The sequence below is a fragment of the Necator americanus genome, chromosome IV, assembly GCF_031761385.1.
Source record: "Necator americanus strain Aroian chromosome IV, whole genome shotgun sequence".
Lineage (NCBI taxonomy): Eukaryota > Metazoa > Nematoda > Chromadorea > Rhabditida > Ancylostomatidae > Necator > Necator americanus.
Window position 1 is genome coordinate 36111079 of NC_087374.1, and position 64529 is coordinate 36175607.

The 64529-nt window shown below is 40.3% G+C and overlaps 3 protein-coding genes across 4 annotated transcripts; 2 read left to right on the forward strand and 1 right to left on the reverse strand.

Annotated features, from left to right (window-relative positions):
• Window positions 1-9868: 9868 nt before the first annotated feature.
• On the reverse strand, window positions 9869-12664 carry RB195_003788 (uncharacterized protein; the record flags this gene model as incomplete). 2 transcript variants are annotated; one of them, XM_064201588.1, is made up of 4 exons in its annotated part: window positions 9869-10130; window positions 12189-12345; window positions 12401-12545; window positions 12626-12664. In XM_064201588.1, 4 exons carry the CDS (start codon window positions 12662-12664, stop codon window positions 9869-9871), a joined length of 603 nt encoding a protein of 200 aa, XP_064057469.1. The 2 variants fall into 2 exon arrangements, with proteins under 2 accessions (XP_064057469.1, XP_064057470.1); XM_064201589.1 differs by lacking the exon at window positions 12626-12664 and having other exon boundaries at window positions 12401-12542.
• Window positions 12665-35329: 22665 nt separating this feature from the next.
• On the forward strand, window positions 35330-45710 carry RB195_003789 (uncharacterized protein; the record flags this gene model as incomplete). Its single annotated transcript, XM_064201590.1, has 10 exons — window positions 36201-36205; window positions 37228-37309; window positions 37410-37429; window positions 37599-37680; window positions 39218-39288; window positions 40037-40136; window positions 40509-40591; window positions 40873-40936; window positions 41884-41944; window positions 42003-42079. 10 exons carry the CDS (start codon window positions 36201-36203, stop codon window positions 42077-42079), a joined length of 645 nt encoding a protein of 214 aa, XP_064057471.1.
• Window positions 45711-49075: 3365 nt separating this feature from the next.
• On the forward strand, window positions 49076-55296 carry RB195_003790 (uncharacterized protein; the record flags this gene model as incomplete). Its single annotated transcript, XM_064201591.1, has 12 exons — window positions 49076-49147; window positions 49200-49310; window positions 49373-49510; window positions 49563-49662; window positions 51603-51724; window positions 51777-51923; window positions 51991-52160; window positions 53288-53402; window positions 53475-53591; window positions 54110-54211; window positions 54292-54426; window positions 55198-55296. 12 exons carry the CDS (start codon window positions 49076-49078, stop codon window positions 55294-55296), a joined length of 1428 nt encoding a protein of 475 aa, XP_064057472.1.
• Window positions 55297-64529: the final 9233 nt, after the last annotated feature.

Consider the following 64529-nt stretch of genomic DNA (forward strand, 5'->3'; position numbering starts at 1 on the left):
GCGAAGTAGAGCAACTAACTGAAGCAATCAACTCCATAACTGTGTAGATGATAAAAACGAGAATATCATCGAAGATACAACCTCACAAAAATGATTCCTTCGTAACAAATGCAGGGAATCTCTGAAGAAGGCCTCATTCTGAAAGACACACTTCTCTATGTCTTTTGTCCTTCTTTATATAAATGTTTTGCATTTTTGCAAATATTTGGAGGTAAAAGTAAGGAGAACGTAAAAATGGAACGCGCATAAACACGGTACTTCTACCGAGTGAGGTATTTTGATACATTTCAAAGGGAAAAAAATAAGATCTTTCATTAAAAAGATTTTTTTTTTCATTTTAAATTAAAAAAAAAACAGATGCATTGACCTGTCAACGCAAAAATATCGTGTATGGAGTCGTTTACTCTGAACAAGAAGGCTTTATTTGATTAAGTTGTTAAAATACGAGTTTCGAAATCGAATCATATTTAAAGAAAACATAAAAAGTGGGGAAACCTAAAATTTACTAAGAATTTGTAACGTCCGAGTTGAGAAAGGCGCAATTAGGCGGAATTTCTGAAATTAATTTACAAGCTGGTCCAGCGTGTTGACATCCATGCAAATCTACGTGCAGGTGACCACTTGGGGTATGCCTGGTTTTCCAGCCGATGCACCCAGCCAGTAAACACGTGTGCCTGTATTCAGCACATGAAATCCGCAGTTCGGATCTTGTTTGACAACGTTTGCTCAGTGACGCGTCGCCACTCGAAAACACTTTAGTACGTTGAGCTCGAGTAGTACAGTGCGCATAAATCAATGCAGTTTCTGCTGCCGGCGGTTGCGTTGGCTGGCTGAAGATGCTCCGTGGCTTCGTCGTAAAAAAACATGAACGGATGATATTTACACGCTTTTGATTAGGGATTCGTGACGATGTCGCGACTTCTTAGAAACATCAGATTTAGATTGGCACGAAAATTTTCGGCAAGGAGAGATCTTCAACAAAACACAGATGCTACATTCACATACGCTTGCCATGCTGCCTAATTGTGCACAGCTGATACCAAGTAAAGTAAGGTAACAGTAAGTTTTTGAGTCTATTGCACGATCGCAGCATAGTGTCACATCTATCGATTATCGGAGAATCAAAACACACAACTTTCTTCCTAATCGTGAACTTGCGCAGCCGCTAACACGCACAAACAGTGAGCAAACAGTATTCGAAATTGCAAATTTTGTGTTTTTCGTTCATCTTTGTTACAAATAAGTAGTGTAAGTAACATCCTTCATAAATTATTCAAAACGAAATTTGAGTAGAAGATATTTGTAAAATAATAAACTCCCTCATATTTTGACCTGGTCGATTAATGAGAACAAATTTGAAGAGCAGCTGTTCTGTGGGTGCTTCGCCAAAAACTACTTGAGTAGCGGAGCAGCGCTATGGGGCTGTGGTCCCAATTTGATAATACCTGAATCCTGACCTGGTATCTGTGGAAGTCTTTCAGAAATGTCTACGGAGGCGCCCTTCACAAAACTACTTGGAGACATTGGGAACGGAATCGTTATTTCATTGTCACTTTTCTCGTAATGAAATAAAAGCGCAACATTTTCGTCGGAATGAAGTTGCACACCAGAAAAGAATAAGAGGCAATGTTTTACAGAATAGCTGAGGTAAGTTAGTGAGAATAAACCAAGAAGATACAAAAAATCTTACTGGAAGGGTGCAGAATGTTGCCAGTTAGAACAAATACAATATTTTTTTTCCACGCGCTTGCAAAGTTTCAACCACTGAAAGAATGCTAGAGAGGGAATAAGGAAAAATTGTAGCATCCTCTATAAAAATGCCCAGCTAACTTTTTCTGTGCTTTTCGCTAATTATGCACACTTCAGATTTTTTCTTTAGGTTGGAGAAATTTTGCTGGATCGTAAAGACCAGATCTTCCGGCATCCCACAGAACAGCTCTACGAACTATTCAAGGAACCTTTGTCCATTTGTTCTCTAATTACATATACAAGAAATAGAAGTTAGAAACCCTATGAACTCGCTATCTGTGCTCAGAATTTGTGTACCTAGGTTTAAATATTACCGCTTGAGTCAATTTTTTGAAATAGAACTGGAGTTACTGACATTTGTCTGGTATATATCTGCGGTAGTCCATGAAAGTTCGGCGGGCACACCGTTTTTGCGCGCCTTTTTATGTGTGATGTTATACACACGTAAACTACCCACGAGTTCATCCTATTTTATATTCGCATGTAGAATTTCTGAAAAAAAAGGTCCTCTACAAATTATGTATGGAAGAGCTACAATGCCTGGTTAACATAGAAAGTCACTAAATAAAACAACTGCAGCTATTTATCGCATGCATATTTCCTTCGAATCACATGTAAAGAAACGTTGCGAAAACAAAGCTTTGTAAAAAAAAAAGGGGGGGGGGGGAAGACGTCACTTGCTACATCGTTAACACCACAAGGACTTCAGAAATGAGTGAAGTTAGCGATACACACACCGAACAGATAGCTCCGTATCGAGCGCAATCATTTGCGAAACTGCACCAAGCTCCAGATCTTCTTGACTCAACTACTCAGCTTAGCAATTAACAGCGCCAATCATCATTTGGAACTACATTGTGCACAGCAATGTTCAAGAAGGTGAAATCGACAAAAATACATCAAGGAAATAGGTAGAATCGTTTCAACTGATGAAAGCAGATCCTACATAACAGATATAAAGTACTGACGTTGCTAAAATGAAAGAAATAAGATTACAGAAAAAAAAAACGAATTCCATAACGAAAGAAGCATGCAGTAAATTCATAGGTAGAAGGTTAATTGATTTGCTTCGTTGGAAAACAGTATGCAAGAAAGGATTCATCTCTTTCCGGAGGAATAAAAGGCAAGGAAGAGGATTTTCACAACATGAACAAGAATTTCCCCAAGCGAATGCAATCAAATCGATATTGTTGGACCTCCCGATCGACATAGGCTTCAATGTTGACAGAGGTTAAAAAACGAAGAACTGGATACTGTGTCACAAATATAAAACTTCTGTGTAACGTAAAACCAAAATTCTGATCAATATTGAAATACATGAAATATCTGCAAGAAAAGAGCTCATCGTATTTACGGCACACGATATTTACAAAATTCGAGATAACTGTGGTTACGAAGGCAACACGAATATTCTAGTGACTATGGAAAGAACTACTTCTCGAGTCAGGAAATACAACGAGACAAACTGATCATGAACTCGATCGCTTAGCGAAAGTCTAAAGCAGCAGAACGATGCGAATCGTGTCGTCTTTGTCGTCGGGCGCTCTCCACCGCCTACCCTCATCGTCGTGGTCAAACAGATCATTGCGAATACAACGTTTTTGAATAGCGGCTGCAATGCTAAATTTGGAAACTCAGGGGATTGGCTCGGCGAGCCAAGGGTGCGACTACAACAGGAAGGTTGAATATCGGTTAGTAAATCTAAAAAGAGAAGAGTAAGTAAAATTTTAAAATTAAAAAAATTAGCAAATCTTTCTTTAAAAGAACTGCCAGTAATGCGGTAATTTAAAAGAAGTTCAATTTCTAATGAAAACGCTTGTATTCCATGAAGAACAATTGCTCAATTGATACTTTCCACATCAGAAAACGTGACAGGTTCGAAGGAGAAATTATCAAATGCATTCACACTTTGGTTTATTTCGGTAACCACGCTAGAAACGAAAGTAGAATAAAGGGAGGATGGAGGCGGTAAACTTTGAAGAATGACTTATCCTCTGCCGAGTTTTGAAAAACACCCGTATACGGTGTGCAAAATTTCGCCTAACCACTTCTTGCAAGAGGAATTATGTCGGCACTAGAAAAGACAGACAAACAAAAGCAAACAAATAGAGTTAATAACAACATCCACACCTGGTCGGTTAATGAGCACTAAAATGGAAAATGACACTAAAAAAAGTGCACATTCACCAAGAAATACGAACATTGAGTATTATTCGAAAATAACATCTGATTTTTTTTTAGTTGATGAATATTCCAGATTACATCGTGAAACTCTTAGAAGTGGACTTGTTCCGTTTCAATAAAGCAGGATTCTGGTAAAGATGATGATTCCCTGTTGAGAGCAACCGTTGTTCGCCTACCTATGACAATGCCGTGGAAGGCATACCATTTCCCAAGCAAATCCCATTTATTTTAAACCACCGCTTCCATGCAGATTGTTGGAATGGAGAAGAATTATCGAAAAAGAGGTGGGATAAACTGCGGAAGGAAGCGCACTATTGTAAAGTTCTGTCATTCTATGAAATCTGGTGATTGTTTAGAAAGCACTGAAATGCTTCCAGAAGTCTTTTACCGTCTGACTTTTACAGCCTCCTGAACCGAATTCTGAAAACGGTAAAAGTTAGACGGTAGAAGCGCAACAATCTGAAAATGCCAACGATCACTACACAACACCAAAAAATCCTTGGTATTAGTACAGTTTTAATAGGTGGTTTAAGTTAGGTGTAAAATGATCGCTAGCGGAAATACGGTTTCCATGGAGTAGAACGAAAAAAGTCTCTTGGCTTGTAGTCGAGCACCTTCTCATTACTTTTCCAAAAAGTAAAATGGTAGGTGTTAACCTACTAGTGAAGGGGCGTGGAAATTTTACTACGCATTTATGATGAGAATCCATTGCCTTAGTGACTCAAGCAACTGGAAAAACTGCTGTGATGATCTGTTAGATGCTCTTCTGTGATAGATACCAAAAATGAGGGATGAAGGATAAAGTGTTTGGCGTTAGTCAATCCGCTTGGAATGTGTTACCACTTTCACTTTAATTCAGAATAGTTCGAGGTTTACGAGTGCGTAACTGGCCTATACAATGACTTGCCGGGGCTAGTCGATGTGTCAAGTCAGTGTTTTTATCCTCTCAGACAAGTCTGGTACCAATTTATCGACCCTGGATGAAAGACTTGGTGAGCGGGATCGAACCTCCGATCGATCGTGCAGGCAGCGGGAACATTTAACCGACTGGGCTACACCCGCCCCTTTATCAGACACCGGAAATAATCTGAGAAAATCGTACGTATTGACGTGGGTGGCCCGCCTCTGGAGCGGACAAGCATTGAGCTGGTAACGCTGTCTCACCTGCTAGTTGAGGGAAGCGGCACGCATTTCTACGTTTCCAGAAAAATTCGACCGGTAAAGTCGCTTCCAACGCTGTTGTTAAGGACAATTAATCCGCCGTCACCAGCGTGTTCGTACTCCTACTCGTGATCTACGCTATCATCCCTATCTTCTCGCGAAGAGGTCCCAACAACGTCATCTTCTTGCTATGCTGCCTTTGTGCATGCTCAGGACTCAGAACTGCTCAGATTGCTTCTTGGGTCGTTGTACCGAGAATGACGCCTTTCTCCAACCCTTTCGAATTTCTAGTGGCGCCAATCTCATCTGCTCAGAACTCTATCGCATCTGCTGATATCACAATTCTTCTTTCTGAGAAGATGCTCTCTCTGAGATTATGAAGTCGTTGTGTACTTGAGGTCTGACATACTTTTTCTCCACGTTGTCTGCGCGAGAATACCTTAAACTTGCATGCCTTGTATTCGAACTGAATCTAAGATGAACATAGAATACAAATTGCGCTAACTTGAAGAAAGGAAACAACTACTTAGTAGCGAATGGATGCTAGGGTTCGTTTGCTGCCACAACCAAGAAGCATCAAGGAATCGCCACTTCATTAGAACAATTTTAAAAAGAACTAATTAGCAAGCAGAAGATAAGGATTGTAAGGGGAAACTATTTTGGGCGGAAAGTTGAGGTTACGTGGATATTGTTTGTTTTATATTTTGGAAAATAGCGAAGAAACTCCCTGTTTCAGTTAAAGGTGATATATACCAATCACGTGAATTTTGGTGGAATGCGGACATTGAGTTGAAGTTGCTAAAAATTGAGGGAAAAATGAATGAGATGGAACGGATATGCGGAAATCTTTGGAATTAGAAGAGGCCGAGAACCGTCATATTTCCTTTACTATTGTTGCTTGAAATGATGGATCAGCAATGATTCGACGCTAGGAAATATGTCCAGGTGAACAACTTCTTTCCGAAATCCATTCATAGGAGGGCGGAATCGGCAATAAAGACGGTTGGGCTCCGCGTCGACGTCGGCGTGTTGCTATTTGGATAGTGGAGAATACCATCGGACAGCCTCACTACAATGCATGCGATCGTGGCTCCAAAATCATTCGGACGGGCTTTACAGATTAAATAAAAGCTGTCGTTTAAATGACAAATTTTTCGTTACCCTCGTTCTTCCACGCTTGCATAATTGCAGTACTTTAGACTCTGGCCCGTGATATACTTTTCAGTCATGGATCTGTCTGGACTTCTACGACACAGAATCCCTCTTCCCTGTAAGCTGAACTAGTCAACGGCACAGTGAACCGATCCAGTTGAATAGAACATCGCTCAAACATCTCAAAAATTATTGTTAGTAACGTTGGAGCAGGTACAGCATGAGCCAATGTTTCTTTATTTATTTACTTTAGTTTCTTTTGCGATTTGTGAATTTAAGTCGAAGCAGCGTAGTTAGCATTTAGGCAGCTAAAAAACTTAAAAAGAAATAATTGCTCTCGAGAATTCTTACAAAAGTACTTTGTTGCTAGATTGGCTAGGAGCAAAGCAGTAATTTCGAATAGGTGCAAGATCTCGTATCAAAAAGTCTTGAAATTTGCACACATCGACGAAAAAAGATTGATAGAACTTTCCTTAAAAATTAGTAGAAAATAGATACAAAAAGAGAGCTTTTATCGCGTTTACAAATAATTGCGACTGAAATGTTGTTCATTCTTCATTGTTTGTCCTACAAACTTTCGAACATTAATAACTGACTAAACAAACCACATAGATATATGATAAACATATACATAGTTATAGTATATTACTTACAAATCTTGTTATAAACCTTCGTCATAAGCTGTACTTCTTTCCTAATCATAAAAAATACACGTAATTCAGGAAGCCTTAATATAGCACTGGATATTGAATCTCTTTTTAGACGGTCTTCAACAACAGGAATTCATTTCAACGTTTCTGGACATCTACGCACTGAGTATAATCGGAGAAGAAAGCGAACGTTGCAATATTTGCATAAGTCGCACAAAGAAAGCGCTGCTGTTTCTTTCGCGCCGAGAGAGGAAAAATGAATCAGCGCCTACAAGGGTTTGTCGTTCGGACCAAAGGAACCCTGCTGAACCCGACGACAAACGGTTGGTTTCTCAGGAACGTAAGAGATAAGTAGATGCTAATAGCGTAAAAGTTCGTAAAAGTTCGATTATCCTTGAATCTTGGCATAATGACTGCAAGTAAGGAAAAAAGGTCCTGAAAGGATGAATTCGAAAGTGGTTTGTCCGAGCAAACGCTTTCAATCCACAACAAGGAAATTCTAAATCTAATTTTAGATCTCATAACTACAAATAGGAGCGTAGATCTAACTTTAGGTTCGGGAAAATTGCAGTGAGGTGGCTAGAAAACAAATAGCAGCCTTCAATAAGAAGCATTTCCCAGAATGAGAAGACATTCCTGCTTAGCTTCTCGGCGTGATTCAGAATCGTATCCGTAGCTTTGCTCGTCGCAGAACTAGGTTCACGCGCCAATATTTTTATCTTCAAAATCTTCTCGATTGTGATGTCGTATCCTGGGACCACCTAATGTCGTGCACTTTCGTTTTGCCATTCAGGTGTTCTTCCACTTAAACACATCATGGTCTGGTCGTCTCTCCCATGTATTCGTTGCTGCACTCCTTGCAGAAAATCAAATAAACAGCACATAAGATCATGCAATCACCTTCTTTGTTATTCGGACATACTTTGCGCTCGGTTATAGTGCAAATACGGTCATATGAGCCTTTGTCTAAGACTGATAGGAAGAGCTCTACAATCACAACAGATTCTTCAAGATTTGCTTTACGCAGGCACCGCCGAATGGCAGCGTTAGCTGTTGGACGAGTTGTCTGAACTGTAAAAGGTTATCAACAGAGTGCATGCAAGGACTGAAATTAGTTTCGCAGCAAAGAGTAATGTTTGATGGAAAATATGAGAAGAACTCATTGAAATATCTGATTTCCATTATAAATAGTGGGAATATCGCCTTCAAAGAAGTTGCTAGATGACACTTCGACACAATCCAAATCAATTAAAAATGAATCCAGAATCCCTCTTAAAATAACGGACCGTTTTTCTTGGCTCATCTCTAGCAATTTGTTTTTTTCTGTATAACAACATCTTATGCTACCAGAACTAGACAACTAGAAAGGTGTCATTCGGAAAATAACCGGTATACGGAATAATTCTTTAGTTTAGTAGTGAAATAAACAGTAATAAAAAAAAAGAAATTACTATCTCGATCTAGTTTATTCCTCCGGTAATCGTAAAAAAATCCCATTAGGCAGAATTATTGCTGAAAGATAAAGCAACGAGAAGAGTCCCTCTAAAAATAGTAGTTGACCAGGTACAGTGGGGATACTCCACAGCGAACAGTGAAGAACAGCCTTCATAGAAGCGGATCGAAATAGTCAACTTTTACTTTATCCAAATATTGCCATGCTTCCATGAGCTTAGATTTTCAGAGAAAAATTCATATTCTTATTAGCACAACCGTTAATTATGATGGTAAATGCTTTTGCATGTTAAAGGCATCACCCCACGAATCTGGGGTGGTGCAGATTTCAGGTGGAGTATTCGTATGCATGATGGGAGACTACGGAGAGGGGGGTGATTCCGTCCATTTCTTCCTAATTGCCGTAAAAAACGGTCCGGAAGATACGGCTTCGTTCGTTTTGGCGCACCATTTTGTACAAGAGGTTCGATTGGAGCGCGCCAGTCTTGTGCGGCGCCGCGTCTTCCGGGCCGTTTTTTACGGCAATTAGCAGGAAATGGACGGAATCACCTCCCTCTCCGTAGTCTCTCATCTCGTATACGAATAATCCACCTGAAAGCCGTACCACCTCAGATTCGTGGGGCGATGCCTTTAAAATGGGATGTAGCTTTTCATCTCGCTTATAACCCAAGGTCGTCTCATCTTCTTCACTAAATGGTCTATAAAACAGTGGAGTACATACTTTTATGGTTTATTGTCAATCTATTGAAAGTAACTAAAACATTTTCTTGCACATACCGTGATACGATGACATAACAATCAATTCAACTTGTTGTGGATGTAAACCGAATAAAAGGAATTTTTCGCATGATTATGGGAAAACCACACTTTATATCACGACCCATGGGTGGATCGTATTGTTGTTGTCAACATGTTAAAGAAAACACCTAAACATCTATCTGGCGAATAATTCAGTGGTACAGAAGAACAACTACGCAACGTGATAGCAACACTTTATTGGCCGAGGGGAGTTTAAGAGATCAAAATCTCTTCATCTATTTCCAAAGTTAGACTAGTTTCTAGTGGCAATGCTGTTGGCATGATACGTGTTATAGAATGACTGGCATGAACTGAATATTTACAGGATAACCTAGGAAAAAAGATAAGTGAAAGCAGCAGTAGTGACTTACCGGCAGTGAGAGTGAAACGCGCACGCTACTCGTCATCGGTATTGGGTTCTTAACAAGGCGATTAAATGATTGCCTAACATTCTACATCTATATACTTCACTCGTAACGACTACATATCGTGAAACGGCCACTCTAGCGCAGACTGCTACGGATGGTGTGGGCTCGAAAATCAATGCGACGTACCCGTCTTGAGGAACCGTTGTAATCTGCGCATTCAGCGGCAAAAACCTCTCCAACAAAAACAGACCGTGTTTTGAAAGAGACAGATGTGGCAGAAAGATAAATCGTGGTTGTATTCTTACTGGTGGGATCTGCTACTAGCTGAGGCATTATTTCCATCTACGCGCAGCTTCACAGCAATACTGGCTGAGGATAGTCAGGCACAAGCATCTGTTCCGGGATCATATAGTGCTGCATAGCCATCTCAGAGGGATGCGCTGCAGTAGCGTAATGCATACGAAAGTCATGTGTCACGTAGTCAGAATTTGAATAGTCGTGCTTGAAGTCTGGCTTGTATTCTTGCGTCTCGACTGGAGGCGATTCGTTTTTCTTTCGACGACTTCTTCGTTGTTCAGGTGAAGATGCTGGCGACAAAATCCCCGTTTGCCGGTATCTGAAAATTAGATGTCGAAATACTAGTCTTGCAAAAAACGCATCAAACGAATCAGTGACTAAAATCCATACAATGGTAATATAGGTGCTTGGATAATTCGCGAGAGTCATCAATACTGAATTCTCTTCAACAGTAAATAGAGACCAGAGTGTAGCATGCAATTATTACAACGGTGGAACGAGCGGCTCCGCTTCAGAAGCAGGCCAAACCTCGGCCACAATCGCTAACCGCACAACCCAAACTCAAACCCCTCTCTCAATCCGTGCGGACGCGTGCGCAGGAGTCCTTGGCTCAGTTTGCTTTGAATCGCTCTTCTGGGTCCTCGAGTTCCTATCGTAAGTTCACACACTACGTACAATGAATTTACTACAAAGGGCGTAAGTGTCTAAATCCTAATGTGCATGCGAGGTATACTTAACATGCACACACAATGTAAGTTGGTTCAGATGGGTTTAGATGCTATCCATAAGGTTCCCACAAGGACTCACGTGATCCTCCCACTTTCAGGTCGGGCCTTGGGACCATTTCTCAGTTGCTCGCAACTTCGTTGTGTACTATTGGAGGGTGGGAAGTGCAGCAGGAGGAGGATCGCTTTACGACCACATCGCAGCGACGACTAAAGTCGTACACAGGCACTGCGAGGAAATACAAATATCCCCTCTACACGTCTAGAAATCAGATGGGTCAGGAACGAGGTCGACCTGTTTGCCCCAGCAGCGAATTACTCAAGTCCGTACAATTAATAATAATAATAGTTATAGTAGTCAAGCGAGAGCAGATGTAGCGCAGTAGGTAAGAGATTCGGCAATAACTGCACGATTTATCGATGGTTGGAAATCGCCCTAGTGCCAATCAAAACTTTCATCCCTCTAAGAATGATAAATTGGTACCAGACGTGTCTGGGAGGATAGAAACGCTAACTTCACCCATTGGCTACCCTCCACAACCCAAAGCTGCATGCGCGTTCACAGACCTCGATCGTTTCTGAATTGAACTTGGACATCGCGCATCTTATCCTTCATCTTTTAATAAAACTAATGTAATAATATTATTATCGTCGTTTTTACCGCTACTATTATTTAAAATAAATGATTGAAACGATAGCAAAACAATGGTGCGATTGGAAACCATTTCGATATAGTCGAATATTTGTTTGATCACCGTCGCACCCTCGACAAGGATGAATATGATTCCAAATAATGGAGAGCTGTTTTTTTTAGCAGCTAATATCATGAAATACAGGCCATAGCACGGAGCTCTGAATAAAACCAAAGATCTCGATTTCCCCAGATGCCTCCATCCATCCGTCTCCTTAGTACGATTGGGAACATGATGTTAAAGTTGCACATATTTCTTTGTTTATGTTTCTTCTCTCTCCCTTTAATTCTTTCTGTGAATTCCTCCAAGTATCTCAATTTTCCTTTACTGGAGTCGTGCCAACATGAAAGTTCAATGCTTGAGGCAGAGAGGGAGCAGAGATGAAATCACTATGCACGCATTCGACCGGCCGAGCTGCAACGAACGCGAAGGTGGTCCGGCTCGCGCACAGCAAGAAAAGTGCAAGTGCCCTGTTTACGGCGCCTATTAATGAGCTCGTATTCACCACTTCTGCATAGTTTTCTTTCTTGAAATCCTTCGTCCTATGTGTGCTGGTGACCGGAAGAAATGAATCTACTTTATTTCCTTTAATTTGTCTTTGACAGTCAATTTTGAAATCATGGATGAAGTTCCGTTCATTCATTCACGTTGTTGGACCTACAAATCAAACAAGCTACGTAGATGTTGATAAAAAATGTCCTTGCAAGAAAGCAAAGGCTGGTGATATTCTCAAACAGAGTAACATTACGAAACTCATTGGTGCGAAGCGTGATCGTAGTTTCATTCGCTTCCCGTGGTGTCAACGAGACGTTTTTTTTAGAGTGAAAAAAGAAATCTAAAAAAATTGAGAGAGATATGTTCGTATCCTTCTCACTGGTGAACTTTATTTTTCGTAACTAATGATGGAAAGACTTTGTAGCGCTACTACCGAACCCAAAAGCTGCGCTTGACAACACCTACCTGCTGATGATCTTGCTCACACAACCATGCGATATACACAATGTCTTGGAGATCGCGTTAACTTTCATGCCACTCATATGCAGTTCAATTATTCGCCGTCGTTCCGCCATCGACAGCGGTCTACCAGGGCAGTATGGGCGTCCGTAAAGATTTGTTCCTTAACAACCACAACTAATAGTCGATACAAGAACCATGGAGATAAGCTGCGCTACCTTTTCTCCGAGGCTTTCTGACCTCTCCTTGTTTCGTCGAATCGGTGACCGTTTCTGGCAACACGTCATTATCTTCTGGCACTTCTGAGGTTAATCTGGGTGTTTCCAGGGCATAGTAAGTGTTCGACACTGAAGGTGTCATCCCCTGAATATGTATATGAAAAAGTAAGAGTAAGGAGTAACGTAAAACATGTGTGCAAAGATTTTTCGCTCCACCATCTGTACCTTATTTCCATATTTCTTCGTAACGATTTCCTCCCGCATCTCGCATATTTTAAGCGATTTTGGATGATTGAATAAATCGGGAGTTACACGGAATTTTTCCCCTTTTTATGTTAAGTTAACAATAACAGTGTTTATTATTGTAGTTGTATACTGTAATATTTATTACCATAAGTGTTCACCGGACCGAGGTAACCGCTTCTGTCAAAACGATGTTTCGACAACGCCCGAAATCAAATAACTTCATTTTTTGGGACAGAAAGAATGATATCAGGCGTAATTATTGAAGATGATGAGTTAAACAAAACTAGAAATTAAAAAAAAAAACAAAGTTAAATGAGTTTTGTGGTGTAGGAGTATTTTTCGTAGAGGATAAAAGTCCTTGCTGAATCTAATCATGAGAATGGACTCATGAGAAAACAAAAAGATGCGAAAGAGTATATTCACCAGCATAATACTCTTAAGGTCCCGCAAGTTGTTGTAGAGACCACGTTCGCGTTTATAAACCTCTGGTTTCTGAATTGAAGTCGGAGTACTGGATCAGAGGGATTGGTTAACGCCGAACAGTTCACTTTTTATCAGTCAAGTTATCGTAATGTTTCTGGCATCAATCAATCCGCTGTTCGGCTTCAACTCAGAATCGCCACAGGTTGGTGGCAGGTCATTGTGAAGGATAGAACGCGCGGCTATCCCATACAATGTCTTGCGGGGTACACGATGTATCTAGTCTACTTTCTATCTTCTCGAACAAGTTTACTACCAGTTTCTCGATCCTGGACGATGAAAGGCCCGGCTGGCCTATAGCTGTTCAGACCTCTCACCAACTGCACTATACCTGCTTCCTGACCCTTATTACTATCGACTTTTTCATTTGCCGAATGATTTTGGATAAAAGGAACGACATCTTCATGTAGAATGTGCATCAGCATTGTATAAGCACTCATCAGTGATCTTGTGAAGTCTTATAACGTTAAGTTTCTACAAATTGGTTGCAGAACAGAACCAACACCGAAAAATCGGCAGGTACCTTGTCCGAGCTCATGAAGAATTGCTCGTACTGACTTCTAGACATTGGGAATTCACCATTCTGTCAGCGCTCTAGTGACTTACATATACTTGTTCCATAATCGCTGAAGAGTCTTGGCACCTTAAGAATATAAAGGCTCGATTTGTTAGCACGACACCCGCGCTCCCTCTGATCATATGATAACTACTAGCGATGTCCTGAAGAGAACCTGCTGCATAGCCTGCAACAATTCCGGCACACCACTGGCAGCGCTGACTACATTACCACCTAAGAAAATCACAATCAATCAGTAAATGATTGCTAGGAGAAAAAGGTAACGACAACGGAACTAAGGACGAATGAGGTGCTCCGAAAAAAAGTTTCTCTAGTTGTTTGCGTGGAATTCTTGTGAGACGATGTTTGCAGCGTTGTTGTTAGCAGCGGCTGGTGGGTGTTGGCGCGGCCAGTTTTCCAGCACAAAAAGCTTCACTGGCATCAGCATTGACGGTAATCAGTCATGTCAGTTCTTCATCGTAGGCTAATATCACCAGAATACCGTTCTGCACGTTCTCGTTAAGGAAGAGCACTTTAACTGTGATACAAGAGGGCCACTTTTTGACCGCAAAGATTCGTTACCACGAAGAGAAAGTAGGGAAACTGTAAACGATTCTCTATTTGTTGTTATCAACCCCGCCCATACTGTAGCATCCTTAGTTAAAGTGGAGCGTAGCATGTTTTCACACATTTCTCTGATTATTAACAGTGGTGCCCTAAAAATGCAAGTTAGAACTACTTGTTGAAAGTGTGTAAGAAGATAATCCAAGTCGGTTTAACTTCATATATAGCACCATATATAAATAGGCTTCAGTTGTGCCATACACTTTCTCTAAAGAAAGTGGGGTGAACAATTCACAGCATCTGGTCGCTTTTTGCGTCTCTTGTTGAATTAGAAAGAACAAGTGTTAAAGAAGGTTTGAAGAGTTCTCATTATCAAGTGATTCGAATTTTCATCAAGGTTTCAATAGTTAATGATGTTCTGAAGATGTCGTATGGAATAGTGACGCACGTGTTCAGAAAAAAAGACCAAAAAACCAAAAATGTAACAAGAAAAATAGTATTTTCCTTATAGATGCTCAAAAAAGTGCTGCGGTTCGTGACGCTTTTGAGAACCAGAAAACTTGCATTTTGGAGCTGAGGTTAGATAAATATTCTCTAATAATTCCAAGTTTTTTTTTTCTTCGGAAAACATAGCGAAACCATTAAACAAATCACAGCCAACCATTTATCAACGATTTATTACTTTTTTTTAAAAAGAGAAACTCTTATCGTAGTGTTCTCTTTGAAAAGGTAAAATGTGCTCCCACTGTAACCTTTATTTTTTTTTGCTGGAGATAGCAGGAAAAAAAGAATAATTGTGGAGTGGAGTAGTTGTGAAGAATTAAACATTGCTACTCCTCTGCTATCTTGTAGAATAATCAACAAGGTACACAATTTCCTGTCAGCACCATCACTATGTTGCTTCGACGGCTGCGGAAAGTGTGCAGAGATTTTTGTCTTCACAACATTTTGGAAGTTAAACAGATAAGTTACGCCGACTCCAAGCTGAAGCAAGCTGGGCCACGCATCATAACTCGGATGCCCTCCCTTTGTCAAGGTTGGTAACCTATGGTTGAACAAATATTGTTGGCCAAATCCCTCCTTTGCTGTGCTAGTAACCTATACATCAGTGTTGTACTGAGTGGCCAGATGGACTGAGTGTTGTTAGTACTTTATCCCTTTTTGATCTCATTAAATTCTAAGCTTTCTTTTAAAATAGGGGGTCTAGTTACTACGTCAAACATCTCTACAAAATCTAACAAAAAAAGAGCAAGTGATGACACACACAGTCCTACACAGTCCTTTCGGGCCTCGTCTTCGGCCTCGGCAGGGTCAGCAAATATATTGCTTTGTATATTGAAACAGGGTTGTTTCGAGTTAGGGTGCAACAAGTGGATACCCTATATAAGTACCTATATAATTTCAAACCTACTTTATTAAACCGGAGCGCTTGCAGGAAACCCAGCCAATGCTTCTCCGCTAGAACTTTCTCGACTACAACCGAAAAAATGCTCGTTCTAAGTGCGTTTATGCAGCTGAGCGCGGATAGCATCAAGGTGTGTTAGATCCCGTGTCCGGTGTCGTTCAGTAAGTATCAGTACGGCATTGTCTTTCTTCTGTATTTTATCGCTAACGTCCTCTTCAATAGGATCGAAAGTGACGGAACCTTGGCTGCAGGACTTTTCTCGTAGGGTGAATATGTCCATCACAACCGATTAGCGGTATCGAACGACTAACGACAATTTTATGGAATTTTTGTAAACCAGTCCTCTATCCCACCCAAATGGTTTAGCCACGAACGATCCAATATTTTCCAGCAAGTGCTGTCGCGATCTCGACTGCTAAGTTCCACACTCGGGGAGGCATAACTAGGAGCATAGTAAACGTAATTAACCCCCTGAGTCAATGGGACTTCTTTCGATGGTTAATAGACTCCTTCTATGGTTCGTTTCGATTATATGTTTGTTAAACGCTCACTGCTTGCGTGCATTAACCCTCACGGTGAGTGAATTCATTTTAAAACCGACGACCCCCTTTGTTGGTGCCAGTACATTTCATAAAGGCGGAAAGTCTTCCAACAGATGCCCATTTCTGCTTGCAAATTATTCGAAGCCCTTGTTGCCGCCGGAATATTTGCTAGGAAAGTCTTGAACTTCTTGATAACTTGCACACAAAATAGCTGCCCATTCGACAACGATGGCAAAACATTCACAGGTGGGGAATTCATCAGCGGATGAATGTTAATAAATGATGTCGATCTCCTGCATCTCATACTAGTGAAACCTAAGATTTAGTCGACGATTAACATATCACTTTTGCAAAATAAAACTACTGAACCGTCGTTTTTAGACGCGCAAAATGTCTCCCTCTCCACTTGCGTTCTGAATCGGCACACGCTGTTTCTTGCTGTTAGTTTTCGAAGCCACCTCCGAGCTGCTATCTTAAAAACCCTCAGATCGGAGGACAAGCATCTACAGACGGTAAACAATGTACTGTCATCAAAAGAAAATCTGGTGTCAACTCTTGAAGGGAAAGAAGGAAGCAATGTTCTACCGTTCCAATGGAGAAATCATCCTCCAACAGATTTTGGTTACTATTGCTCGAATGTGGACGAAAAAGGAGGCGTACTATGAAGCTCAAAAAGTGCTGTAGCGCAAAATACATGAATGTGAACAAATCTCAACATACTTGTGGAATGTAGTAGCTCATCATCTCCTCGTGGCGATGACGATGGCGCCGACGACGCTGCGCGCAGGGTGCTAACCGATGGCAGCAAACGGCGCCCTGGCGTCGAAAACTGGCTACATCGCCTTTTTTAGTCGACGTCGTGTTTCTTATGCGATTCACCAAGCGTTGGTGTTGTACACGATCGTTATTTTAGAGTGGAGGGCAGAGAAGCAAAGAGAAAGGGGGCAGGAGAGAGTGATGACGAACGCGGAGTCTAATTATCATCAACCGCACCTTTGTCCAAGATTTACCAACAAGTTTGAATGCACATTTTAAGGCCGAGTGATTGAATCAATGAACATAGAGGAAATAATTTGCCAGAGTCTATCAGGAGCTCAAAAGTAAGTGGCTGCAGCTTTGCTTAACCACGTCACCCACACACTACAACGCATGTTCGAAACCATCTCTCACAAGAGTGAGGAATGGATTTCCTCTAATCCGAATATCGGTGACAAGTTCAAAACCCAGTCCAAATGAGATTCGATCAAATAGCTGACATATGTAAGGACAGCCGAATGCTAGAAGTTACAGAACTTTTAACGGCCGCTGCATTCAGCGCTAATGCGCTTATTTCTTAGTTGTCGCCAAAACTTGGGCGGGTGTGGTTGGGAAGAGGTTGAAGCTCAACTGTCCAGAATCTCCCTCGGTCAACCAAGGGTGATTTCGAACAGTCAACCTTTTTGAGTCGAACGCTGAGATGACACATCCTCTAACTTTCGCAAATCACCGTTTATGCCGCTTACACTTTCATAAGCCTCAAACGATATCATGTTGACGTCAAACGATTTGGCACCTCACAAGGATTGTTCAACGCCCATCACTCTTCTTTTACCTTGATCTCCAAATTTTAAAGTCCAGCATGGAAGAAGCTGACTGAACTCTCCATTCCACTTCCAGAAATGAAGAGCTCGCCCAGCAACACAGATTTCGTACAGTACATCTTTGTACGACTCATAGTTTAACTGAGTGATTTGCCAATTCGAGTGGTTTCAATGAGAAAAAAAAAACGAGGAAAAAGCTAGCCATCTTGTGTAAGCTGTTGGTTGATTATCTGATTCAACGAAATAAATTACAATTAAGGTGATCTCATATTCAACAACAAAGAGTCATAAATTGTAACGGGCTGTTGGAATCTAGAGATTCTCCAAAGAGAAAATTCAGTCGAAACCGGTAGTTTGCACTTTAAACTTTGATTATTTTTGCAAAAAAACCTACATCTTGTGAGCTACATTTGTTCGTTGCTGAACACATTTCACAATTCCATGCGATTATAAAATCGCGTAAAAAAGCAATGTGTGAAAAAACTACTAAATTTATTTTACGTATAAAAAAAACCAAATCCGCCTTAGTAAGAGGAAGACAATGAGGCCGGGTTCTACAGAGTATAGCCAACTCCTGCAATGTTCACACTTAGTAACAACTTTCTTCCTAGCTGCATTTATTTCTTGTTCTTTCTTCTCATAACCTTTCTCTGGCGTTGAAGTCTTCAGTAACAAAAAGTTACCCCTCAGAGCAATAGAAAATTCCTCGACTAATCACAACAACTGAACGGGAACTACGACTTTTTTGTGGAAAGACAGAGAAAAACTCAGCGTTAAAGCTTTATAAGAGAACTTAGCGAGTTTTCTCTTAAAAATTTATCTTTTCTAATGTTTTTTTTTGGAATCTCGTTTCAAAAATTGCAACCTTATGTAAAGCGTGAGGGCATTTAATATCTGGAGCTGGGAAAAAAAAAGAAGTGGGCAGCAGGGCTCTTTGAGTTGAGACCATTGGAAACAAGGTGAAATTCATAAATCCAGAATACAAAAGTAGCGATTAGTTTATTATGTTTGTTTGTTTTGTTTGTTGAAATTTTATTCGGTGATACATGGAAACTGTTCTGCTGTACATTTTTTCCTAAAATGTTCATTTTTCTTTTCGCTCATTAGTTGATGGTCCAATATTCTGGGTTTCCTGTATGTTCCAATATGGGATGTGGTTGAGAGAAAAGCACAAAAAGCATTTAGGTCTCAGTTTGGGTAGTTATGATGTTTAAAAATCCGGAACATTTGCATTTTAGTTGCAGGTGTCCCAAATTTTGCAGCCGCGTATGTATTCTTTTAATAATAATCTCCTGTAGCTTCAAAGACAGCAGAAGTTTAACAAGTTGCTCAAAAATCTGGAACTAAGTACAATCGCTCTGTGCTATACGACACATATAGTGACGTTTATGATTACTGTACATAGCAACTTTTTTAAATCAACTTTGTGAGCGTTGGGTGTGAGCGATTCCATGTCGCTCCGAAATTCCAGATAGCAGTGGTGATAGAGTTGCGCATTTTGCTACCCATCTAGCAACCCCTCGAATAAAAAACGAAGGGAAAGTGACTTGTAGTAAAGAAGCGAAAAACCGTAATTGATCGCTTTAGCAATGGTGCTGTACGAGTCGCTGAGTCGCCCGGTGTTAAAGGTAGGGAGCGTCGAAGGGATCCCGTCCACTTGGCGGTGATCCGAGTGTTAAAAGTGGTGAACTGTGAGTGAATTCTAATTGGTTGAGGTTGAGGACAGAAGATAAAACCGCATGAAGACTGAAACTGAGTGGTTTGAAAAAACATGATTCACTCCCAGGAAAAGAAAGTTGTTAGGGTATTGAGGGATTACGACAGACCAACGTTGTTCTTCGTTTCTTCATCAAATATCTATGCTGTCTCGAACTCTCTCGACATTATGGATTTGCGCAACGTGACCTGTCAAAGCGCATCCGCCAAACATAGAACTTTGTACTCTACTAACCTATACTGATAGTTCTTGTAGAGGCTTCAAAGCTGAGTAGAAGTGGAAGTAGTTATTCTGGCTCCCTGTGCCTTCAAAACGCTTCAAAACAGTCTTTTAAGTGCTAGTTTTACTCCAACTCATCTATAACCAGTGTTATATCAATCAATGATTAATTAACCTTCAATTGAACAGGTCTCCAGTAAGGAAATGAGAATACATAAAATTTTGATTGTCAAAAGCGTTGTTATTGCAAAAGTTAGATATTGTTGTTTCCTTTCCTGCATTAGAATTTCGTTGTCAAAATTTCCCATTTGTCGTGCTCTACTGAGGAAGGTAGAGCATAGAATTTGACGGTGCGTATCGCTTCCGGTGATAATTCGAACAAGAGTATCCTATTTTGGCTCACCTTCTTCACTTTCTCGTTGTTCTTGTCAATTTTATGCTTTCCTCGTATTTCTAATATTGATAAATACCCTTTACTTATGGGGTTGATGTAGTGCAGTCGGTAAGAGGAGTTGGTGTAAGTGCAGAGCCGATGGTTCGACACTGCCTTAGTGCCAACAATGTCTTTCAACCTCTACCTTTTCATAAATTAATATGGGACACATAGGGGAGGATAAGAACACTGATTTGGTGCACTAATCCTAGCGAATCTTTTTTTGCTAACATGCGTTCATAACCCTGAACGGATCGACCTGCAGTCAAACGCGTGGGCACATCGATAGCCAATTGATACGTCGGAAACTTTATTCTTTATCCCTTATCTATTGAGATCCTCGAGAATTGTGACCACTGATGAGTTTTCCAGTTGATTGTAAAATCAAAGCGTTCCTTTCTCGTGTTTGACTTTTTTAAGATAATTTTTGTAATGTAATAATTTCGCCTCTGCAGAGAACAGTATTAAAGGCATCACCCCACGAATCTGAGATGTGCAGATTTCAGGTGGAGTATTCGTATACGGGATGGGAGACCATGGAGAGGGGGGGGAGGGGGGTGGTTGTTCCGTCCATTTCTTCCTAATTGCCGTGAAAAACGGCCCGGAAGATGCGTTGCCGCACAAGGCTGGCGCGCTCCAGTCGAACTCCCTGTAGAAAATAGTGCGCCAGAACGCCTGAAGCCGTATCTTATTTTTTTACCGTTTTTTACGGCAATTACGAAGAAATGGACGGAATCACCCCCCTTTCCATAGTCTTCCATCCCGTATACGAATACTCCACCTGAAATCTGTACCACCTCGGATTGGGGTGATGCCTTTAATCTTTAATTTACTCATCCAAATAGCAAGACGACCTGTCCTTACTAGCCATTTTACTTCTTAGTTGTCCCATTAGGAGTTGAAAGTCTTCTGTAGTAGCGTCCGCAAGTTCACTTAGTCAGCAGCAGCTGCTATGGTCATGTACTATTGGCACAAAAAATGGGATATTTGTCAAACGAGTTGACAAGATCACGGGAATCGTCAAGATGGATGACAGATGGATGCATCACAAAGTCAACGTTCCCCAAATTCCCTTAGCAGCTTCTAGGCGACTAACGAGTGCACTATCGTTCAACGGTCGTATTTCGGTGCTGGGCTCTTACAGAGTACTAATGTGAAATTTGTTGGGGGATGCAGATTCGGAAGGGCAGATGTAGATCGGCGAGTAAGAAGATTGTATTCAGAATGTATGTGCAAAGTCTTCAACTCTCCCAACAGGGAGTTGTGGTCGCATCGACTCAGTGTGAGATCAAAAATGAGTGACCGGATATTTGATCAACTCCCACCGTGACCGTGGCATCCGATGTCTGAGGTAGTCAGAGTCGACTTCGCAGGACTCCAACTGGATACTTCATCATTTCATTTGATTTCATCTGTTCTAAGCGCAGTGGCATGTTTAGCATTCGGAAAAGGTGGCTGCTAACCTAAGGCCGCCCGCGCGGCTGTGAAATCTGCGGGCAGCCAAAGTGGACCAAGGGATAACCTTGCCACTTGTTTTGACGCACACAATAGAAAATAAGTGCAGCGGTTTATTCTCAGAAGGTTTTCTTATTATCGACGAACTCGGGAAAGTAGAACTGCACTGCACTAATGTACATCCCAGTCTCCCGAGTCACCGCAATGTCACTGTGAGGCGCTGAACTGTTATTAAGGACCAGTTTATTGGTTCATAACATCCTAAAACGGAACTTAAACTACGGTTTGTTTAACTTGAAACTTCGGGTTGTTTAGGTGAACCCAGAGCCTACTCATTCAACAGAATACTGTCATAAATACTCTTTGCAAAAACATAGTAAAGTTAATGTAGAATGACTCCGGCAAATACAGGTAGGCATGCCCACAGAACTCCTGTACTCCATTGAATCAAAAGAGCAAGAGCTATATACGTGAATAAGAATGACTTTATGTAAATGGTAGGAAAAATCTCCGTATTCTGCTTCTTTTTTCTGGACATGATTATGATATTGTTGCGGTGTAACTGAGTTCACGAGAAAATTTCATTGCACTTTTTCACAGTGCTTACTTAGTTAAACAGGTGAAGTTGAAGAATTCGAGCAAAATCTGTTCCGCACGCTTCCTCTCCTCTTTTGTTGAATCCTACTTCTGTCCACTTTTCTCCTTTCGACAGTTATTAAGGACTGAGGAATTTTCTAAACTGAAAGTTTGTCTAACAAAACTACAGATGTAACGATGTAACGTCGAGACTGAACTCGATCTTTTCCTTGTTTACTTTGTTCTTTCTTTGTTTACCTTTGTTTTTTATCTTTGTTCTATCTGACGTTTATCTGAGAAGGATGCGGATTTAAGTGCCCTGTATTGCTTCATGAAATCGAGAAGCTTTTGCATGTATACAAGGCGGTAAAGTTGACCGTATATATATATATATATATATATATATCTGAAGTGTTCCTAACGAAACACTCTTGCTATTATTTGGAAGGTGAAGAGCATATTTTACGCCGGAAGAATTGAAAGGAAATGAACACGAAGTCTGCTGCAACTCCAATCAATGGAAATAGCAGTAGTCGTAAAACAACATTTCGTTTATGCTTAAAGACCACAGTTTAAAGTGCACTACTGTACAAAAGTACGCTGACATTGATTTACTAGTTCCTCAAACAACGATCGCTTAACGATGAAAAATACATTTATCGAGAAGTGAATATCGGACATTAAAACCACTTCATAGGGCGAGTTGCTGGGACAACTTTGTGTCATCCCACACATTGGAACTTTCAACTGCTTAAGGAAGGGGAAGGATAAAGTCAGCACCTGCACGCAAAGGCAGATGAAAGAAGAATGTACGCAACATTCTTTTTATGCTAAAAACATCGCGGAAAAATGTTTTCTTTTTATTTTGCGAAAATTTCGTTAGACATAAACATGTTGCTGGACTCCCTAATCTTGATATTGATACGTGCGTTCACTTTTCGAGGTTTTTTTTTTCCGATGCCAAAACGTTAAGTGAAAAATACAAAGAGGGGTAAAAAAAGTAGAAAGAGAACTTAAAGAAGGAAACGTGGATATAACCTCAAAGTTTTCAATATGAGAACACAAATGTTAGCTGCAGTCGGATGACATGATTGGGACGATGCATTTTTTGCAATTCCAAAGAAACTTTACACGCTGTTTTCTACGAACTTCCTCTCGTTGAGGACACTATTTCATGCCTTATTTTTATGTTATTTATGTTTATAACGTCTCACAGTATAAAAGCTTGGATTCTTCAATTTTTCAGCTTCATCCAACCGAAAATAGAAAATAAAAATATATAAAAATACAAGAATAAAAAATAAAAATATGTAAAAATATAAAAATAAAACTCTTAGGTTAGTAGATTTCAATTTTCGACAATAGGGAATAATAACTGGTTGGTCGGTAATTTTTGTGCCCGTATGATCATCATCAATGTGTAAAATATTTGGTCATGTGCGAAGCAAAGCCTCGAAGGCCTTTCTGTAGAAGAGAAGAGGGTCCAAGGCTAAGAACACAGAGAGGTTATTTTTTGGGACCACAAAAAATAAAGAAAGAAGTATTGTAGAAGTAGTAGAGAAAGTAGTGTTACAGAGCACAGAGCAAGTCGTAGTCGGATGGAGTGAGCCACTGGCCGCTCGGGAAGTTCGATGGGCTTGGACGATGCAATAGCTGTGAGACAGATTCGCGAGGTGTGCACTTCGAGATGATTTCGTCGATTTTCGCACACCAGGTCGGCTATCTTTTGGAGGCATCACCCCTCGAATCTGGGGTGGTTGTTTCTTACGACAGCTTCTGTTGCAATGTGCAACCATCGCGTACCGCCCCCGCCTGCTATTCGTCCGAATGGGTGTTCGAGGAATCGCAGGCGGGGTCGCCCGTTGCAAGATAAGTCGCCATAATAAACAGCATCCCAGAGTCGTCCGTTTCCACGGATAGAGGGAGAAATGGACGGAATCACCCTCTTCCGCACAATCTACGGCCCCGTATAGGCACTACCCGGCTGAGACCCGTACCACCCCAGATTCGCGGGGTGATGTCTTTAAAGCTGCACAGCAGAGTGGACCTTACTTGACTATTCGCTTAACAGAGATCAAGAGAAGTGTTCTAACCCTCACATTATACAATTGAGCATATTTTAGATGAGAAATTTGATTAAAACGCATTAAGGAGAGTCTGAAATAGTCAAATATTATAAAATAAGAAACACATGGTCAAATAGGTTTATGCTGGTGAGCTCATCTTACCTAAGTATTGCATTCTGTTGATTTATGAATAGGTTTGGTTAGAAAGAGTAATTTAAAACAAACGTACGTTGAGCCAGGCATAGAAATCTCGTTCAATGGTGGCGGGTGATGATAGGTCTATAAGACAGCTACAATCCATGGACTTTGTGCAGTGTTCGGAGCAGACCTCCGTTTTCACTTCCTTCATCTGAAAGCAGAAATCAGTTATGATTCAAATACTGAAATCAATCCGAGCTGAAATAGCTGATGGACGTAAGAAATAGAAGTGATTCACAGCTGAAATGTAGTAGATAACTGATGTAATTCAGAGGATCCAATTACTCTCTAAACGACATAAATTATGAGTGATCTTGGGCATCCAGAGAATTCCAGTTATAAGCGGTATTTATTTGCTCGAAATGATACTTCCAAATTCAGATGACAACTTGAAATTTTAAGTTACTGTAGAATGAGGGTAGCAATCATGGCCCACGACATGGGAGTCAACTTTTCGTCTTCGTATAAAACTAATTGCCCCATGCTTAATCCGATAATACAGAAGCGGCACTAAACATATTGTAGTAAGTGTACCTGAACAATTTGCAAACTATAAACATATCTATTATATGGACATTTTAGCTCGGAATGTTAATCAGCTATGATAATCAAGAGTGATTTGAAAAATATTATTCCGTTCAAAAAAGGTGAAGATTTCAGCAAGAAAAATTAGCAATTTATTTATTTATTTATTACTTATTGAAAACACCTGCAGATGTGGAATAAGTAATAAATAAAACAATAAATTGCTAATAAAACCTGATAAAACAAAAAAAAAAACAAGATGGAACAGAGCTGTCAACTTCGGATTTATCGAAAACAGCGTGGACAAAAGTTTAGCAGTTCTGTGTGATTTTGTAGATTATGTAGATTAATTTGTGTATTATGTAGATGTTGTATTTGTATTTGTTTGCATTTTTTGAAATTCTTGTTTCATCCTGACTAGTTCTGCCTTCTCTTGCTGCTCTTTTATCGCTTTCTATGTTTTCATAACGTTCAGCCAACCGGTGTCACTAGAAGATGTAAAGGTTTCGACAAGTAGCATGTTCACATAAAGATTCCTAGAAGTGGCCGATAAAAGAGATTTACTATTGGAAGATTTGATAAGAAAATCCTTGAAAAGGCTGCTAGCAATCCACATCAAGCCAATCAATGTTAGAAAAAAAATCTGGCTACGTTTTCACAATTTTGTGTCCCCCTGGACCTTCCAACGTCGTTTATATGCTCGACTGCTTGCCCGGTAGAAGAATCTGTGTAGCGCCGTTGATTTCCGCGAAGAAAAGGATGAGACTCACAAGGAAAAGTGTACCCAAAAAAAAAAACGAAATCCATGTAGTACATGGACTGATCAATACGTAGCCAATCTGTGCTCCAAAACTCCTTCTTATAAAGTTCACTCGAAATCCGCCAATCGGATTTTGTAAACAGCTGGAAGCTAGAAGAATTTTCGTGGAAACAAAAAGAGAATTTTCTACAGTCACAATTTTTTAAGGGTCCTGCAAATGGGAAACTTTGAGATTACGTAAGGGTACTGAGACGTGGGGACATCTTTCGTTTACCCCTTCACCTCGGTCAACTTTATACGGATGCGATAAGCGTGCTCAAACATTGTTGTTATTTAGTCTAGACATTTGGCAGCATTACGCAACTCCGTGATGCTGAATCACAGAAAGTAAAAGCTTGCTACTTTTAGAGAATATTTTTGAACAAAGTGCATGGACATATTACCAGGAATGAAAACATATTAGGGGAAATTGTGCCTTTTTTCGTGAGGTAACCTTATCAGAATGGTTTAGAAGAACAACTATCCAGTTGCTTTGCGATGAAATCTTGGTGATGTTACAGAAAATGACCGAAAAATGCATAAAGTGACGGATGACGAATGAAGAAGAATAAAAAAACTTTTAAAACTTAATAGAAATAGGACGTATAGCGAAGATAAATAATTAATAATGATTATTGATAAATAATTTGTGTTTAGGATAAAATAACTGTAAGGTCACCATTAGATTAGGTTTGTAAAATATGCACTTCAGTGAAGAAGATGTTAAACGAAAATCACAGAGAGAATAAGAATAGAAATGTCAAGTTTCGGTAAGGCTAGAAATCAAGGGTTTGTTGTTTTCAGCATTTTAGATTAACCTTTTTTCAAAATATTAATTTCGCATGATTTTTTCCGAATTATATATGTGTATAAGTGAATAAAAAATACATGATTCTAACCACCCTTTTTCTACATCAGGCGCCACCACATACTCCTGTTCTGTAATCCCTACCGAATAAATTTTAAATTAAGAAAAAACAATTTAAATAAAGAGATAAAAGTCGAGAAATGTTGTTGATAAACAGTTCCAATATCGTTTTTTCTTGGCTTCTTGTTCCAGGTCGAAGTATCCGTAAAACATGTGATGCCAGTATTAAGGTGGTGGGAAATTAGCTAAGGATGTTGGGCGAGACTTAACCTTTCTCAGGAAATAAATTTGAGCGAACGAAATTCTGAAAGTATTCTTGAAATAAGTGGTTCATGTGCTCTCAACTGGTTTTTAAAAATTTACTTCCCCTACTCCCAAAATTCCCACTTTTCCAGCGTATTAGTAGGGGGCGGATTCTCGGACAGAGGTTACGAGTGGTGCTGAGGAATACCGATTCACTAACTGATGTTACTCAGTTTGCTTGATCCACCCTCCCTCTGTCTCTTCACGGAAGGCAAAATTTTCGTCTCTTTGCTTCCTTCTATACACTCGAGAAAACGATGGAAAAAGGCCAAGACCACCTAAGAAATTACGACCTACATCTATTCTTGCTTCCGCTTTGACATGACAAGCTCATAAAGAAAGAAAGTTTAAATAGTTTGGATTAATGGAACTCTTTTGGGACGCAAATATCTACGCGTCAGCAAATGGCGGCGAAAGAAACTGTAGTTACGAATTCAAAAAACTGTTCTTGCCTGAGAGAACTGATGAATCAATGAGGATTTTTTTTTTAACATAACTAAATTCAGCCAAAAAAATACTAATAACAGATGTGCAGGTTTATCTTAAAAAGCACCAGTCATGAGTTCTTATATCAGTTTCTTATTTGTCCTATAGCCGTGTAAATAGTGCTTTTCACCCGGTTCCACAAACTGTTCACCGCCAGTTTCGTAACTGTTTGCGATGCCAAAAATGTGCTAATTGCTAAAAGACAAGTAACTGCAGACGAAGTGACTGGCCACATAAGGAGAAAACAAAAAGGGATGTTGCTAGTAATGAAGTAGCGAAAGCAAAATTCTATGATTCCACGGCAAACGAGGAGCACACAGGAAAGAGTGAGGAGAACTTTGACTCTAACAGACAAGAAATACAATTTCTTATTCCACCAAATCAGAAAAATCTCAGAAACGCATTTCCAGCTATATGTTTCCATGAGAATCTCTCCAGTTTTCTTTCTTATTTCCTCCGTGCACCCAGAAGTCGCGCACAATGTTATTTAAGGCAGCGTTTAAGCCCTTATCGTCGTAAAAAAAACCGGCGTGAAAGGTGGCGTCCTTTCGTACGAGGTAAGCCGGAACGCATCATTATTGTGGACGCGCTGTGTCGACGAACAAGCGATCAAAAATTAATGAGGTACCCTCACCGTCCTATTCAGATAAAACCAACGAATATGCTCGCGAGAGGTCCGGAGCGTGTACACGTGATTTGTTGTAGCGTATCTCGTAGGAATAAATGCCGTTCCCACGCCGTTTTTTTTACGACGATACGGGGAGGTTGACTGGAGCCACGCTCCGTTTTGTAATCTATGAATTGAACTCTACCCCTTCCCTCCTTTTCCCTTCCTCTCAAAATTACGAAATTGTGAAGAAGAAAGGCGCACAGGTCAAACAGTGGCAGATACTGGGCCGAGCAGGTTAAATTTCCCTCTAGATCAAATTTTTGCAGAGGAAGAAAATACTTAGAATTGCACCTATAAGAAGAACAACTCAATACTTCACTATTTTCGAGAGCTTATATGTAAATTTAATAACAAAAACGGCTGAAAACGCGGATCGGATTGTTCAAATATAGTTAAGTTTAGAAGATCTTTGTGATAAGAGCACTTTGGCAAATACTCTGGATGTGTTATATATAAGAAAGCTTGCTCCACAAAGTGCTCCAATTACTCTTTTTGCAATCTACCATTATCTACATTATCCACTTTTTTAAAGTTTAGATTTGCAACACAGCTAAAGAAATTTGCTGGTTTTTTTCATCGGTGCCCCATATAAACACTGGATAAAGTGGGGAAGTCTTGGGAAATGTCAAATGTTCATTGTAAGAGGGAAACCCTCGCCTACAAATGTCCTGTAAAAGTAGAAACGTATTGCTCCACACTAAACATGAACTGAGTTATAAGACATTTGAAATCACAAACGTTTCACACTAGAGCAGAAATCAGAACCTAGCGAGATTTTCCGTCCCAAAAAACGGTTCTCCTTTTTCGGTAGTGTGATTCTCTTCAAAACTAGATTGAAAAAAATCTGGAAAAAAAATACAATTTTCCGTTTAGGTTCCAAAAATTGTGGAGGTCCCACAAGACATTATTCTAACCATTTGGACTTCTGCAAAACACCCCTAAAAGTACTTCTCAAAGTGGTCCTCTCGAAAAGTATTAACGATCTTTTATACCTAACTACTAACATACAATTTGAGGATTTCTGATGAATGCCCTGAAATTTAGGTACAACCTGTTGAGAACTATGTACTATTAAGTTGTTGACTATTTTGATGCATTCTAAATTTTTCTTCCCCAGGAAAAAGTTCGATCCAAGTTAGAATCTAAAAATAGAAGTCCTGTTTTCGTGCTTGTGCAGCATGTGCTATGTTCTCTATTTTGCTTCAATATAATGCGCCACATTCGAGTTCCCTTCTTCTTTCCTCCTTTTCATTGGGAACGTCTCCATCTTTGAGCAGATTATTTGAGACGCGCATTTTTCCTCATTGATGGACACTACCAAAAGAGAACAAAAGTGACAATTTTATTTTATTTTAATGTATTTATAAAAGTGAAAATTCAAACGAAGCAACGAGTCACACAGAAATTGAACACGGTCTTGACTGAAGAAGTGCATCCATAGGAGAAGGCTCCAGACATATACGTATAATGGAGAGAATGAAAGCATCAATGCGAGAATAAAAAACTTTCGACGCACCATAAATACTGGTATAGGAGAACATGCGAGTTTACCAGAATTTCTGGTTAATCTCAAACTTGCAGTGCTTGTTACAAAGTTTAACTTAGCTTAACTATCGACCTCTCTGTGTTTCAATTCCAATAATTCTAGCAAGTGTATTAACTTTTAATTTATTCCAAGCAGCTATGTTCTGAACAAAATAAAGATCTGCAGTTCCAAACGAAGAACACAGCTACCCATGTTACGAGAATGTTGATTAAAATGTACTTTCCGTCAATTGTTCGCGTTCCGAATCCGTTGTTTACATATAAAATAAGCAAAAATTCGTCTTTTTGTTGTTCTCACCCGTTAAAGGCATCACCCCACGAATCTGAGGTGGTGCAGATTTCAGGTGGAGTATTCGTATACGGGGTGGGAGGCTACGGAGAGGGGGGGAGGGAGGTGGGGGTGATTCCGTCCATTTCTTCCTAATTGCCGTAAAAAAACGGTCCGGAAGATGCGGCACGTGCACAAGACTGGCGCGCTTCAATCGAACCCTTTGTACAAAATGGTGCGCCGAAACGAATGAAGCCGTATTTTCCGGGCCGTTCTTTACGGCAATTAGGAAGAAATGGACGGAATCACTCCCCTCTCCGTAGTCTCCCATCCCGTATACGAATACTCCACCTGAAATCTGCACCACCTCAGATTCGTGGGGTGATGCCTTTAAACTTGTCCCATGATTATTTGCACGCACAAAAATAGGTGGTTTGTGGACTTTTTATTTGCTGCTCTGTTAAAATCACTGCTTAGCGCTTGCTCGTGGTAATGTCGTCAAATGCACTGTTACTTATGAGACGACCATCTCGTGTTCACATGTGTTAAAGACAAGATAAAGATGTTAACGATAAAGATGACATGCTAAATCTTCAGGAGCAACTAAAGGAAATTTCTCTACGTATTGACTACCCGAAATGAAGATGAAATGAAAAAAATTGAAATCATCGCAATGGTGCACAGTAAGGAGAAAGTCAGAAAAAGGAATGCCATTTTGGTGAAAATCAAATCAAAAGATAATGAAGTAACCAAAGTAGACAAAAAGCAGGCAAAAGTCATCTTGAACCACCTAAACAAGCACTGAGAATGGGATTTTAGTAAGGAGAAAAGATCCAGAAAGGAGCCAAGACATGAAACTATGAATGCAGGAACAGTAAAAAAAAGACATAGAGCGAATAAAATTCGACGTTTTATCTGTAGCATAGAAAACACGTTGTTTTCGTGGTATGTACGGTGTGCATCACCGTGGATGGGTGAAAGCCTTTTCTCTCTACGTACATGTCACTTTCACCACTAGACAACGAGTCTTCTTCGAGCTATACCAGTTTTTCCTGCGACACCACCAGTAATATCCTGGCTGCCAATGACGGCAAGCACACACAACAGACACTATGCAACAACATCCACCGAAGCAACCAACAACAGATCTGGGTAGCAGCTGAAAGGGAAGACTCACACTTGTAACGGTCTCTCTTCAAAACTAGGAAGATTATTTCTACTCTTACTGTTATTCGGCAGAGCTTTATAGTAGTTCTATGAAGTGTACGCAACAGCGCGATTACTGTAAGGAAAAGTGGTGGTTGTCGATGAGAATCGAGAGTTCCCAAAAACTCTTCTAAAGCTTTCTCAATTCTCGGATTTATTTGGAACGCTCTTTTTCAGCTAGTCCAATTAACGGGTAGAACACAGGAGACAGAAAGAGCTCGAAAGAGTTTCTACCCAATCGAAATTTCTCGAAAAATTCGTATACTAGGGAGGTTAATGAGAGCTTAACATTTGCCCAATCATTCTGAAACAGAAAAATCAGGAGAGAAAGCGAGTGGCAGAATGTTGTATGTTATAATATGCTATTTAAACAAGTTCAATTTTTCTGAAAAGAAATTGCGAAGGATGGTATAACGTAATTCTGTGCATGAGGAAACATGGTGAATTTACTGCTCGTTCTCGGATCTCACACATCCTGTCACTTCTACTAGAAAAAGCCGCTGCTGAAACCTCACTGGTTATCGTCCGCTCGCTCACAGACGCAACGCATGTGCCGGGGTTGCGCGTTACAAGGTGCGTCGTAGAAAAATCCGTACAGAAACTTCGCTTCCCAGATCATTTCTCGAGATCATCGGAAGGAATCGTGCCTGAACACACTTTCACCCGTAACCCTTATCCCTAATCCTCTTGATATTTTCCTGGAGAGCTCCGAATATAGTCATTCGTGAAATACTGCCTTTAAAATCAAAGGGGGTCTATGTGCTTTAAATTTATCCCTGAGTTCCTATAAATTGGCTGACTAACCTTTCCTGAACGCCTACCAACAATGCTGGCTATGCTTCCACAAGTAGAAAAAAAGGTCTGAATACTCAACGAAAGGGTATTTCCGCTGCAAGTTTGAAACACCCACTCGTCACTCATACCTTACTACTGAGGGATGCGGATATAAAAAATCATCCGCGGAGGTAGATCTTACTGCACATAAATAAATAAGAACTCGAAAGATTAAGATAACGAAAAGGGAGGAGAGCACCCAACAGATCAAACAGTACTGCATAGATGACAGGCTTTCCTCTAACCTGGTGAAATACATACATATCCAAGAACAACTCATTTTGAACATGTACATAAAGCAAATAAGAAAACCCGCTTAAGATCTACAGGTTAAAAAATGGCAGCTTGGTAATACGGTGCTGATGCAAGCGGCGGGAAACGTGGATTTTGAAGTGGAGCGGCCTCGAGGCCATGGATTAGAGGTGGAGCAGGGTTGCTGATCAACTGTTTTCGACTTAATGTTGCGCTTAGTTGGAAATAATGGCTTGCTTCTGCTCTGCAGTCGACCTAATGACTACGTGAAGGCTCTTCTTCAAGAAGCTTCTACCTACTTCCCTCTATCCCTAACTATCAACTCCTTTCACTAACACGAAGATCAGTTATGGTTTTTGAAATTTTAGAGTACAATTTGGAAATCAGCTTTATTGGAAAGCAGCTTCCTTCCTTCCGATAAAGCTTCAGGTAGGAGCTATGGGTTCTAGCATACTTCTACTCGAAATTGTTACGTGGGAAACCACATTATTTTTTTTGATGTCCAAGTTCTTCAAGCTTTAAGAAGTCTGAGAAATCCAATTACTAGGACTTGCTTATACAAGAAAAAACTACGAATTTTTGCTAACAGAGAGTTTCTAATTTGTATGCTCGTTTATGATGGCTAACTCTTGCCCAAAAGTGTAAGAACAAGCCAAAAAGTGAAACTCCAATGAAGACACACCCATAAATTCGAAAACTAATTTTGAATGAAATGCCGTGTGCTTAGAAAGTCTAAGAAAATAAATGTATTGGTAGAAAAAACGTGACAATATCGAGACTTTGCGCAAGGTAAACCCCTGCATATTTTTGAACAGCCAAAATTCTTCCGATGAATCCAAGAGTAGAAGGGTAGGGTAGGCAGAGATATGCATATTGGAGGTTACCTACAAAAGCAAACAGTTTTGCACTTAGGTGAAATCGATCACACAACACTAAAAACGCACTAATCGACTACGCTGTAAAGTTCATTCGGCTAGCACGAAATGTAGAGACACTCAAGTAACATCGAAGTGGGAACGAAGAAAAATCTTGCCGAATTGCTGCAACTACGTGAAACAAACACACAAGAAATTTGCGTTTGACGATGATAATGGAGTGATGATGTGCATTTTGAGAGGAGAGCAAGTACCGGAAAAATTCGGCTCCCCTTCGTCCTATCAAAACAATCTTTACACATCTCCGAATCCGGAACTGATTAATTCAGGAAAGCGATAAACGCAAGTTCAGGCAAAACAAAAAGAAGATAGAGACGGAACACAAAAGTGCTAATCAGAAGTTTGTATCACTGTGAAGCAATTGCTGAAAAATGCGAAACTTCAAAGATTGTCGAGGAAATTCGAAGATTACTCTGCAGAGCATCGACATTTTCTACGTATTTACCCCAACATCCGAATCCAATGCGCACAATGCAGAACTTTTAGGTTAAACGTTTAACGTTCGAAAAAACTAGTACAAACTGCCAAACCTCCTATCCAAAAATAATGAAAAAGGCCTTTCACGTTTCTGGCTTAGCACACCTTTTAAACTCGCCAATTCCCAATTTTTATTTCCAAGAAGTTCATATGGTCTCGTGCTCTTTCTCAGGAGCAGCGACGAATTCAAAATGTGGGTATAATAGAAGTGATGATTATTCGTAACAGCCAAATGGAGGTGTTGCTAGATATTGCTGTAGATCTGTCAAAAAAAGTCACTTAGATTCTATTCAAATGGCTGACAAACATTGTCAAACAATGGAAAGCTGAAGGAGCGAAATTCTACTTCACATTATGGTCTTAGAAAGAAGAGCAGGAAGGTTTCAGTGTCATCTTTTTGCCGCTCCATATTTTTTAATTTTGTAGAAGTTCACAAAAACAATCATTGCTATCAGATTTCGACAAGTGCAATAAAATGGAATCACGAAGTAATTAAAGTGCGCGCAAAATTGGTCATCTTCGATTAGCAAATTGGCATTGAGACAATGGAGGATTCTTTGTATGTTCAGAGTTGATCACCAGGACGTTACACAGGCGTAATATGTGAGTTTTGTGGAAGCATTCAATATTAATAAATTGGAGATCATTACTCAAAAAATACACTAACTTTGCAAAGATGCCACACTTTCAGTGTGTGCCCGGTGTTCCATAAGTCTCAAGTGGTTTAAATAAAACTGAATTTGTCTCAAAGAATACTCGCCATACGAGAACCTATTACTAGATGGTTGAAGAATAGTGCGAAAGTGAGTTTCAATGGTTGGTGAACGCAATCGGCGGACCGACAGAGTGGCTTTCACCTACCACCCAAAAACCGTATCGAATTGACGCAACATCGGATCGTTGAGTTCATCAGAACCAGCTGATCCAACCTTATCAAATAGCATGAACACTCAGATGGCTATTGGCCTCATGATGGAAGTACTGCGCCAGAGCTTGTGACACCGAATCTGAGTTCATCTGGATGTTTTACTACAAGGTTTGTTTTTTCACTAGTAATCAATTCAGAGTTCTAATAACCCCTTTGAGCTTTAAATTTGCTGTTTATGTACAGTGGTTGACTTCTGGCTGAAATTTTCCTTGGAAATTCGAGAGTGACACACTCCAGTACTGATAATACTAAATGCCAGTATAAGAATGTCCCGCACGTTTGGTAGTAATCGGTTAAAATCCTTGTTATTCGTGCTGTATTTTAGTATTTTACAGTAGAAGAGTTCTTGTGCTCATAAAGGCTGCTCACAGTATCACACCAAACAACGTCTTTAAGGAGGCGCATTATGGATATTACTACGCAATAGAAATTATTTCTTCAAAATCTCTGCCGCTGGAAATGCTTACCTGCTTGTATCAGGTGTATGTGCATGATCTAACGTCGATAAAGGCAAAATTGAAGAAACAAATACAATTTCGTCGATAGAAATGAAAATAAAACAATCTCATACTTGCTCAGCAAGACAAGCCGCATTACATGCATATAGATAAGTATAGCATAGTGTGGTATGTACATGAACGTATGTATATGTACGTATATATGGGCATATATGTGTATATATTAATATATGTATGTATTTGTATATATATATATATATATATATATATATATATATAATAATCCAATATTCACCTATACCCGATGACAGAATTTGTTTTTATATTCTTCGTCCATCATGCCATGTCGATCTTCGGTCAGATTGAACTTCTCCACTTCTATTCTGGAACCGCGCCAACAAGCTGAGAAGAACTGGACTTTGGTCAGTATCGAATGCGACGTACCACAAAACTCCAGGTTTTCGTATATCTGACTAGGGGATGTTTCTTGTCAAAACGTAGTCGGACAGGAGTTTAAAAGTTGTCGTCCATTAAAATGGTTGATCCCTGTCACGTGAGCTGATGACGTCGATGATTCCTCTTAAATATGAACTTTCATTTTACATAATGTATATGATAATGTAAACACAGCACGATGGGATTGATATCCTCGCGAAGATCTGTCAGATGATTCCTGTTGCACGACATTGCTTCGCAGCATAATACCATTTTTCAACCACATCGATATTCGTTTAGGACCCATATTTTCGTTCTTATCAATGCTGACTACAACACCTTGCTGGCTGAATATCTTGGACATCAGCGTATTGAGTTTATCATGGAAAGCGCCCATGTAGTAGTCTTAAGAGGTCTCCGTAGCTGCGTGAGCACTAACGATCCACAGTTTGAGTCCTCTGTGAGCCTGGAGTTGTAGAAGTGTGTTTGTTGACGACACTGAGCCAAATTTCTAAACTAGATTGCTGTATCCGGGACCTATATCTACCATGGAACCTCCTACTCTCTTTTCACCAGCATCATCGCAGTAGATGCTGTGGCAAACGATGCAACGAACGAGGCAATGAACGCTGATGACAAGACCTCCTCCTGTGCGTGTTTCTTGACTTCCTTTTCCGTTCGCCTCACATATCAGATAAAAAGATTGTGATAAGGGTTACCATCAGAATAGCAAAGCAGAGAAAATGCGTTTATTTCTAGTTTCACCAAAGTGCAATGCGGTGAGTGATGCGGTGCTGTTCCGCGTTGGCTTTGAGAATTGGCCCATAATGATTGAACTTACGTGTTTCTTTTTACGGGAACGGGGGAGGTGAACCCTAATCGGAATGTCTAATTCACTTCACATCACGAAGGTAAAACTATGACTTTGCGCCGTCTATGTCACTCTTGAATGAAAGAGTTATTTTAAACAAATAGTATCGCCTCCGCTAGATACTAGTAGAACCTTAAATTGAGATCGGATCCCATTTTTGTGTAGGAAAGGAGCGTGTAGGCAGCTGAGAAAAGAAAGCAAAATGTGAGAAGAGAAGCAGGAAAGGTGCTGGAACCAGCTGCGCCCTACAGAATGACCCAACCTTTTCAGACGGTGGTTGGAGTTTTGGTGTAGTATGAATCATAAATACTTGCTGACATTGTTCGATTGTGTACTATAAACTTGCTATTTTTGTTTTTTAAAGGTCACCAGTGGAAGGCATGTAGAAGTGGTATCATTATACGCCTAAAGCCATTCAGCAACAATTCTTCTTTCTTGACTGGAGTATCTCGGAGTTGAGCTCCTCAAAAGTAATGTTTTGGCTGGTTTACATGGTAAAGGCACCCAAAAGTAGGCGCATCCACTCACTCCGATAATTCGGCTAGTTCGAACAACCGCATTTTTTTGTCAAATCTAGCTTCAGTCAGCAGTTCAATTTCATCGAACAGCTTCTCTACGAGGCACAGGGAACCTTTTATGCATTACGTCTTCTACTATATCGACACTATAATATCGACATTGCTTGCACGTCACGCATGATGCTGCTTATGGAGGAAACCAGCTTCGAGAAGCTCAGTTATCCTTGCTTGTAGGATTAGAAACGCTCTATCTATGACTTGTTCTAGCGATCTTCACTATGCTGTTAGTTTTCGCCATGAACAGCTCTATAGTCGTCCACAACCATTCAAAATTGAATGGAAAGCATAAACATCATGTTAAAATGTTCCTTATGAAACATTTCAAAGCCGTTCATCATCTAGAGCTGTCTAGAGCTCATCGGTGCGATGGGAGCAGTTCCATTGAAAGAAGCACTCGATCCTCGTCCGAAGAAATTCGTTCATTATGCGGATCAGTGAGCAATCGTTACTATTATCTGATACCTTACTACGATTCCAGATAAAAAGCAAAGTGTAACAGTAAAGAAACAAACTACAGTAAAAGAGTATTTTTAGCTAACAGATGTCTTCTCTCGGTCAATTTCGTATTTCTCGCCAAATGTTCCCTTAGCGAGTAGAGTGCATCAGCAGGAAACCAGAACACAAAGCATTATCACCACATCTAATCCGCACGGCTATGGAAGGGATATGCGCAGTTATATATTGTTCCGAATGATCAGCAATCCAAATGACTTCTGCTTCCAGATCCTTCTTCGAGGCAGCAGCAAAAGTCCAGACATTTCCGAAAAGTAAGGTAGTATTCGAGACAAACAACGAAGTCCAAGAGGTACACATGTTTAAAATCTTCTATAAAAATGTCGAAAAAATTTCTTCCTTCTCTCTATGATGCACCCACGAAGTGGAATGACCGCTATATACACGGGCGGTTCTAGAGCAAGGCGCTCGCAAAGGGCATGTGAGCGGTCTGTTTGGCATTTCGCCAAATTTTTCCAGTTTACATCACCCGGATCGATATTGGCCGAATTTTTGTTTGTTTTCATTCTTTCTATTTTTCTCTCTAGTTTTTTAATTTTTTGAAGTTTTTCAAATTTACTTTTTTCGTATTTTTGTTAAGTTTCGCTCTATTTACTTTTGTTATAGACATCTACATTGTATCTGTATTGTTCCTAAGCTATTGTATTGTTTTTGTTTATGTTTTATTGTTGAAATTCGGTTCAACGTTGTATTTATTTCCATGCCTTTTTTGTTTCTTCATCTTCCCTCCCACTTCCCTTCTTAGAAACAAAAAAAAGACCATTAGCATGAAAACAGATACAATTTTGAATCATCTTAAAAAACAAAACGTGAACAAAGGGCTTCTATTACTTATTATTATTTATTTACCTTTTTATCCAACTAACGTTGCAAATAATCGTAGTCATGGATATCACTTGATCGATTACTTATTAATTACTACTCTTATCTTAGTCTACTTTTACTTTTAGACATGAACAGAAACAATACAATAACTTAGGAACAATATAGATACAATATAGATCTCTATAACAAAAATATATCAAGCATAACGAAAAAAAAGAGCACAAAAGACAAAAAAAACCAAAAAGGAAAGGAAAACAACGAAAACAAACGGAAAATTACGCAAAATACCGATCCAGTGGCGGTACCCGACAAATCTCCTCTCTTGCAACGCGACAGCTCGTGCAACTATTCCTTGTCTCATAACGTTTTGACCTCGACTATGAGTATATTTGTACGTAAGGGCAGAAGACTTGAGATTTTCACCGGGGCACTGTTGAGCAGCAATACCTTATTCAAAGAAGTTATGTTGCAGAAAGGTTAGTGAGCGTTTCAGCGAGCTGGGCACAAGTGTTTTCATCATTGAACCGCTTCATAAACACAACTCCATTAAAACCACCTCATGCAAAAGAAAGCCATGAAAAGCTGTAGAAATAGTCGTAAAGGCGTTCGGTTTAGCTGAATTAATTTAACGGCAACAGCCTTACCCTGGTCCGCCTCCACAGTCTGTCGTGGAGTAGCCGCCATGATCAATCAGTTGACACACGGCAGAGGGGGGATGTCCATTTCCAATTGAAAGACCTGTGACCATTCAGCGCTTAATTGTAGGTCAGCTTCTGAAGGTCATAAGGTTTCGGTTAATAGAAGTAGCAAACTGCAGTGCTTAAAAGCAGGATACTCAATCTTGTACTATCCTGTCTTTAAAACTAAACAACTAACTAAGCCTAACTCGAGAGCATGCTCAAAGAGAAACCTTTTAAAGCATATATGTACCTCTAATAGATTCAAGAACCTCTTCCGCTCATAAAGAACCACAACAGTGAGGCTCCGTTTTGTCAAGATTTCAGCTCTATACAATGGGTAGCATGGCGTCCTTCGACAAGCAGTCACACAGAGGAACCACGAATCCATGGAGGAAGTAGGTCCAGCGTCTCCTTATTAGAACTAGAACTTGTTTTCAATGTGTGGAAGTTGCATGACAGAAACTCCATGTGATGATACTTTGCTCTTTCGGATTTGCGTGGTCTTTTAATAATGTCCTCTCGAAGCCATTTTTTTCCAAACAGAGTATGGCACGATATCTCGAGATAGCTCTCGACCAGCAAAATTCTCGCAGTGGTACATCGTGAAATGTCCTAGAAGATAGCGCTATTTGCGGTTACCGAGACTATTGTTCTAAATATTGCTGCACGTAGATATATTCTGGATAAGAACTGTTCAGTGGTGTGTTATGTGGCTCATGTTTTGACAGCCTCAAATTTCCGCTCTTCACCTGAAGCATGTCAAGAGGACATGTGACGAAGTCTAAGCAGCTGGCGTAAACTGTCTAAGTAAATAGCGTAGGTTAAGTTCTAGGTCTGTAGGCAGTGGTACACCGAAATAAAATAACTGCACCGCTGTGCATGCGGCCGTGTGATTGAAAGGAAACAATAAAATTACATTTAGAAAAATGGAGTGGATAAAACTCAGAGTAACGAAAATCAGCGTTGATACAACGAGTACTCTTTACACAGACGTGCAGCCTACTTACAAGTTACTAACAATTGTAGGGTTTTTTAAAAACCTACTAATTGCGTGTCTTTCTAAAAGTGATTATTGAATACTAAACGTGCCCGCCTAGTCTTTCAGCTATTCTTACATCCTTCAGCCTTGGATACATTTCTTAGATATGGTGCTCTGAGGAAACTCCACGAAATTGGTGGTATTGCTCCTCCAGGAAACACTAAGGGGGATCGTAAGAACAAAGATGGATTCGTTACTATAAAGGTAATAGACTGCTGTATTTCTTCAACTACAGAGATTAATTACCAGCAGTGACAATAAAAACTTAATAAAGGGTCCAAAAATCTGAATGTAAACAAGAATTTTATTTGCGACAAACTTAAAAGCTTTCACTCTGTTACTTTTGGTACTGAGATGTTTTCAAGCTGTTACAAAAAGCGAGAAGAAGGCAAAAAAATTCAAATTATGCAGTTCCTTGAGTCCATGCTTGGATCATAGGTTCCAATTCTTTTAATATACTCCTCAAGAACCATAGTTTGTTGGTGTCGATTTAGCTTGATTTTTAGCACAAATTGGGAGAGAAAAAAAAAACACATTTCGGGTCAACAAAAAGACAGCAACTCAGCATGATTTCAGAAGGGATCGCGACCGCCGCCACCTCCTCGGTGCGCTGAAGTGACGCTAAATAAGGACAAACGAAATCCAGGCCTCCTTGGGCGGTATGATATTGCTAGAATTCGGGTTAGAAAGTCATATTTGTCTTTAAAATACGAGAACTTCCAAGTAAGAGTGTTCGATTACAAAGTTATTCAGCTCACCTGCTTAATTCTAGGTAATCATAATTAAATTGAAGATAATTTTAAGCACAATAATTCTTTGATGACATTTTCTAACATCACCAAGAACAAGTACAGCATCCTAAGACATAGGTTGTTGGCGGAATAACGTGGATGGTATATTTTGTTGGAATCTTTGTATGCTCTCACCGATGTGATTTTAGGATTCACCTTCCACGCAATGTCCCTGCAGAGCAACTGTCGCAGGCAATCGCTTGGGAGATCAAGGTACTCAGTGCACACGTCTCTAGATCTGGCCCCCTAAGGCCGCTGCATTGTCAAAAGAGGAACCAAAGGCTCCAACTTGAATCTAACATTTCAAAAATACTTTAAACACTAATTTCTAACAATGCAAAATTCCGATTTTACCAGCTTATTTACATGTTTCATTCTGGTTCTCCAAATATCGCAAAGAAACTTTCTGAAACATGTCTCTTTCGATGTTTTCAATTAGTGTGTACGTTAATGAAGTTGGTAGGCGACTTTTATTAGGTGCCTAGTGCTTTGAAGTTACATTACGTTGTAGAATCTAATTAATTAATTAATTAATTTAACTCGTCAATTAAATTTTACGTAATTATAGTATTGCTTCTCTCATATGGTTTAGACGTTGAAAAAAACTAGAAGTGAATGGGAAATTCTGAGGGACTTTAGGAAATTCTGAATCCCGGGGAACTCCGAAAACCTTCTCATATAACAATAAGAGCAAATAGAAACATATGCCGATATTTCTGACGTTTAGATTACGAATAAATTATAGTGGATGAAGCAACCTTCAGGGTTATTTATTTTATAAACTGTGCTTCAAATTTTAACTCGCTTCACTTACTATGCTACTCTGATTTATCAGCATGTGACGGGAATAACGCAGCCAGTAAAAAGTTTGGTTGTGACTGCACGATCGAAGGCACGAAACACCCCCAGTGCCACTGAAGCCTTTTATCCCTTCAGGGTCGATGAGTTGGTACCAGACATGGGAGGATAAAAACACGGAACTGACACCTCTGAAGTCTAGGGCGTAGGCGCATCCTCATAGGGACTAATCGAATCTGTGCATTTAATACCTTCTTTTACACCCTAGGCATCTTACACTGTATTTAATATCTGTTCTACTTTTATAGTTAATGTGCAAAATGACTTTTTACGTTTTCTAACGAAGGAGAAGTATTTTTCAGGGGATGGTAGAAACAAATCCAGGTGAATTAGAGCAGATACAAGCTATTCATGCCAGCCTCGGTGAGTGTACTCAAAGCCTCAATGCAATCGTTTATAAATCATAGGCTGCCACTTTAAGTCGAAAATGTCGATGCGCACGAAGGAGGTTGGCAGAGCAACAGTGACGAAAGAAGGGTTGAGAAGTTTTTGCAGTAATTCTTTCAACGCAAAAATTAATGTTTGTCACTTATACATAATGATAAACTATTTATTCTTATGGTTTATGAGAAAAAGTTAAGGTCCCACAGCGGACCACAACTCGAGATCATACACATCTTCGTTATAAATAGATTGAGAACAAGCTCAGAAAAAATCTATTTTAACACTTTACTCAATTTCCACCCATAGAGAAAAAACTTTGTTAGACACAGCAGTTCCAGCCCCTAGGACAAGATCGTGGCAGCTTGGTAGTATTGGTTCCATTAGTTCTACAGTATTAGATCCAGTATTTGCAGAGCTTAGAACGGGTGTAATGTATTCTGGTGCGACTGCACAATCGAGTGTTTGAAATTGTCATAGGCAAACCAAGCTTCTCATCCTTCTGGAATTAATCTGTTGGTGTTTTACTTGGCTGGCAAGGATAAAAACACTGACTTAATACACCGGTTAGCCAAAGCAAATCATTGGCCAGCCAGACGTTTGTAAACCTCAAACTACTCGGATTAAAGTTGCAGCCGTTGGCACATCTTGAGCAGATTGATCAGCTTCAGACACTCTGTATTCGATTTGCGAACTTTAGCGAACAGGAACGATCGCCTAATACGGGATTGATGTTTGCCGTAAGCTTCCTTACTAGCGAAGCTGATGCCGATAAAAACTAGCAAAAGTATCGGATTAAGAAGACAATCATTGGAGAATCGTAGACTATTTAGTAGAATAAAAAGGATAAAGACTTTATCCTTTATTGTATTACTTTCTGATATTGTCAACATCAAGCAATAAATCAAGAATATTTGTCTTGCTCGCTCTAAACGATTGCTTCAATGCTGGCTTCGACGCTTCTGTCCAGCTCGTTCATCAAAATATCATTCATTATCAAGTTGGTCTGTACAACTGTTCTTCAATTGAGCTGCTCGCTCCATTTTCCACTTCCGTTTTCCGAACCAAAACGTAATTCATTTATTTCCAGGTCCACATATGCGTCACTTTGTCATACGTTTTTTTTCCAGGACGTTTACCAAGAATGAATACGTGCATTTGCAACTGCTATTACAATAGCTTAGTTACTTAAGAATACAATTTCTTTGAAACATGAGCAGCTTGTTTTTGACGGCTAAGCATTAATTTCTTACATACTTCGAGATAAGATTTGCACCTTCTGAAATACATCCTGAAGAGTGAGTAAGTGCTGGAATCGCCTTCCACTCTTCTTAAAATTGAAATATGTAATGATTTCCAGATACAGCATCAATGGAACACAGCGAAAAATTCAATTTCCTGGTAAATTTGGAAGGATCTAATCATTTACGAAAATATACGATGACTATGAACTGAAGTAAAAGTTGTGGAAATACGCTTTCCAATAAACCAGTGGATTCCTCTCGAAGTATCAGGCTTGATTCGTCGTCAGCTTGCTGAAATCACCAACTTTGTCGTTTCCGGCTTGAATCTATGTCTGCTATCACGATGCTAGCACTCATTTGCTCATTTCCACTCAACGAAGAGGGTGTTAAAGAGGGAGGGATGAGCCGTCGCTCTCCATGGCGACCACGAATTCCTCCGAAGCTTTGATGAATCCTTCGTCGTCGTCGAGAGTATTTTCGCATCATTTACGAGTTTTTTTTTGTCGGTTTTTGAAATATTCACTCCTTTTCAAATGTATGTGTGCCGCCAGCGGACGATGCATGACCCTCATAACAGTTTGAGCTTGAAGAATTTAGAAGTAATCAAATTAGTTCTCCTTCTATGATGTTTTTGAGCGGAACGTTTTTTTTTCTCAGAGATCACATTGAGGCCTCCGTCTTTATAAGACTGACAAAACGACTGAAACGCTTTCTTCTACTGGAGTTCCAGTTTGTTTTCATCTTCACTGAGATTGTTTTCATGTTGGGTTTTTGTATTTTTAATAGCATCACTAAAAATGCGTCGGCTGCAAATTTTGTTCCCTTAAAAGTATGGCGCATGATTTTTGATGTGCTTACTTTGTGCATTAATCATAAAACTCTGAAATATGTGAGGTTCGTAATAATTCCATAATCGGTCAATTCCTTCCTGCAAATTTATTTATTTCGAGTACCGTCTTGCGTTACTGTTTCAACCCCTTCTTTCCCCAGTTTATAACACTAATTTTTCGGTCAGCAATTGTGATTGAAACAAGATTCCTACTTTCTAGGGCACTTCTAGGCAAGTTTTAATGTTGTTTTCAAAATGCTGATGTATTTCTGGTGTCCGTATAAAAATTTGCAAGCGAAAAAAAAAACCCCTCTCTCACTTACTGGAAATAGAATCATTGGTTGCATCACGCCATCTCCAAACAACTTGCGAGTAATACTCCTTGCATTTGGGACTAGAAAACAAACACACAAACATTCTTCTGAACATTCAATAAACATGAATACATGAACGTTGGGGTAATAATTAATTTCCTGAAGTAATTAAAAGAATCCACTGTGCTCAGAACAATAAGTTAAAGAGTACAAATGTATTACAATATTTCTGCTTTGAAGAAAGCGAAAAGTTGAAGTTTATTTAGCGAAAAGTTTATTTTTATTGCTAGTAATTGTTATTGCAACTTATGTTGATGTAGTTCTGTTTTTTTTCTCTACAAACCATCAAAGGATCATTTTGAATGCCAATTCATTCCTCAGTTGGAGAGCGCATCAGTTTATAAAATTCTCTATAAAGCAAATAATAAAATAGAAATAGAAACGGTTGTAAAGAAATACTGAACCATACTTTTGGAACTTGCACTGCTTCGATCAGTATGATGTTGAGCCGTTAATTCTGTAGATAATATTATTGTTTCTATGTTGCATCTAAGGGCGGGTGTAGTGTAGCGGTTAGAGGTTCCGCTACCTGCACGAACGGAGGTTCGAATCCGCCCCCGTGCTCACCAAGCCTTTCATCCCTCCGGGGTCGATAAATTGGTACCAGACTTGTCTGGGAGAATAAACGCAGTGACTAGACCCATTGGCTAGCCCCGCAAGTCATTGTACAGGCCAGTTACACACGTTCGTAAACCTCAAGCGATTCTGAATTGAAGTGAACGTGGGGGCGCATCCCGAGCGGATTGATCAACGCCAGAAACTTTATCCTTTATCCTCTATGTTGCATCTAAAAACTTTTCAAGAGCATTACAACGTATACACACCGACGGTTAGGTTACAAGAAAATAGATGCAGTGGAAGAAATTCAAAGGTTCACATGCCTTTGAACCTCGGGATACGTCTGCCTATGCTTCCAAGAAGTCTGCCTACGAGGTTTTTGGATGGAAACGTGAGCTATTACCGTGACGTTTCGTCTTTCTCGTCGCTCTCAAAGGCTTAAATAGAAGTTGACTGCAACAATCCACGCTTATTCCGTTAACTGTTACACTGTCCCTGGTCAATGTTTCCACAGTCGTTCATGGATGTGAAGACAAGTCTTTAACAACGTTCCACCGGATGTGCTACGAATGGCCCTTGCTGCATAGTATCAGGCGCTTGTATGCCACAAAGCGATAGAAGTGGCAAGAATTCATTCCTTTCACTCATTGAAGAGTATCTTTTCAGAATTCGAAGCGCCTCCAGAGTCTTTGTTTGATGTCGAAAGTCTTTTCATTGACCAAAATTCACCGAAGGACTATTAAAGCAGAACTGAACTGGAAGAAGAAGGTTCTCAAGAGACAAAACCATTTCTATAGGATGACACTATAGGAATAGAAAAATGATATGAATGGCATTTCACATGGAGAGCGAACAAAAAAGCAAGTATTAAGCATTTCACGTCACTGTCGTTTCCATTGTGGACCTCCTAGTGTGTCTTTCAAGTAATGTTATAAAACTTCCTGCCCACCCTGCGTTCAGTAATCCTCAGCAGTTGTCTGTTTTTACCCAAAAAAAATAATAATACATCTACCACGGAAAACACGGATGCAGCATCCTTTTTATAGTTTCTTCATGGCACTGAGATAGTCAGAAGTAGAAGGGATCGAAATCGAAGGTTCCCTTTACTTTATTTCCTGTAGTGTCGAAACCGCTGTTCAGCATTTCTAAAACACAGTTACAGAATGACGTGATCCTGATAAAGACCCCTAATGTAGAAATCAAAAGCCCTGTTAGGAACTGACTATGGGACAGACACTTCATCTGTGATGCGTTATTGACGCGTTGTTTGTCCATACGAAAAACAGGCGACTGAGCACAAATGGGGGTACTACACAAACTTGAATGTTTGATATATAATAGAACTTACATTGAGGAAACTGGTAGGAATGTTAGAGTGAGGATTACTGGACACAGGGGAGAAGGACGGGGTGGAGGCTCGATAAGATCACTTGGAAGACAGAGACAGGAGGCCTACAGCGGAAGAAGAGGAAAGAAATGAAAACAGCAAAAAGAGAAAGAGGATAGGGAAGATGCTGTTGAATAATTACATATTAAGGGGTGCAAAATTCAGCTCTAATAATCTAGTATCTATTATATCTTGTCGAGAGGCTCAGTGATGCAGCCTGTGTGTGTGCGGATGAAACAGCTGGAGATAAGAATGAAATTACTGCGAAGTAGGCTCAACGGACTGCTGAATAACGTTGTTCACATTAGATTCCATGCAATACGATTTTGTACTACAGTAGAGACAGATTTGTTCCACTTTTGAGCCAAACCAGGTGTATATAAACTTTATTTGATTTTCTTAAGAAAAAGTGAAAATTGAATTGAAAATGATTGAATTGATTGATATTATGATTGAAAATTGCATAGAAAATACTCCATGACTACGAGACCATACACTGTGCAGACCTAGCTAAAAACATAAATCAGTTGACATGGGAGGTTGCAAGAATTTCGATACGGTAAACCTTAACGATCGGGTCATGAAGTATATGAGTTTTGCTGGCTGTGGGTCATCTGTTGATGCATCTTTTATCTCTCTTTCCTTTATTAAACACACAAAATTATCCAAACAGGATAAAACAAGCATTGCAGCCGCATTATCGCTGCTTCTCGGACGTAGTGAAAAAGGTCGCTGGCGCTTTAACGTAGAAAACAACGACTTGTGGCGTCTAACTGGTTCTCATACCGTTAGGATACTTTCTCCCTTACTTTCTCCAAAACTCGTCCCTTTATCTACGCCTTGGACCGGGGCAAAACCTGCGGTAAGATGGGATGCTTTTGCTGCATTTCTTAAGTGGTTTAATACCACAAGTGGTTTTTCTTTTTCCTTATTTTAGGAAGTCATTCGCAATGGATCATGTCATTTTACGTCATTATTACTGAAAAGTCCTAATTTAAGACTATACTCGCCAGAAAAGATCTGAATCTTCTCATTTGGAATGATTCTCTCTGACAACTACCCTTTAACTCGTTTCCCGTCTCTTTATGGTTAAAGGTTTGTAAAAAAAACTAATAACTCTTTATGCAGCCTTAACCAGTATGCACAATTTCCACACAACATCTTCCACATATTTACTTTCCACATCCGAACTCACAGATCACTTTCTAGGTCTAGCTTTCTCTGGATACTAATCATTTTTTATCTTAAAATACTCTTTTTGTGGGAACATCCGCACCATTCACGTTTGCTTAGATTTGGTCTTAGGCTTTGCCTATACAAACTCTCTGGTATTCCTATGACCGAACGCACAGATCTGGAACAGTCGCGAAAGTCAGTGTTAAATCAGAATGTAATATAATGTAGCAACTGCGAGTTGTTTGTGCTTGAGATTTCTTCATGTAAAGATATTAGCGGTGTGAAAAGTGTCACGTTTGTCTTAATTTCCACCTAGTGTAAACATGATAAAAACTAACGAGGCCTCTTCATGCCTGCTCTTTAACACTTCCCCTTTTAGGCTTTTCCCAGAACCTCATAATTCTTCCTTATTTATACTGGCACTCCTTGAAGCAAGAAAAAGAAACCAAGTGAAGAAATACTACCGGAATTAGCAAGGACTCATGCTCAAGATGAAATGCAGGAAGAAGAGCAGAACTCGAATTCTTTTTTTCTTATTGAATTTTAGAAATATTCACCCACCACTTTTCGAGAAATGCTGCAATCGAAGACATCGCTTCCATTTCTTTCGGCGACGATATAATTTGAGTTGATAGAACGTCTCTAACGGTCAGTAGTTCCCCACACGAGATAATGAAATTTTTTCCTATAGAATTATGCTCCCACTCTCTTTTTCTGCGAGTGGATGCGCAAAGGTGGTCTACAGTACATATGCTGGTTATTGTAACGTCTTAGTTTACATACAGGGCACATAAAAACTCGCTCCCGCCTTCTGAGTCGTATTTTCGCTTGCACGAAGACATTCACAGTAGACCCTTGTGCCTTCGGAGAGACTACCGCCCAGCTTCATCAAATCCCTAGCCTAGCTAATCAGTGAGGCAGCTCACTGCTGGATAGTCACTTGGGAACAAATGGTTGAGATTTTCGTAGCCACTCACACGATCTTGAATCTTGATCCAAAATTTTTAGATCAAATTGTGTTCAAATGTATGTAGACTCAGCGGAAGGGTTTCAGAGAGGGAACTGGGTGTGGGAAGCGGAAGCGAGGAGATTTTGAGGAGAATGTATTAAAATCTATCCCGCTGGTTGCGTGTTTATCAATGTCATGCATGTGTAGTGCGTAAGCAGTGAGATGAGCTTCAAGCTCAACTTGGAAAATCGCCGTTAAAAAGTTTTGGATTATCCCAACTAGACGAAACTACAAACATAACCAAGAACGCTGAGGCGTGTGAGGAGAAGAACGAAATTTTTATCCGGTTTCATTATAACCTACGTTTAAACACGTGGATCTGTAGTTCACTGCACCTCTTATCCAACTCTCTAGGAAGAAAATTTCCCTCTGATTGGGATTATGTTGGAAATCTCAGGTTGTTTCGTGCTCTATTTCCATCAGCTACCGATGTTCGCATTTCTGTCGAGTATTCGATACAGATCTTGAGCCATTTATTTCATTTATTTCAAGGGAAGTAGTTCACAAACCTTTCCATACAAAAATTCGAGTTCACCATGATGGTAGCCCGGGTTAAAGCAGACGACAGAGAAGTGCGAAGTGAGCCACCCACATGTGTGTCCATCAACGTAAGTACGTTTAGCAACCTTGAATAAACAGTTGTAAAATATGCTTTCGCAGGAGGAAAGTGGATCGGACAACGAAGAGCCCGATGAGGAGCCACAAACTGTGAAAAAATTTGTCGCTAGTAGAAGAAGCCATGACGAAGCGCCCACGCAAAAGCCCCGCTACGTATGGAACATTTCATAGGTTTCTTTCTTTTCTTTATTTCTTTTGAACCATACTTGCTTTAGACTCGTGACGACAAATTTTCCCGAACAGTCTCAGCGCAATCACTTCCTGTCAGTGATCGTCTGGAGGAGTTATCACAAATGACTGTGTACGACAGGACGTTACATATGCTAGCAGTTGATCCAATTTATCAAAAAGAAGTGAGACAGAAGAACTGATATAAGAAGAATCTCGCTGCTATTGTTATTTCAGGTGGCTCTTGGAAAACGTATTGGATTTTATCGACTTGGCAAAGAGCTTGGAGCTGGGAATTTTTCCAAAGTTAAACTAGGAATACATGTTCTCACAAAAGGTTTATTTTTTCTTTAAATGTGTCTTTAATAAGAATTCACCAATTATCATCTACGCAAAAGTTGCTACGATGCGAACATCCGCTCCGCTAAACCGATACAAGTAATAATGATAAATGCATGAATGAACAGTATGCGTATGCGAACCAATGTTACGTCTTTTGCTTGATCTCGCTCCTCACTGATGTCGCTCTTTTGCATTTCTCCTTTAAATGTGTTTTTGTTGTGTGTTAAGACCTAAGATCGCGAAATGCATAGTACACAACACCTCTGTACAGACACAAGTTAACTGGTGTAGATATAGTAGGCGACGTCTGAGGATTCTGAATCCTTCCTACCTTGTGGAGCGAAACCATCGAGATGGAAAGGAAAACAGCTCAAATTGGCATGCGTATGTTGCTGGATCTCCAAAAGCAACGAATGAAAAGAGTTGAAGAATTGGTTCTGATCGATAGGTTAGGTGATACAGATCTCATGGATTGGGAATGAATAAGAATTAGAGGAGAGTGGTATGAAGGAACAAAGTACTGAAGGAAATGTTTCCTTCTCTGGAAGCCAAACGACACTAGAGTAGGTCGGGTATTCTGGAACTTTGGATTGTAGAAGTGAAATACGTTTGTAACCTTCGCTTGAGTTCCATTGCTATCCGCTAACGGCCCTGCGTGTTGGGCCCTGCTTGCGCTAGAGATGCTTGCGTATACGCTCTGAGCACGTATGTGCTGTATTATTTGATTCATGATACAAAGATGCATGGCCGAAGTTTTTCACGTATTGCAACGAGGTGCTATTGTCCAGCCCATTGCCAAAACCCAATCCAGAAAGGTCAAATACCTAGAGGAGGCGAGAATCTTCGGTAACACCACTCCTTTTCACTGCGCCGAACCGCCGGGCGATGCCGACCTAAGGCACTCGGGTCATTTACGGTTAGTAGACAATTCACGCAAGATATGGAACAGTAACGAACGGATGGATTCTGCGCGAACTCTTACTGCGATAGAGAATTTTGGGGAGAGTTATATCCAAGGAGGGCAGTCCTCGGTGAAGTGTTGGGCAACCGTATGAAGCAATAATACCAGTCTCCCGATTAAGCTACCGGTTAGTGTTCACTTTAGTAGCACATACGTGAAGCATACAAACATACTTCCGTTCCATAATATAAATTTCAAAAGTAATCCTCTTTCTCTCAGTCACTTCGCATCCAGTGAATTCAATTCTCTTCGATACTTTATAGCTCTATTGCATTTTACTCTAATTCTTTCGTTCCCAATCCATATCGGCCTAATTCCGTCCACTAATTCCAAAACTCCAACTACTTTCGTATCTAGCCTTTGAAAATCTGACAACGTACGTGTAGCGCTTCCCACCACTTTCCCTTTTATTTCGGTGGTTCCACTTCACGAGGTGGAAAGGTACACATGACAGATTCTCACGGTGTAAATGTACCCGCCGTCTACATTGACCTTAAATTTGAAATATACTTACTGTGCAGTAAAGTGATGTAGAGTGATGCGTGTAGCGGTAGTAGTTTTAACTGTAGAATGGCCCTTTTACTACAAAGTAAATTTCAAACCCCAGAAAAGTTTCTGATCTTCATGCTTGATAGTTTATCTTTTGTGAAATAAAGGTAATGTTCTTTCAAATTTGAAATATAGCGCTACAAAGTTTATCTCTACTCAGCGCAGCATCCAGACTCATGTACAGTTTGGTGGGTTACTTGTGTAGCATGGGAAAGGCTTTACATTTCTTACAGCTAAATTTATCGTCGTGAGTTTATTTCATGGAATTGGAAAGAAATCAATACGAGAGTGTCTTAGTTGAACCGATGTGTTTTGAGCTGATTGGAATAAAATGTGCAGATCAGTATGCTGCACCAAAAGCTGACTCACTCAGCTACCGATACGATACGAACAATTACCGATAATGTGACCGCTTTCTCGTTTAGAGAAGGTTGCTATAAAAATCATGGATCGGACGAAAATGGACACAAAAGCTCAGCGATTATTGGAAAGGGAGATCAAATCTATGGAGCGGATGCATCACCCTAATATCATAAGATTGTTTGAGGTATATTACGATGTCACGGATTTCCCTCAAAATATAATCAAATAGTTCCTAGTGTGTGGAAACGCTTACCAGAACTCACCTAGTCTTAGAGTACGCTGGTGGAGGCGAGCTGTACGCTTATGTCCATGAAAGAGGTAAACTGACCGATGCAGAAGCGAAACCCCTGTTCGCACAAGTTGTTGCAGCTGTTTCACATATGGTAAGATAAAATCTAATAACAAATTACTCATGTAGTTAATTTTCGCGAATGGACACATCTTTTGTAGCACAAGAAGAACCTCGTTCATCGAGATATCAAAGCCGAGAACATCATGTTCGCAGCCCCTGGAGTCGTGAAACTAGTGGACTTTGGTTTCTCCTGCATGGTTCCATCTGCAGTCGAACAGCTAACAACCTTTTGTGGCAGCCCCCCATATGCAGCACCCGAGCTGTTCCGGTATGATTTCGCATAATTTCTTCACATTTAATTATTCTCATCGATATTTTCGCCGTTCGCTTATTCTTTGTATTTCTCTACTCTCTTGAAGAGCAGACACTTTTCAACCTCCATTAAAGGCATCACCCCACGAATCTGAGGCGGTACGGATTTCAGGATTTGGAGTATTCGTATCAGATCGTAGATTATGGAGAGAGGGGTGATCTCGTCCATTTCTTCCTAATTGCCGTAAAAAACGGCCCGGAAAATACGGCGCATGCACAAAGCTGGCGCGCTCCAGTCGAACTCCTTGTGGAAAATAGTGCTCCAGAACGCCCGAAGCCGTATCTTCCGTGCCGTTTTTTACGGCAATTAGGAAGAAATGGACGAGATCACCCCTCTCTCCATAAGCTACGATACGATACGAATGCTCCACCTGAAATCCACACCTCCTCAGATTCGTGAGGTAATGCCTTTAAATAGAGGTATTTGCTAGTGGAGGCGCTGCTTTAATCCGTCAGTGGGATTCTACAGGTGATGTGGCGAACGTGAAACCATCACAGATAACACTTTTCTCAGGTTTGGTAACTAAAATGGTTAGTAATAGACCTCCATTTTAATGAGCTCATCGTCTTCGTAAGGTCGTTGCCTTGGGGAACTGTTTCGTTTCGTTGCATCGGTAAATGATTGCACATACCGTGAGATATGAATTCACAATCACATACGACATCGTTATCAGCCTACGAGGGAATGAGCTTCGCTTCACAATTCACAAGCTACGGAGGCATTTTCTCTAGCTCTTCTCTGTGAAGTCTTAGTCAAGGTTATGCCAGCCGTATCCGTATCCGTGACGTCCTCATACGCACCAGTTATGAGCCAGCAAACGGTTTATTCTGATCTGCCTCTTGCACTTATATCTAGATCAAATTAAAAAGGAAGTGAATCAAAGACATTTTGTGGAAGTATAAACTATGAAAATAAGATACCTCTTGTAGAAGTGCATTATACTAGTCAAGAATCTGAAATGAATGATAGCGGGGAGAGAGATAAGAGTTTGGTGCAGATACTTCAACTAGAGCGCTTTCAGAACCTTAAAACCAGAAATGCAGTGAATTTGCGGGGACGGAAGTCTCATTTCCGTATTTCAGCGATCAAAGCTACAATGGAGCAATGGTTGATATCTGGGCACTAGGTGTGCTGCTTCATTTTATGCTGATTGGAATCACACCGTTTCGAGGGGAGTCCGTGCCTGAACTTAAGAGTGCAAGTTTTTTTTTCCAAATTTTCCAGGAGAGTAGGACGTTTTAAGCTCTAGCAGCCTCTTTACAATTACAGGCTATTCTGCAAGGTTCATTCACTCTGCCTATGTACCTGGAGCACTCATCCAGAATGTTGATCGAAAGCATGCTGTCAATGGAGCCATATAAGAGACCAAAGATTGAGGACATCAAGGTAAGAACGGTACAAAAATCCGTGAATTGCATGCCCGCTGTTACGCCGATGAAAAATAGATAGAATGCTCTCTGTTGTAACAAGTAACACCATCACCTTGGAAGTTAAAGAGTTGAAAGCCGAAGTATGATAGAAAAGAACCCCTTGACTCAAAAAATCTTCAATGCTTAACTTGCCAGGAAGTGCTGCGTTGAATTTGAGTGAGTCGATTCAAGAGGAAGTAAACTTGGCGTAGAATTTCCAAGTCATCACCTCTCCGTAATCCACACCACCTTTTATGTGAAGTTTATGAGTAAACTAATGGAACTAATGATGCAGATGTCTTTTGCTACTGTTTATCGTTTTTTTTTCAAACCGCTACTATTTTGACGTTTGTTCCTATTCTTCTATTTTTTTTTTTGCAATGACATGTTCTCACGCTCAATTCGAATTAAACTCTATTCAAAATAGCAGTAAAAACGCGCTTGATGATGTATTTGTGTACTTGAAGCAACATTTATTCCCTGTCACTATTTTAGAAATCCATCTGGCTGAGAGGTTGCAGATTCCAACCTACATACCTCAATCTGTTAAGTGTACAAGAAAAAATGGAAGATCAGAAGAATGAGATTTCGAAGAAGGTGACGCTCTACATAGTACTGTACAGCGCAACGCAGCAACAGCTGCGCAGCATTCGTTTTTCAATGTTCTAACATTATAGGTTTGGGCCATAATGAATAGCTACGGTATTACGGAGCAAATGCTGGAAGATGCACAAGATCGAGGGCCAAAGAATGCAATGATAGGCACCTACCGGATAGTGCAGTTTCAAGTGCAGAATGCTGCCAAGGAGACGGTAATAATTTAACTCTTTCGAATATCTCTGGCACACACACAGCTAGGAAAACAAAGATAAGCTGGCTAAATATGGAGATGAAAGTATAGAAAATGTTGTAAACTACATTTCACTAATAATACCTTTAAACACACTTATTCTGATAATCACACGCATTAAACCCATCCACTCTCAAATCTTTCTCAAGCGTGCAGACTCCGTTTGTGTTGGAGACCTGAGTTCGTTCCGGGGATGAAACATCAGTAGAGGAATTTGGAAGAATTGCTGAAAAAAGAGGAGTATAATAATCAAAGAGCTAAAATTCTGAGGAAACAACCCCTTGGCGCACTAATCTTGGAAATATTTGTTAGGTATGCGATCAGTTCTCTTATATCATTTGCTGATTATGGCGCAGATGGGAGTTGGCGAAGTCCTCTCAGAAACAGAAGCTCATAAGGTGAATTCAGGGGTAGCGAAAAAAAGAAGAGAATGAACGGACCCTGAAAAGGGCATCTGGTACGCAAAGCGTTGTTATTCTGCTCGCCGTCCGAGGTGAATTTTGAATTCGAGTGGTAAATGTTCATGTCTGGTTTGTGCTCCTAAGATCCTGCGCTATAGTTAACACAGAGATATTAAGGATAGTTAAGTAGCCAAGGGCATATCTCGCAAAAAGAAAAAAAAGGAAAATACAAAAAAAAGAAAAACAAAAGGAAAGTAAAGAATGTCTGACTAAGAAAGGAAAAGAAAAGCTCTCAGTTGATTTATTGAGCAACAGCACACCATCTATTTCAGCACTCTGAATCCTCGCTAGCCATGGAATCCACACCAAAAGGAAGAAACCCGCAGAACAGGCACCTGAAAAACAAGAGCAAAACGTGTGCCCTCTTGTAACAAAGAAGTGGATGTGCTCAAGTACTGGTCCTTTCAACACTTCGTTCGTGAGCTTCGAACGATTTACAGCCATCATGCTACTCAAATACAAAGGCCTCAAACGATCTTCGTGTTTGGTTGCCATCACAGATTCTAAACATGGCTCGCAAGCGGCATTAACTGCATTTGGCTAGAAAGGGGACGTTACTGTCTTATTCTTTGATTTCTAGTGATAAACTCCAAAAAAAAAACATTCAAATCCAGGCGTCGTGCTTGATTTTTTCACGAACATTTTGGAGTTTTTGTCGAACTCTCGTTGTCGATTAATAGAGATGTTACTTCATCTAAAACTGCAAAGGAAATACTATTGAAATTATAGCACGACGCCTGTAGAATGTCATCTCAGCAATGTCCATCGTTGTACTTCACAGGTCATTTGGTCTTCCATCCGGTGATTGACGAAAATTTGTATTGTTTTGTATTGTTATGCTCCACTTCCCACACATACTGTGCACCTACGTATAAAGCAGAATCTGTATGTATAAAGTAGTTTTTTTATAAATCTCCATTCAAGGTCGCTAGAATCTTTCACGTGAAGAAGTTAATTAAGTAATAATGATTTCAGTGATGTGTTTGCCGTAGTGGCAACAACGGCAAATGAAATATTAAAACTTCTCTCTTTGCAGTACCATTCTTAACTACCGGCTTTTCTTTCTTAGACAGACAGCATGTACTTATGAAACAATGCAGTTTAACTCTCGCAGACGGCTGCGAACGTATAATTACAGAGTCGATGACTGGCTTCCAACCTGTTGGTTGCGGAGTTGAATGAGAATCCTATCGCGCAGACGTCTACTGTACATCCTTCAAGCAAAATGAAAAGTATCATAGACACCTCGAATTTGCAATCAGACTGTAACTCAAGCAAAATACTGCTGTCAATCTTAAAAAAAATAATTAAAAGACCTTACTTCTACGCTTGTTACCGTGTGGGATTGCATCGCAAACCTCAGTCAACAATCGCACACTGCTGGCGAAAATAAAGTGCATTCTTACATTTTCCTAAAACATAACTCTACTAAATTCTGTTCAAAAAGACTGTTACTGGTAATCTTGTTCAAAAACACATAACCTTTATGTTTTCTTCTTATAGTGCATAGAGTCGGACGATTACCGCCGTCATACGGGTTGATGCCCGCTGATACATCGTTCCGTAACGTCAATATTTGCCCTCCTATCCCGTTCCGCTATTCTTTTGTCTGTCAGCAATATGGGCGCGTTAATTGTTCTTTTTTCGCTTCAGTCCTTCCGTAAGTCATTATATTCGTTTCATCCGGATGAAAGCACATTTCGGAAGCAGTTTGGTGAACTATCCACCCTCGTAATCACCCTATGGTGTACGTAGCGCAATGGAGGTCACTACATAGTACGTCACTGGTTCGTTTTCACCCAGGTCAGCTTTACGACTTTTGTTGGACCCGATTCTCTCCTCCTCCTAAAGAGAAAATTATGGCATTAACACTTACAGCTACTCATGTTCAGTCATACATTTTCGATTGTTTGAGGCATCCATTTCTTCTTTTTGTGTTTTGGTAGTTAGGTTTTTTTTTCGCCTAATGAGGGAACAGATACCTATGGATATTGTTCCTAAAGCAAATGTGGTATCGTGTTGAGAGGTCAGCGATGAGTTGCACGGTCGATAGTTCGGGCTCGACCGTGGCTTTCATCTTTCTGAAATCGCTGGATCTGCAGTGAACATACCTGGGAGAATAAGGTCTTGATATGTCGACTTTGGCTTATTGTGTACATCGCATACATTTTGACAAACCTCCATGACCTTCGTATGCGCGGTTGCCTCCTAAAGGGTTTGATAAATCAAGGGGAAATTTTCCTTTATCCTTAATCCTATTCTTTGATATTATTGAGCATAATTCCGCAGTAACATTACACAATTCTGAACTTGTTTAGATTCAATTCCATTTTAGTTCTCCTAATTACAATTTTATATTGTACATCTGTTTCCAAAGAACCTGAATATGAATATTCATAAGAACATGCTACTAACCTTACTTTAAACCTCCGTAATTTGGATAGTTCAAAGAAAGACTGAAAACTGAAAACGGTGGAGTTGAAAAAAGGATTTAGACTGATATAGAAATCATAAGAATATCGAGAGAGCGCATATCGTTTACGCATATTCCGAGCGACGCTGGATCGAACTTATTTTCGTGAAAACTTTCACTGGATATCACTCAACAGCTACGTTTCGTTTGGTGCAAGTTTCCGAAATTTTCGAGCTTTCTGTTAAATTGTAAAAAATTTTCACCGTTCGTTAGCTGTAAAAGAGTGGTAACATACACTATGTAAGTAGATAGTAAGTGAATGATATGACTTTCACTGCGTTTTCTTCCACTTTCCTTTTTTGTTCTATTCAACAATTGCCAGTTTTAAATAAGATGCTTTTACTTTAAAAAAAACGCATTATTTGATAATATTACGATATTATCGTCTGGGGCAATTAGAGTCGTTCACTTGTTGCCATATTTAAAGGCATCACCCCACGAATCTGGGGTGGTGCGGATTTCAGGTGGAGAGTCCCTAAGGGGGTCGTAGATTATGGAGAGGAGGGTGATTCCGTCCATTTCTTCCTAATTGCCGTAAAAAACGCCTTCGAAGATGCGGCGAGTGCTCAAGGCTGGCGTGCTCCATCCGAACTCGTTGTAGAAAATAGCGCCCCAGAACGCTCGAAGTCCTATTTTCTGGGCCGTTTTTTACGGCAATTAAGAAGAAATAGACGGAATCGCCCTCCTCTCCATAATTTGCGATTCTGTAGAGGCATAACTCACCTGAAACCCACACCAACCCAGATTCGTGGGGTGATGCCTTTAAATACTCATTGTGTCGTGATTTTGTCGGATTCTCGAAGCCTTGTCTATCTTCCCTTCTTTCTCTGCCAAAATTATCACTACACTTATAATTTGCATCACCATTCTTATAGCTGACCTCGAATTTGTATTCTTGACACACTTTCGAAAATTCGAAAGAGCTTAATAGTAGAAGGTCTGCACTCTATTCTCATCTTGAATTGAAACTTCTGTCGAACCAGTTTGTTTCGTACAATTTTCTTTATTGCCTTACATTTCGATTACAGATGTCGTCGTTTTTATAGTTTTCAATGGGGCTCGCGACGTATTACCTCCGTTCCAAACCGTCACCATCATTCTGCTAGTTCTCAGCATCATCTCTCCTATTTTTCTCGTTTCTCGTCTTCTCGTTTTCGAACTTCGAAAACGCCCATAACGAAAAATTAGCGATTCCCTTACCGCTTAAGTTTTCCATCATTGATACAAATTACTTCTGCCATGCAGATTGCATGGCTTACTCTGCACATGTTTTGAATTACTGATATAAAATTCTAGGGTACGAGAATTCTACGGTACAAATTTTGCACATCCACATTGGATCATTTCATTGTGATGTTCCCAGATAAATTCACTACCAACTAATCTTTTAACAAGAGATAAGCTATTGGTCGCAGAGATCAGGCGCAAATAATTGTATCTTTGATTCTACACATTCAACTTTGTTCTAGATTCTTTTATATTCTACTTCCGCTGAGAATATACTCCCAATATCAAAACGGGGTGGGTATAGTGTAGTGATTAGAGTTTCTGCTTCTTGCACGATTGATCGGAGGTTCGAATCCGCCCTAGTGTTCACCAGGCCTTTCATCCCTCCGACGTCGATAAATTGGTACCAGACTCGTCTGAGAGGATAAAAGGAGTGACTTGACACATCGGCCATCCCGGCAAGTCGTTGTACAGGCCAGTTACAAGTTCGTAAACCTCAAACGATTCTGAATGGAAATGAACGTGGGGACGCATCCTAAGCGGACTGATTAACGTCAGACACTTCGTCCACTTTATCAAAACGCCATAAAAGCCTAATAACCATCAGCATTACTTGCAAAGCTTGGTCATAGAGCTGCAATCTTACCACTACAAAAAAATATGTACCCTGATTGAGTCACAGACCTTCCTTTAGGACAGACACTCATGCTAGATTAATTCCTTTTCATACAACTTTATCCATATATTTTTCACCAGATTGGAAGGTTGTGTGCGCTTTCCAAAACATTCCGTACTTCTCTGATAATCAGTTGAATTATGCTATAAGCGACATTTGACAATCCTATTATCGCGGTTAAAATATATGTGGTTCCTGAACAGTGTGGTGTTGTGTTATCGCAGTCCCGTGTTAATTCGTTCACCTTCGAACCAGTTTTGCTGCTTATTCGTAGCGGTTTAGAGTAAGAACATAAGCTTGTTGCGCTCAATAAGTCTGTTACATACTTTTTCTTCCATTTCAACTACCAAGCCACCCACGCTTTCCATGATCTTGGTGCCTCGGCAGTTTCTATAAAGAAAGATTATCACAATTTTCTGAAGTTTTCGAAGAATTTCCTCCACCGCTTCAGTGGCGTAGAACCACTTATTCCATTTCTCTCTTCGTTTCCCTCAGACCAGTATTAGCCGAGCTGCTGCAACTCACAATGATTATCCTTGACTTCAATCATTTTTCCAATGATTTCCACTGAAACAGTTGGCAAGCAGTTGGCATTCGTCTTCAAAAGTTTGCTTGAATGTCGAGTCAGCAAATTTTGGAGTAATGTTGAACTTTTTTGCGCAGACTAGGCTTGTCAATCCTCACAATAAGATCTTACAAGTTTCTGGCTAACAATTCACTCCGATTTTTTAAAGGGACAGGTTTTGTGGACTCTACGATTAAAAAATGATGGTTATCTGTTCATATCAACATTTCAGATTAGGTTCCGTCTGATAATGCATCCTCGTGCTGACAGAAGTTGGCCATCGCTTCGCATTGAGATGCAGATAATTGGTGGACTTCGAGTAAGCACTAAACCTCTTTAAAGGCATACCATGAAACTGACGATCCTGGGATCTTTTTATGAAAAAGAAGGGTTAGGGCTGTGGCCACGCTCATCTCTCACCAATCGTTTTCAAAAACCGCGTTTTTTTTGCGCCTTTGTGTGCGCGCCGCATCCACGTGCGAGCGGTTGAAGATTGATGACGTCTCCACGCTGGCCTATTCAAGTAAAACCAATGGGTAGGCTCCTGAGGGACTGGAGCGTGAGCAATGGAACGCGTTCTAACGGACCATTGTAGGAGCTGAAGCGGTTCCCACGCCACCTTTACGACGACTAGGGAGAGATAAACCGCACCGGACTCCGCAACCTTTAACCTCGTCTCTATCGTTTATCGCGGATTCCCTCACCACGTCGGATTCGTAGTATGCCGCCTTTGATTCCACTTAATTGTCATGACAAATAACCAGACGTGTATAAATGCGCTGCAACTACATTTTTGTATTTTTGAAAAATATTTTATGCTATACTACACTTTATTTGTTTGTATTTTTTCCGCATTTTTCCAATTAGCCTGATCGGTTCCATACTCCTGATCTATACCCACAACACCATCTTTTTGTAAAAAGACTTCATCTTCAGTTTCGTGATATGCAGCCTTTAAAAGAATAAAAAGTCTTTTTTTGTTTCCGATTTCCAACCAATACAGATAAGTCCTGGGCTGTGGATCCGAAATTTGAAAGTCCTGATTTTATACACAGCATCATCCTAAAAGGTTCAAAATAGACACAGATAAGAATTGCGTTCCCTTAGACAATGTGACGATGGTAGGGCGATATTTCTGGCAAACAATGAACGTATCTTTGTGGCAGAACACGAACGCATCATTACACGTGCTCAAGTGATTTGAACACGCCACTGCTTTCCTCACCCACTTCTCACATTCTGTAAAAATCGAATTTTCATTTGACTTTCCAACTTCTTACAGAAATAAACTGAAATTAATCCAGTAAAGGACTCAAGCGAACATATACCCACATCGAAGGTCTTGTCATTGAACTTCAGAAAAAAGAAATCACCATATTAGGCACCATCGCTAAAATCCGTCGTCGTTGAAGTGGTGATTGAAAGGTGTAGACGGTCGATTGAAATTTTCTTCCTGATAAACTGTGGACCTCATGTTCATAATGACTTCATACTGTTACTACCAATCATGACCGTAGTTATTCTACACACAATCAATGCCTATCAAAAAGGAGATCGTCATCTACGATCCCCATCGTCGTCGATGTTAGAGTATTGCGATAATTTAGCGAAATATTAGTGCTTCTTAATAGCGCAGTTTCAAACATCCATTAATATCAGTGTAGAGAAATTACAGATGATAATGCATGGACGTGTCGTCATCGACGATGTGGAGATTGCATCAGTGGAAAAATATTCGACAAATAAGATAGAACTTGGGAAATCAGGAACACGAATCAACAACACGAGCAATGGATCTTCCACGGCAATTTTTCAGACCTGATCCTGTACTTGCCAAACTAAGACCATTACTTTCTTTTGGTTCAAAATCTTACATCTATGTACACAGCAGCCTATTCCACACGAATGTTTTGGAAATTTTGAAAGTGAAAAGACCCCTTTTACTCTACACAGCTCTGTGCTCTGACACAAAAAATCCTTTCATAAAAATGTTTCATTTTAGTTCCTTTCATAGTGGGGAACCTGTGACACCTGCGTTATCGCTGACTCACTATCAAGTGTACGCTTCGCCTCAATTGTAGTGAACTGCGATAGCATTATCTGGGGTCGTGGCTTCTTTCACTACTGACTCTGCGACCCCTACTTGACGTTACATGCTTTTTATTTGAAAATTTTCGTGGTTGGTTGTTCATTCCAGGCACTCTTCACGTATTTTTCGAGTTAGGACAATCCTTTGTAGTTTTTAACGATATCGAAAACAAATGTGTTGTATCTTGGTACAATGGAAAATCTTTTTTTTCCTTCGAATGGTGCAGCGGTTTCGTCCATAACTATGTAAGTACACTGCATTATTGCGCAAATAGAGTGACTTATTCAGGTATATTAAATTCTAATTCACGTTCTCCTATTTTCGGTCGAAGTGCTTGAAAGTGAAATGTGGTAGAAAGTTGTGAGTATTGCAGATATTCTTCGAATTTTCTTGTAAAAAGTTATATGTACCAATCGTGGTCATTCAACTCCGTAATTTACTCAAGCCTCGATTTTGTAGAAGGCGCCGGTAGACATTTCCGAAACGTCTTTTCATCAATGAACCAAAAACGTGGCATTTGTCCACCGCGGCATCAGTAACGCCTGAGGCATCACTTTGGCCGGCAAAGTAACTCGTTGCAGGAAATGAAACTGCATGCAGTGCATTACTTCCTCAATTTATCTGCTTGGGGAATTTTTCGCACGGACATGAATAATGGAAGTCTTTATTTTTACCTTGTCACTTCATTTTTTTTCAACTCATCAATCTTGTGGGGGTGAAGAATTGTCTCGTTGGGTAAACCGGTGGTTTGGTTGCTTCTGATATCTCTCATCATCGGATTTATAAGCTTGTGCTGCTACACTTACGAATTGAGCGCCTGACAACGTACCACTGGTCCGATAAACATATCGCAGAACCTCCGGAAAGTTCCGCAAGATAATCGGTGGTCCTACTGTGTTTTGCGCAGTAAAGAATGACAGTCACAGTCGAGGCAGCCGAATAAATAAATGAATAAGAAAACCAATATACAGTGCAGCCGATTGTGTTCATGCAGATCCTTGCGCCGGTGCATGTGAGGGATTAGTTCCCTGGTTCACGCACTTCCTTTCCTTTCCGCCCTGAACCAGCCGAAGTCACACCATGTCTGGCGTGTTCTTCACCAGCTATAATCACCACTGAATGAATGCACCAAGTCAACTTTGGTAGCGATCATAAATAAAAAGTACAAAAACAACAAGTCAAGTTCTGTGATTTTGCCGTTTTCTCATTTTCAGTTTGGCGCCACCTATTCACTGCTTCTCGTTTATAGTGGAGTCAAAACGACCTGAAGCTTGATGCAGCAGCTTATGAAACTGCACGCGAACGGCGCCAATTGTTGCGATCGAAGTGGTACCATCGCTACCTTTGCAGTCATAATGGTTTCCGGTCTTCTCCTGTTAATATCGGGTTTCTTTTCCTGTTTCACGCATTTTACGGGGTTTTTTCATTCATTCCTCCGTGAATTTTTGCGCACTGTCGTGCCGCAGGTCCACTCCGAGGAAGAGCGGATCACTTGTGGTCGAATCTGGAGAGAAATGCGTTCGGCTAAGCCACCGAATGGCAGCCTAACTACCGACTCACATTGGCGCAGGGCCAAGGTCCTGGTCTGCCACGCCCGACTCCACAGTGGTACTTTGCGGCTCTCCTCCAATCCCTCACGGTCCATCCTCTATCTCCCCATCCATCCACCACTCACTCGCGTTCTAACTAAACTGTACTCGATCTGCGATCGGCTCGCAAAAAAACGTTTATAGACCACAAAGTCCGTCTTCAACTGTCAAATGTCTTTCTCATTTGACCATTTGAAAAGTATTTGAAAAGGCAATAGCCCATCAATCGACACGTCATCACTGGAAGTGAAAAGCTGAGTCAGTCGGGGCTATAAACCCTAAAAATTAGTCTTTGAGGATTCACCACATAGAGACCAAAGGTAATAAAAGACTACAATTGGGAGGGAAAGCGGGGAAGGGACTGAGCTCAACCGCGCTCTTATAGAATACCTAATCACTTAAGATGATAAGTGGTTTGAGGCCCGCAGCTCCAGACTGTTAAATGATATGGCGGTTTGCTCTTCAGGAATACACGTGGGCCAGTAACAAAAACGATGGATTTGAAACATTTCGAAGATTCCATGAAAACACAAGGAATTCATATTTGATTACATGATATTCCAAAAAAGAAAATAGTACTACGAAATTATATCAAGAACCTCGAGCACAGAGTGCCAGCCCTCGTATATACGTAGTAGAGTAGAGGTGTTAGGATAGGGTGAGGACTCCTGCACCACCGTTCATTGCTGCAGTTCGCGATGGTCCCACCTCGATTCCAACCACCGTCTCCGCCGCACCGCCTCGAGCGCAAGCGCTTACCCAACTGCGCCGTGCTTCATGTCGTTTTGGCCCGAATATACCTTCGGCTGTGGCAACGAGGAGCGCGCCCCTAAGGCTGCCCGCACAGTTCGGGGCCGCGCGGTTCGACGCTTCGATGGTAATTGACTGTTCACAACTGTGCTCTCAATGACCATCGAAGCGCAAAACCGCGCCGCCTGCGCGGCTCTGAACTCTGCGGGCAGCCTAGGCTAACGTTTTGAAGGAG